The 72,089-nt window shown below is 32.1% G+C and overlaps 6 protein-coding genes and 1 long non-coding RNA gene across 7 annotated transcripts; 4 read left to right on the top strand and 3 right to left on the bottom strand.

Annotated features, from left to right (window-relative positions):
- Positions 1-1,083: 1,083 nt before the first annotated feature.
- Positions 1,084-2,244, bottom strand: LOC140450810 (matrix metalloproteinase-14-like). Its single transcript, XM_072544482.1, has one exon. The coding sequence runs from the start codon at positions 2,242-2,244 to the stop codon at positions 1,084-1,086; it is 1,161 nt and encodes a 386-aa protein (XP_072400583.1).
- A 25,352-nt stretch (positions 2,245-27,596) lies between these two features.
- On the top strand, positions 27,597-29,752 carry LOC140450808 (uncharacterized). Its single transcript, XM_072544481.1, has 2 exons — positions 27,597-28,796; positions 29,354-29,752. The coding sequence occupies exons 1-2, from the start codon at positions 27,597-27,599 to the stop codon at positions 29,750-29,752; spliced, it is 1,599 nt and encodes a 532-aa protein (XP_072400582.1).
- Positions 29,753-33,822: 4,070 nt separating this feature from the next.
- Positions 33,823-35,783, top strand: LOC140450807 (uncharacterized). Its single transcript, XM_072544480.1, has 2 exons — positions 33,823-35,363; positions 35,759-35,783. The coding sequence occupies exons 1-2, from the start codon at positions 33,823-33,825 to the stop codon at positions 35,781-35,783; spliced, it is 1,566 nt and encodes a 521-aa protein (XP_072400581.1).
- A 20,772-nt stretch (positions 35,784-56,555) lies between these two features.
- On the top strand, positions 56,556-57,773 carry LOC140450806 (uncharacterized). The gene has a single exon (XM_072544479.1). The coding sequence runs from the start codon at positions 56,556-56,558 to the stop codon at positions 57,771-57,773; it is 1,218 nt and encodes a 405-aa protein (XP_072400580.1).
- A 1,789-nt stretch (positions 57,774-59,562) lies between these two features.
- LOC140449569 (uncharacterized) lies at positions 59,563-61,435 on the bottom strand. The gene is made up of 3 exons (XM_072542776.1): positions 61,309-61,435; positions 60,656-61,068; positions 59,563-60,598 (listed from the first exon to the last, which is right to left on the bottom strand). The coding sequence occupies exons 1-2, from the start codon at positions 61,401-61,403 to the stop codon at positions 60,663-60,665; spliced, it is 501 nt and encodes a 166-aa protein (XP_072398877.1). The 5' UTR covers positions 61,404-61,435; the 3' UTR covers positions 59,563-60,598; positions 60,656-60,662.
- A 429-nt stretch (positions 61,436-61,864) lies between these two features.
- Positions 61,865-63,825, top strand: LOC140450805 (uncharacterized). Its single transcript, XM_072544478.1, has 2 exons — positions 61,865-63,405; positions 63,801-63,825. The coding sequence occupies exons 1-2, from the start codon at positions 61,865-61,867 to the stop codon at positions 63,823-63,825; spliced, it is 1,566 nt and encodes a 521-aa protein (XP_072400579.1).
- Positions 63,826-68,886: 5,061 nt separating this feature from the next.
- Positions 68,887-69,704, bottom strand: LOC140449568 (uncharacterized). Its single transcript, XR_011951832.1, has 2 exons — positions 69,221-69,704; positions 68,887-69,164 (listed from the first exon to the last, which is right to left on the bottom strand). It is a non-coding gene; the product is annotated as an uncharacterized lncRNA (long non-coding RNA).
- Between the last annotated feature and the right edge of the window lie 2,385 nt (positions 69,705-72,089).

The following is a 72,089-nucleotide window of genomic DNA, read 5'->3' as shown; positions in this document are numbered from 1 at the left end:
ATCAGTCCATAGAATATTACAGACCCTTTATAAAAACAAAAAAATGGACTCTAAAAGTCATGCTTCATTTTTTTGACCTGTCGATGACAAATGCTTGGCGATTGTACGTATTAGATTCAACATCAATGGGAATACCCAAATGTAAAATAATGGATTTACTGGAATTTCGAATGCAAGTGGCAGATGGTCTAATCAACACACCAGAACGTAAAAGAAGAATAGACACTGATGAAGATGATAGTATATGCACTAATACATCTAAATTCCGTCGAGCTAATCAACCTTCCACGGCCAAAAGGTATGATGGATATGACCATCTTCCGTCATTCGATGAAATAGACAGCCTAAGAGCATGCAGGATGGAAGGTTATAAAAGTAGGTCAAAGATTTTATGTACCAAATGTGGGGTTTATCTTTGTTTGTCAAGAAAACAAAACTGTTTTTCCGCTTATCATGTAGAAATAATTTTTTAGCACTTTTGTAATTTACGTTTTTTTTTTATTCTTTTACGGTTTCCGATTTTTAGGTTTAAGATACATTATTGTTTTAGTTCCTACCAATATTAATAATCAATAAAAACATGTTTCTACGAAAAATATTTCCTTGTGTGTATTATTTTACACTCTAAAACGTCTAAAACCGTCACGATCGTGCATTAAAGTAATTTAAGCCTGAACGTCACTATCGTGCAGTCACCCTCCCCGCTAAGGGGGGCGAGGGGATTTTTTTAATTATTTTTGTTGAGTACCATATACAGTAATAAAAGATCTACAGTAGTCAAAAATCTTGATTTTAAAAAATAAGAAATCGGACCTGAAAGGGATATAAAAAAATTATAAATAATGTAATTTTTATTAAAAGAACTATCACTAAGAAGGAACACAGCAATATTTATTCGTATATAACTACAATTTTGTTTAACAAAGTTTTTAATTGTTTTAATAGGTCGTCTTCAGGGCAGGGTATCCCAAAAAGTTCCCAACTGAACGTTCCTGCTGCTACAACTTTACGTGTGTATTCGCTGTACTTATAACAGGTATTGTTTTGAAAAAAGTAAATAAACCCATCCGTGTACCGGAATGCTCATGTTATTTTATCTGGTATTCCGGGGAACAGATAATTTATTGCGCCACGGTTTAAGACATCTCCAGCTTCATTAAATTCAGTGTCTGAATCATTGTACAATAAATATGTTTGACCGCTGTTTGTTTGAAATAAGGCATTTATTTTGGTTCTCGCAGGTAAAGAAGGAAATGTAAAACTTTTTTGAATTTTTAAATTGGGGAAAGATGCAGCGTAATACTTATTATTGCTTATAGTTATTAAGTGTCCCTCGTAATTCTTAAAAACATGTGAAACTTGCGTAGACCTCAACTCCTTAGGGAGATAATCGGTAATTAATTCAGGATGTTTTGGAAGACGCATTTCATTTAAATCAAACTTCCATAAATATTTGTCAGACCCAACGTACATTCGATAATTTGGAAACTGTGGAGATGTGGCTAGAAACATAAAATCGGGATACTGAATTAGACATATGTTTTTTATTGCAGATGTTTTCGGCAAATATGCCCCGTTTTTTAGTTCAGGTGTTTTCGGTACATAGCTCCTGGTTTGCGAAATTGTTTGCGCTTGAGTAACTGGTGTTGTTGTTGGTATCGAAGAGGGAGCTTCTGTTTGTCCATATAGCATGCTCATTGCCTTTTTATCATCATCACCAAAATTTGGCATATCTTGTTGATACCAAGCATACATAATAGACGAATCACTATTACTGCGTTCCAGTCCGAGGGAATGACCAATTTCATGCATTAGGACAGCCAAAAAATTTACTTCACCATCAGGAGCTCTACCATTTCCTACATACCACCGTTCATTAGCATCAAGATGAATTTCGGTACACTCACCGTTTGCGCTGGGATAGTATGCGTGGGCCAATACTTTTCCGGGGCCATCGAAATTAAATGAACATTTAGAGGTTCCTTGACAATTTGCTCGAAAATTATGATTATTTGGCACCACAGTTATAGTAATATCTGGCTTTGAAGAAGGTATTATTACTCGTTTAAACTTTAAATTAGATATTTTCTCCCATCTAGCGAAAGCTTCTGCAGCAAGATTTATATAACTAGGATTACTAATAGCTTGAGGAAAATACCAACTTAATTTCGTTTTATTCCACTTCGAATGAATTGCATAGTTATTGTCGCCAACAGAACATCGAGGCTTATTCATCAAATTCATAGTATCATTATTTAATGTTCCGGTCACCGGAAGATTGTATCTTTCTTGAAATTCAACTAAGGCCACATCTACACTAGAAATAGCATTACTTGACGCATTGAGATATCCGAAAGTTTAATTAAGTTATTTTATACAAATTATTAAGAAATATTTAAAGTAAAAACGTTGAAAATAACGATGAAAAATAAATGTCAGCAGAACATTTACATACCACGTGCTGGGAATCTAATCTCAAAGTTATTTACGTAAATTATTAAGAAATAATTAAATGTTGAAAATAAAGACGCAAAATAAATGATAGCAGAAAATTATCTCACCGCAAAGGAAATAGCGACCGACATTCTTATCTCAAACACTACTTTAATTGGTCGTTATTTTGTTATCATACCCACATGTTGTTATTGAACTGCCTTTCTTAGCACGTGCACGGGGAATGCTGGTATTTTTTCAAACCAACAACAAAATGATTAAACCGTACATCATTTTGCAAGCACAAACATTCTAAAACACGTCAATACAATCGTCTTATCACTCTAAAGTGGAGGGTACAGCAGCTTTAAATTGAAGCGAAATCATTTCAACCTTCAGTATCAATTTTATTCTGACAGTGTGTGTTAGTGTAACTAGATTGCAAGGTAAGTTTGAGATTTCTTTAAATTAAATAATTGTGACCTCATGCAAGCATTTTGAATGTTAAATAATTTCTGTTTTACTTTTTATTTTCCTCGTAATTATTCTGTATTAAATATTTTAAGATTTTTATTTTAAATACAACTAGATATTTTCTGCTCTGCTGTTTATAACATTCTGAGATTTAATAAAAATTCATCATCTGTAGTTACAGTAAATAACTGTCTACAAAAAAGACGCTAGCATTTTGAAGTTTTTTTTACTTTTTCTCTTTTGAACTAGATGTTGTTTGCTGTTTATAACATTCCGAGATAAAAATTCATCATCTGTAGTTGCAATAACTGTCTACAAAAAAGAAGTTAGCATTTTGAAGTAATATTTTTTTTTTTTTTTACTTTTTATGTTCTCGTAATTATTCTCTCGTAATTATTCTATGCCAAATTTTTTTAAGATTTTTTAAGACGATAGCATTTTGTCTTTTTTACTTTTTATGTTTTTCGTAATTATTCTGTGCCAAAATCAAGATTTATTCTTTTTTGAATTAAATGTTGTTTGCTTTGCTGTTTATAACATTCCGAGATTTAATAAAAAATTCAGCATCTGTAGTTGCAATAACTGTCTACAAAAAAGACGTTAGCATTTTGTCTTTTTATATGTTTTTTGTATTTTATATAAAAATCAATTCAGCATCTGTAGTTGCATTAAATAATTGTCAATTATGTTTGTTTTACTGTTCATTTTCCTCTTTTCATGTTATAAATCTTTTTCCGGTGTTTCTCTTTTGATTTTGCAACTTTTCTGCTTTGCTAGTGCATTATTCCTTTATTTCAGATTAGCATTTTGTCTTTTTACTTTTATGTTTTTTGTATTCTATGTAAAAATCAATTCAGCATCTGTAGTTGCATTAAATAATTGCCAATTATGTTTGTTTTACTGTTCATTTTTCTCTTATTCGTGTTATAAATCTTTTTCCGGTGTTATTCTTTTATTTCATGGATGGATTTAACTAAGATTAATTCAGCATCTATCGTTGCAGCCAGAAAACCGATAAGAAAATTAAAAGACTTGCCGATAGACATCCCGCAACCGATAAAGGAGGCAAAAATTGTCAAAACTAAATTTGGCACATCTGTACTACTCGACATAAGCGACGAGGTGGTGTTTTTGCCGGAACGGGTAACAGAAGTATACCTACCAGCAGTGCCCGAGTTTGGTTCTGGAAAATACTCATTAGTATATCAGGGCCAGGTGGAGTTGGGAGGAAAATACCAGCCTATGTCAAGCTTTAAAATAATCTAGAGCATCAAAAGAAAGAGAGAGAGGTAAGCAAGCATTATGGATATTGTTAAACAATGTGAAAATTTATTGTTATTCATCAAAAGAGTCAGAAAGATAGTTTTTGATAAATTTACAGCTAAAGACGAAGAAGTTTGGTTGAAACGCATAACGAAACAAATTAAAACTTGCAATAAAGTAATAAAAAAACGCAATTTGCCTATAGGTACAATTAGAAAACTGCAAACGCATGTCGAACATTTTAAACATTTTAAACAAAATATTTTAAATAGACATGTAGGTATGGGACTAGACAATAAACTAAAAACAAGAGTTAAATGGGAAAATGTTGTTTCCGCGTTCAATAGTCGAATTAAAACTGGAGTTATAATTAATTTATATCATAAGGACCTAGCATATTTCCTAAATGATTGTTATATTATTTTTAAAAATAAAATCAGAAAAATTTTAAAAGCAGATAAAGTTGTTAAAGTTAATGTTTGTTTTTGCGGAGAATTTATTAAAAAATCTGGGGAGGAGGAAATTTTAACTTTTAATTATTTTAATACAAAAAATGCTATATTAGACATATCTACTGATACAGAGCGATGGTTTTTTGAGAATGTTAAAGATAAAATAAATAATAAGTTATCCGAATTTCAGGAAAAGGACTCGGGTTTTGCATTAAATAAAATTGTATCTTTAGAAGTAAATATTAATCGATATGAAATTGGAAATGGTTCATCTTATATTAAACTCCCAGAGTCTATTCAACAAAAGCGTGCTTGTATTAATGTAAAAAATTCAGATCAGGCATGTTTTTATTGGGCAATAGTTAGTGCCCTTTATCCGGCTAAACTATATAAAGAACGTACGTCCTCATATCCATGGTACAGTACAGTATTACAAACAGAAGACTTAGAAGCACCAATGCCGTTACATCAAATTTCAAAATTTGAAAAATTAAATAATGTTTCCGTCAATGTATATGCTTTAGAATTGATAGAAAATAATGAAAAAAAGGCATTTTTTGCAGTATATCCAGCAAGAATAACTAAAAAAGTAGTTGCCAAACATGTAAATCTTCTTTTAATTCAAAATCAGTATTTTCCTAAATTAAAAGATTATGAAGCACCTCCAGTAGATAATGATAATTCTGAAATTAAGTACCACTACCGCCACATTACGAACTTGTCTAGATTAATTTCTAGACAAGTAAATAAAAGAAAGACCAAATTATTTTTGGTCTTTCTGGACCAAATTTTATTATTTTTCAACTGAAGGGAAATTGTCTGAACATGAAAAAATGTGTGCAGATATTAATAATTGTAAAATGTCATTTCCTAAATATGAAGCTGTTAGTTTTAAAAATTATACTTATAAACAAACAACGTCATTTGTTATATATGCAGATTTTGAGTGCATGCTAAAAAAAGTTACAGATCACCAAACATCTCATTCTACTAAAAAATATCAAAAACATATTCCGTATAGTGCCGGATACTATGTAAAATGTAGTTATGATGAAAAAGTTGTCTTTTTATAAGAGCTATAGAGGCATTGACTTCATGGATTGGTTTGCTAATGAAATGCCAAATTTAGCTCAAAGTATTTATTCAAAAATGAAGACAATTATACCAATGGAGGAAAAACCTTGTGGGGAAAAGTACTTGTGGGGCTACAGTGTGTCACATATGCGAAAAATGTTTTTCTCCTACAGATATCGTTGTCAGAGATCACGATCATTTTACAGGAGCGTTCAGAAATTTCGCCCACCAGGCATGCAATTTAAACAAAACATTAGATAAAAATGGCTTTAAAATTTGCAAACGAGAATTTGACAATTTAAGTGACGAAAAATTTAAATTAATAACTAAAAAAGGGGTTTTTTGTTATGATTTTATTGATTGCTGGGAAAAATTAAACATTACCGATTTACCTCCGATAGAGGCATTTTATAATAAACTAAACGATAAGGCTCTTGCAGATGAACAGTATGCCCATGCTAAAACAGTTTGGGATGAATTTAGCATTGCTAATTTAGGTCAATATTCAGATTTGTACTTAAAGACTAATATTTTGCTGTTGGCAGATGTTTTTGAAAATTTTCGAAAAAAATGCTCAATAACTTATAGTTTAGATCCAGCGTGGTACTACACAATACCAGGTTATTCTTGGGATTGTATGTTGAAGTACGTAAGGTGTAAACTAGAGTTATTGCGTGACGTTGACATGATAATGTTTATTGAGAAAGCAATTCGTGGAGGAATTTCAGTATGTAGCGGTAGAATGTCAGAAGCTAATAATAAGTACATGCCTAAATATGACCCTACAAAGCCCTCAAAGTACTTAATGTATTTTGACGTCAATAATTTATATGAGTGGGCAATGGGAGAGCCCTTCCCTACGAAGGGTTCGAATGGATGGATGACAAAGACTTTGATATTATGTCCATACCAGATGACTCTCCCGTAGGGTACATGTTACAAGTTGACTTGGAATATCCTAGCACATTACATGATCTGCACTCAGATTTTCCATTCGCTGCTGAACACCGTAAAGATGCGGGTTCAAATCATTCGAAACTAATGGCACTTTATAATAAAAAAGAATATATCGGTCATTATAGAAATTTAAAACAAATGTTGGCTAATGGATTAGTTTTAAAAAAGATTCACAAAATTTTTAAATTTAAACCTTCTGCCTGGCTGCGGCCCTACATCGAATTAAATACTCAACTAAGAGCTACAGCTACTAACGATTTTGAAAAAAACCTGTATAAGTTGGCCAATAATAGCATATTTGGAAAGACTATGGAGAATATCAGGAAACATCGAATAGTAAAACTAGTCAGATCATGGAATGGGCGGTATGGTATATTGCTAAAAATTTAATTTCTAGTGTACGGTTTCACAGCAGAAAAATATTTAATGAACATTTAGTAGCTATAGAACTGATTAAATCAGATCTAGTTTTTAATAAACCTTTATACATTGGCATAACTGTTTTAGATATATCAAAGTTACGTATGTACCAATTTCATTACGACTATATGCTCCCAAAATTGGGCGCTGATAAATGTAATTTATAGTGTATTTTTATGTATGAGAGAGTAATAAAACAATAGATTATGTATGCAAATCCCTAAACTGTTGATACGGGTGACTCAATGAAAAACAGATATTTGTCAACAAGTTTACAGAAGTATATAGGAAAACAATTTTAAATTGAGTATGACCACCAGGTATAAAGGTTGGAGCAGAATAGAATACAATAGTTGTGAAGGTTACTAATCCCTAAATAAGGTTGCCAGTGTCGGAGTGATGGAGGTTAACAGGTACTAATGAATTTGCAAGAAATGTAAGATGTTTATTTTATTGGTTATATATAACCAATAAAAGTTTAATAAGTACCTACCTATTTGCGAAATAAAGTTTAATTCTTTAGATAAAATAAAACGTTTTATTTTATCTATTTGCAAAATAAAGTTTAATTCTTTGCCTATTTGCAAAATAAAGTCTAATTCTTTAGATAAAATAAAACGTTTTATTTTATCTGAAATGAGTGCATTCCACGAAGTAAGGGTTTCAACAATCAAACATTTAATTCTTTAATTCCAGGAATCTACGACAGTAATTGACTAGATAATTACCTTCTAAACTTATTCCACAGAAAATGTGATAGTGGGTTTTTCCATTTTGTATATAGGAAGGTCCAAGTGGCGTATTCAAAATTCTTAACAGTTCACTAAAAGTAGTTGCAAGGTGCAGTTTATTGTGTATACTAGTGTTATGGAAAATTTGGAAGTGCCGTGTAAACGCCGAAAAATTGGTCCTCTAACAGTTAATGAAAAAACATTAATATTTAATTGTTTTAAATCATTTACAGACAAACGTTTATGTGAAAGTGTTGATGAGACCGTTGAGTTAGTTAGCAGTACACTTGGTGTTGGGAAATCTACGATTTACAGAGTTATTAAAGAAGAGAAATGTGGTAGTTTTCAAATGCCACGTAATGTTCCAGGGAAACCAAAATTTCAAATAGAATATCATTTTAAAGAAGGACTTCGACCGAAAGTGCATGAATTCTTCTTTAGACAAGAATTTCCAACATTGGATAAAGTTCTTGTCTCAGTTCGAGATGATAAGGATTACCCAGAAATGAGTCGAAGTACGTTATGGAAACTTTTAAAAGAAATAGGCTTCCGCTGGAAAAAGAATCCCAGAAAGTCTATTTTATTAGAAAGAAGCGATATTGTCATATGGAGAAGACATTTTCTAAGAACCATAAAGGAAATGAGAAACCAAAAAAGAAAAATATTTTTTTATCTTGATGAAACATGGATCAACGAGGGTCATATACCAAATAAATTTTGGCAGGATGAAACTGTTACAAGTCAAAGGCACGCTTTTGTAAATAACTTGTAATAATCTACAGGTTTAAACCCACCATCAGGAAAGGGACGTAGGCTGATATTAGTACACATTGGCAGTTCAGACGGTTTTGTTGAAGGTGGTTTATTAACTTTTGAATCAACTCGTACCGGTGACTACCATGAAGACATGAACGCTGATGTCTTTCAAGAATGGTTCGAACAAATGATAGATCTTCTTCCTAAGAACTGTGTAATAGTAATGGATAATGTAAGTTATCACTCCACACTTATAGAAGGACTGCCCACAACCAAGTGGTTAAAAAAAGACTTGCAGAATTGGCTGAGTTCAAAAAATATTACGTACCATCCCGGATCTATAAGAAAGGAACTTTATTCGTTGTGTGCCCTTCATAAAGAAAAATTTAAAAAATACGAAATTGATGAAATTGCCAAAAATCGTGGAATGACAGTACTTAGATCCCCACCATATCATTGTGAATTAAACCCGATTGAACTGGTATGGGCACAGATAAAGAGTGAAGTTTCAAGAAAAAATACCACTTTTAAAATTTTGTTGTTTTTGGAGGCCGTAAATAATGTAAAACCTGAAAACTGGGAAAAGGCAGTAAATCACACTATTAAAGAAGAGGAAAAAATGTGGAAGCTGGACAATATTACTGATAAAATGATCGAGCCAGTTATTATAAATCTTGGTTCTGAAAGTTCATCTTCTGAATCTGATTTGGATTTGTAACAAGTAGCTGTAAGTTTTATATTAATATTTTTATTCATCTATTTAACATACCTTAGACGGTTTTAAAAACTCTTTTTCTCTTTTGTAATTTTTAAAAATTAAAAAAAATGTGAATTTTTTAAAACCCTTTTTAATGTAGGTCAGTCAGTTCTAATATAGTGTGTGATAAAAGAGGTCACTTTTGTTTACATACACATAACACTTTATAACACTGAAATAATTCATTTATTTTTTACAATTATTCAAAGTAATTTTTCAATAAATCTTGAGCACGCCCATGGAGTGGTCGGAGCTACCAGTTAAAATTATGCTAATTACTCTCTCTACTACAATGATCCTCTTGTGCTGATGAGTTAGCATCTGGAAAATTAGGAGTCTTACCAGGATGTTATATGAAACCCGTCACACATACTCTGAATAACTTTCCAATAGTTAAACCTGTATATCCTAACTCTTGGTTGATCACTATCAAGGATGAAAAGGCTCTTGCAAAAACTCAATGTGTAGATAGTAAAACCTCAGTAATCACATCCAAGAGACTTCAGATCAATCAACATGTACTTTTGAGTCTAGCACCTACATGTTATGTTGAAATCGATAACGTAATGCTGCATCCTCCCTATCCAACTCTTCGAAGTTCTTCATCAGATATTAATGACACATCTACAGCTGTTGACACATCAGATATCTTGAAACAAGTTTCATTTGTTGACTTCGGAGATGGTTATTCATACTTGGAGACTGCCAAAGGTGTGACTAAGGTAGTTAGTGAACCTTTAACTATTGATGCCCCTCCAGAATACAATGATATTGGCAACATGGTAGCTGATGTAAAAATAACTTTAGACAATTATACTAGTCAATATGATACTCTGAGAGAAGAGATCCAACAACAGTCTGACAAGTTCAATGAAACAATGCATGAGAATGATGCATGGGATATGTTCAATGGATTCTCCACCTCCTTTTCACTAGGTTTCTCATTCACATGTTTCGCAGCATGGATTAGCCTAATTTTGGGAGTTTACTTATATTGTAAACAATCACGTGGAGTGCTGTCAACACTAGCATCTGCTATACGCCTAGCTGACCAAGGATATGCTTTACCGTTAGGACCTCTAGTGATTGAGAATGACTTACCTATGATGTCAAAAAATGTGACTATTCAGGAATATTTTTCTATTCAGGCAAGTAATCTCCCCGTATTACAATTAATCATCATGCTTACTGGCATGTTATGCGTAATATATATTATGTGTAATAGCGTAAAAAAGCATGTCAATGATACTCTACTTCGTCAATCCGTGATGCTTGGTGTCTTCCCTCGGTCAGATTTTGGAAAACATCATATTGGTGAGAATCAACTCATAGCATTTTTCCTTGTCCAATTTAATACATTGTGTAGTAAGAAAACAATAGTGAAGGAAATGGGAATACAGGTTGCAAGTCTTCCGTCTAATTGGGAGGATTGGGAATTTAGGCAACCTCTAGAAGTGGACCACTGGATCAATGAGAACAAAACATATAGATGGAACAAGAAGATAATTGCTGGGCTTACATGGTCTCCTGGAGTAGCATGCCTGGTCTGTACGAAATACCCGACAATGGAGACATGTGAAAGTTTGCCACGAAAATTGTCTATAGATATGAGTGAAGGCTTAGGTGCATTAAGACATGAAACACCTTACTGCTGGTCATCTCTCGAGATCATTAGATGCAGCAAAGTTATTGTACAATGGAAAGGACAATCTAAAACCTTATTCCACTATGCCTAAACTTCTAAGTGGGTAACTAGGTTTAAGATTAATATTATAACAAACAGGTATCAAAGACTAATAATTATAAGATTTAAGACACTAACGATATGACATTTAATTATAGTTTACTCTTTCTTATACTTTTGTAATCATAATCAATAAAGATATTTTAAAAAAAAATTACTCTCTCGTTCATAAAAATAAACTATAATGTATATGGATACTGATAGCTTTATTTATAAACTATACTGTCATGATGCATATGAGGAAGTAATAAAATCAGATATATCAAAATTTAATACATCTGATTACGATGCAGATAATATCTATAATATTCCTCGCGTAAATAAAAAGTTTTGGGAGTAATGAAGGATGAAAATAAAGGGGAAATTATGACAAAGTTCGTGGGATTACGTTCAAAAGTTCAATCGGGCCGAGTCACTAAAAAAGCAAAAGGAACTAAACATAATGTAGTAAAAAATGTAATAAAATTCGATAATTATGTAAACTATTTAAATCATTTTAAGGAACAAACTGCTACTCAACATTCCATTCGGTCATATAGCCATAACGTTTATAGTATAGAACAAACAAAAATTGCGCTAAGTCCCTATGACAATAAAAGATATTTAATTTCAAATAGTTTTATAACGCTACCATGGGGACATTACAGTATTTTAGAATAGATTTTTTTTGTTATAGATAAATGCTCCATCATTGACCGACTAGTCAATCAAAGAAAAATTGCGAAACAATAGTATCAGCATCAAATTTCATCGAGCAGTCCCCCTTGCCGTGGAAATTAACAAAAATAATTTTAAAAAAATTTCCTTCATATAAATGGGAAGCGATGATAAGCAGTGCTAAAAATCATCCTATTCCTTCATATAAAGGAATAGAATTCATTGCTTGTTCTAAACAAATACCGCCACATTTAAGAAATTCTGTATTAGGAAAATCAGATTGGGGAATATATTTGAAGATGAACACTCCAGTTATTGTGTATGGGCTAGTGGATATTGGCTTCAGTAGCATCGCCTAAACGTATGCAAATCATGGTTTTTTACATTCAAAAAAGTCCATGAGATCTTAAAATAATTTTTTACTGGTGAGTTACGATCATACTCACGAAGTTTATGATGCTAATGAGATCATTGAATGCGTATATCAACAAAAATATTATTGGTGCCATAGTTGTTTTGCACAAGTTTTATTCGATTTAAAAGACTACGAGTCTTACGTTAACGCATTACATGAAATACCTAGAAATAACAGGTTTGATGATTCTGATGTAGACAGTAATATTGATTCTTTTGAGATGAATGACAATGTCTAATTCTAGTATCCATAAGAAATTATCTCTCTCTCTTTTTGTATAGTTTAATAAAGATATATATCTATATATGTTATCTCTTTCTTTTTCTGTATAGTTAAATAAAAAAATATATGTAAAAATATGTATATAAGGTATATGTGAAATAAAACTCTAAATTTATAATTTTATCATTTATTTAAATCATTATTTACCTTAATTTTATAAAAATAAACGAATTCCCTAATAGCATTATTTGTCATATCATTTGGCATTATAAAACAAACCGCATACAATATTTGCAAGGGGCTTAAAATATCTACTACATTATTTTTACAAAAATCTAAAACATCATAATAATATTCATAAAAATTCAAATGTTCTAACAACTCTCTACGAGACGATATCACGATAGTATTAAGTTCAACAATTTGCTTCACTTCTTCTTCATCCATATAGTACTCCACACCATGCTTCTTGACAATAATAAATTTACAATCATCGTAAACTATCGAGGTAACAGTGCAGTATTCTCCGCATGGAAACGTTTGGTGCTCGTTGTCATCAGTTGATGAAAAAAAATCACTTAGTTGTTGTGTGATGATTGAAATAAAGGAATACCATTCGTATATGCTGAGTGCTATTCTGCTAGGTTTATATTGTTGCGATAAAATCACTGCAGGCGTAAATGATCTTGCAGGGCTTATACCACATTGTATTTCATAGCCCTATAACGTGTATGTCGTTGTAAGCAGGTAGAAAAATTCTAATTTGGCAGCAGCCTCATAATTTTCCAAAATTCTTTCTAATTCTTGATTATAGTCTTCGTTGATATGCATATCGTCTGAAGAATACCCACTCTCTTGAGAACTCATGTCACTACTGTTTTTTGAACACCGTTGACGAAGTGAATGTAAGCTTATCATCGTAGTTTATTTATACTTTTGCCATTCCCCACTCTTTGTGGTTAATTGTAAGCCTTTTTTATAAAAGTGTATGTCTACGCGGCGTATCAAAATATAGATCCTCAAACTATATTCGATTTATTTATCCAGCTGTTGTATTTGCTATCCATTCCTAACCATTTCACATACATCTTAATACCTTTTCGTCTAAGTAATTTTTCGACCAGGTAAATGCCAGGGTTTGATGTTTTCTGCAATTCTTCTTCGTAAAAACCGCCGCTAATCGGTGCACCTTGCATGTCTTCGAGCAAATACGTTATAGGATTTGTTATCTTAACTTGTGCAATTCTAAATAATTCAGTAGTCCAATTGGGTGTGTAGGCCTTTTCGAAGAAATGTTTTGTCGCCAACAAATGTCGCCAACTTTAAGCTTTCGTGGACCGGCAATCTTTAAATGAGTACAACTTTTGTTTAAAATGGATTTTTCGTTGGATTTGTTAACCTGAGACGGTTTGTATCCTGTTTTACTGTGTTTTGTTGTTGCATTCCTCGGTTATTATGGGTAGAGAATCTCTAACCATTTGTACGATCCATGTTAACTGAAATACTTGTACAATTTTGCTTTCAGCGTTCTAATGACCCTTTCGCAATTAGCAGCTTTTTGATCGTGTAAGTGCTGTAATGATTAATTTCATGTTTTTGAAGTTATACTTCTATACGCGCGCTTCACGTTGGAAATTTGTACGGGAGTGAATCAATGAAATCATAACATATGTAAGATAATGAGTACGAGAGAGACAAAAGACATATTTTCTCTCTCTTCCTCCCTCGAGAATAAAAATGTTCCTTTTGTATATATATATATATATATATATATATATATATATATATATATATATATTATATAATTAATATTATATCTATATGTGTATATATATAACATAATATTTATTAATATTATTATTTATGTGATATGTTTTGTATTATTTATTAAATGTTCATAATTATTTTAGTCTTTTGTATTTCAAAATAATAATCTCAATAAATTACTGCATGATCGACAACTGTCAATTTTAAAATACGTTTGTGTCATGTCTAATTGGCAAATGTTTTACGTGTTTGGTTCATACGCTGGTGTATGTAAGTTCGAATCCCAATACGAATTTACTTTTTTATTTTTCAAATATTTAAAAACCCCACGTTCATTTTATTAAATATATGTAATATACGCAAAAATGCTAAATTTTAAAATAAAATGAAAATTTACAACATAATCTGAGTTGTTGGAGATATGTTACAAAAATTTCCATTAAATCAAAATAAATTGCTTTATATTGATACTGATGGACTGATTTATGAAACTGAATATAATGATAAATACGAGGAAATGATTAAGACTGACATTCATAGATTTGATACAAGCGATTATCCTCCAAAGAATCCTTGGAATATTCCTTTAGTAAACAAAAAAGTGCCCGGTCTAATGAAAGATGAGAATAACTAAAACATCATTACTCACTTCGTAGGTCTTCTTTCAAAACAATATACATATAAAATGACTGGGGAGAAAGATGTTATAAAGTCAAAAGGGATTAAGATGAATGTTTTACAGACTAAAAATAACTTTGATGATTATTTGAATTGTTTGACTGTGTAACTGTCGAATCAAAATCACTTTTTTTGCAACACAGCGTTGTATACAATCCAAATTACATGAAGTTTACAGTATTGTGCAAACTATAGCCTTATACCTTAAACCCTTTTAATGACAAATGGTACTTACTGCCCAACACTTTTGATACTTTCCCAGGGGGTCACTATAGTATAACACATAGCTTAATTCATTTTTCAGATTTCAAGATGGAAAGTCTACAAAATTTATGCATAAGCACTATTATCGAAAACACTAAACACTAAATTAAAACTAATCCCGTTCCTTACAAACCTTTTAAAGTTTGTGACTTTGAGAATCATGATCTAGAATTGAATATTTCACCTGAACTTCGTCAGGCAACTATATGGTGTGAGGATTTTGAATCTTTTGCACTTAATGACTACTATTGCTTATGGTTTAGGTATTTTAAAATACCAAAATATAATTTGCTACTCTGTCGCACATGTTACAGAGTATTTAAATTATTTTTTTCTGAAAAACAAAAATGTCTAAAATCTGAATCTAATAATTTTCATGTTAGCTGCTTAGCTTCAGACTTGAACTTGATATTTAGAAAAAAATCATCCTGGTGTCAAAATGGTTTTTGTTAGGTACTCTTTGAACTAACAATAATTTATGTTTAAATTACCATCAATATATTGTAGCATATATACAGCTAAACTTATAGCAATTTTGAAGGGCATTACTTGGTTAATATTAAATAACTTACGAGAGGGGGTAATACTAATTGATTCTAAGTCAGGCTTGGAGTCAATAAAAAGCATAAAATTTGAAAGAATGAAATGTCCTATATTATGCAATTTAAAAAAATCGATAGCAGATTTAAACATAACATTTGTATGGGTCAAAGACACATGGGAAAGACACAAGACAGACCAGAAAACTAATTGACTGGCGCCCAAGAGAAGACAAACGCAGCAGAGGACGACCACCAACACGCTGGATGGACACACACACACACACACACACACACACACACACACACACACAACTTTGCAAAAAATCTTAAACCGAAGCCCAGTGGTAGTGGTGGCTCTAAAAAAACCGTACTAGTTGATGTATGCCATGCAATTTGCCATCCCTTTCATCAAAGTAGCTTAAAACTCAAGCGTAGCTTTCCCAGAAAATATTTGTCTATCTTTGTCCTCAACACCTATCAATGTTGTGTTCAATGAGGTGTATAGGGTTTATCAAGATGCTAAAGTAAAGTTCACTAATATGATAACAAAACTATACTGGATGGAAAGTTCTCTCTCCACACTATATCGGTTATCTGAAGCACGAATCTGTAAAGATGTTGATACACACAGCTAAGAGGAGTGCACCACCACTGACAAACGACACCCTCCCCAACCAGAATCTATCTTTGATAACTCCTCTTACATTAGGAAACCTAGAGCTGTGCTGGGTTTTGTTGGGGAAGCAAGACGATTTCTGTGGGTACAGCCACAGAAAAACAAGTGGAGGAAGTACACTCTTCAGTCATGAATGTATCGAAATTAGCAGACTTAAACCAACAGAAAATTAAAGACCTAGGAGTTAAGTTGGGGTAACAACCATGTTGGATGATAAAATCAATCAGACCCTGAAATGTACAATATCAGAAGTGAAGTAATGACGTAGATGTCGAAGAAGATGTATGGCATGGTAATTTCCTCATAAAATAGGTGGCTAAGTTATTCACCTGATGGACTAATTTTTTTGGTGACCAACCTCTGTACTTAAATCTCTCCAACCAACCTCTGGAAATAAAATATTTGCAGGTAAGCTTATACTCATTTCGGCTTGATTCTGCTAACTAAAATGGGTTTTATACTATTAACTTTTTTTAGGAAAAACCAAGACGATTTTGGAAGCAATAAAAAATTCCAGATACATCATACAAATAGATGGAATATACACAATAAAAAAAATCACAAATATTATGGGCAAATACAAATGAGAATGGCTGTTTTGAATTTATCGAAAACTGTATTTGTAGTTTTTGCATTTTTTGACAACAGTGTTTTAATAATGGAAATCGATTTCGAATTTTGCTTCAACATGTTGTCAAAAATAAAACACAATTATTTTAAAAATATGGTACACCATCTGTATAAAGAATAAAATACATGTTATTTTTATTTATTTATTAAATATCTCTACAGTATGTGATAGTAAAATATATACTTTCTTACATATTAAAGACTTTGATAGATAGTCTGATAAAATAGATAGACAAAATTTTATCACAAAGACAGTTCAGTTTTTTATCTAATAAATGTACCAGCGATGCTGTTTTCTGTACTACATGTACAACATATTTTTCTTTGCTCGAGTCTCATCTTTAATATGGCCTTCCTTTTTGGGGTTCTAGTACAGCCGTTCAATCTGATATTATCCTTAAATCACAAAAACGAGCAATACTGTATCTGTTTGGCCTCAGTAGAATAAAACATTGCAGAAGCTACTTCAACAATCACAGGATTTTAACTCTTCCCTCTTTATATATTTTAAAAACTTTTTGCTTAATTCGTTAACACCTAAATGTTTTTCCGACAAGACCTAATCATGACTACTCCACCAGAAATTCAACCTTTGATGTGTACTTACTGATCCCATCCACTGAGTTAGTAAAGAAATCTATATTATATTCGGCAAAAAAATTATACAACCATCTCCCTTTGGTACTTAAATCTACAACTTCTTTCCTTAAGTTTCGTAAATTGACAAAATCCTATCAATCTGAAAGACGATATCATTCAGTGGAATAGTTTCTTAACGAATGACTAAAAAATTACAGTACATTTAGGTACAAAGATACAAGCAACTAAAGTATATATATATATATATATATATATATATATATATATATATATTATATTGATATATGTTTGATTGTATATTGGGATATTGACGATTTATGTAATTTTAGTAAATTTTAAATGTTATTGTTATTTTTTTCACTTTTTGTAAGCTTTGTCCGTAAAATTGTACAATTTTCAGTGATAATAAAGCATATATCTACGTTTGCCAGACATATTTGTGCACCACTACAATTCCTACATTTTCCTTTTGTTCCGACTTCTGCGACTTTTGGAGCCGCGAGAGCAGTTTGGGGAAGTTGGTGGAACGAAAAGCTTTGCAATATCGGTGCAAGATAAAATATATAAACGTTTTGTTAACGCACTCAGTTGTTTTAACTTGTTTTTAATAGTGTAAATTGGAAATAGTAAAAATAAATCTTCACTTGAAGTCTTCTTTGTTTAATCACATTGATTTCGAGTGAAATCAACGACATATTTTGGTAGCAGAGCGTGGTTGATTTTAAGTGAAAAGTTAAAAAGTTTGCCATTTGCACGTGTGGAAGATCGTTACCCGGATAGTCTGTAATTTGGTTTGGAGAAAAGCAGTGGCCCTGCGGTTTACTGGACGACTTCAGAGTGTGTGTGAAACAGCGCAGCAACGTATTAAACAACTGGTCAACCATATATTTTGTCGAGTTTATTATTGTTTTGTTCCGTTCTTAGAAATTTTATCTTACTAACGTCTTTTGCTAAATACATACATTTTGCATACTGTTAAAATGAGTGACTTAACAATTAATATTAGAAAGCGAGGTGCTTTAAAAGCAAAATTGACTAATTTTTGCAAATTTATTGCCAATATAATGACAAAGGAATCGATTATTCATATACAGAACTAATCGAAATTAATGTACGACTTATGGCGTTAGAAAAGGTAAAAATAGAGTTCGATGATATACAGAGTACTATCGAAACGTTAGCTGATGAAATTGATCTAGAAAATGAATATACAACCCGTAATAATTTTGATGATGATTATTTTAATAAAGTTTCAATATCAAAAGCATTTTTAGTTTAACATAATGATATATTAAATAATTCTTACACTGAACAAGCAATAAATAGCAATACTGCAAGTACAAGGGATAACTTAAATAATGTACGGCTTCCGACGATTAATTTACCAAAATTTGATGACACATATTAAAACTGGCTTGAGTTCAGAGACACGTTTAAGTCAGTAATTCACGAAAACAACTCGGTCAGCGATGTGCAAAAGCTGCATTATTTAAGGGCTTCTTTGGAAGGTGATGCCGCGTTGATAATAAGATCTTTAGAAATTTCATCAGCAAATTATACTGTTGCATGGAGTACATTGTTAGAGTGATTTGATAACAATAAATTACTAATTCACAATCATGTAAAGGCACTATTTGTAAGCGAATCCGTAAGTAAAGAATCGGCTGATAGATGATTTTTCAAAAAATATTAGATCACTAGGCCAATTAAATCAGCCAGTTGATAAGTGGGATACATTACTAGTCTATTTAATTACTACAAAGTTAGACCATGTTACTCTTCGCGAATGGGAAAATGCTAAAACAGACCTGGAAGGACCTAATTTTCAGAATATAAAATCTTTTATTCAAACTAGGGCTGACACTTTAGAAATTATTGAACAAAATCAGACGGAGAAGCGTAAAATTTCCAGGGGTTTTCTTACACTTGAACACTCGAGTGATATTAGAGTATGCGCTATATGCGGAGACAATCATTACTTACAAAGTTGTAAACAATTTCTCAAATTATCGATACTTGATCGCGACAAAAAGGTAAGAATGTTAAAATTGTGCATTAATTGTTTAAAAAAGGGACACCATAGTAATGTTTGTCGACGTGGAACTTGTACGAAATGTAGAGGAAAACATCATACATTGTTACATCGTGAACGAGCGACCTCATCGGAAACAAATCAGTCAAATATTTCTTTTCACCAATCGCCGTATACACCTTGGAATTCACACCCCACCACACGCACACTTTTAGAATAGCTTAGTTAGGTAAAAAAAGGTAGGATCTGATTACTCTGGCATATTATAGTTCCGAGCATTCAGAGAATACAAAAAAAACTTTTGCTTTCTGTCAAAATAACTTTAGAACTTTCATTTTAACTTCATTAGAAGAATTACTTAACTTAACGCAAACAACTTATCAAGTATAAATGGCCCGTCAGGCCCCCTATACAATGCAACTGCGGACCAGGCCCATCAGGCAGATCAAGTGAATTATCTATTCGCGAAATCCGAGCACTGTCATGTGCGGCATACATGGGCTCGGTGGCCGGACCCTACTCGGATGCTCAGCCAGCGATGAAAACAAAATTTATTTTGCCAAATCGGCGGCTGAGTGGCCGGGTACACACTCTTTTCCGGACATGGAGCTGTCAGCTCAGACTGGCGGCTCTATGGTCGGAACATACGCTTCTTTCTTTTTCTCTTTTTAGGGACTCAAGTCCCGATGTCAAGTTAGAGTAACTTCTATAGAGTCAGTAAAGTAAATAGGGAGAAAAGCCTACATGTGTGCTACCCCTACAGTTAGGTGGCCTAACCACAGTCAATGAAAACAGAGGGTGTCTCATTACCCCGGGCACCTTAAGTAACTTTCAGATCATAAGCCTCCTCACGTAAGTCACATGATGAGGAAGGGTGGAGAAAAAGCCTGAGGGTCAGATAGGTACCACTTTGATTAGCGAAGTTTGACCGGTTTGATCTCCGGACATGTGGATCCCACTCTTACAATGGTATACACATGTTCCTAGAGGCAGGGTTGATCACTGCGTGTGTGTGTGTGTGTGTGTGTGTGTGTGTGTGTGTGTATGTGTGTGTGTATGTGTGTGTGTATGTGTGTGTGTGTATGTGTGTGTGTATGTGTGTGTGTGTATGTGTGTGTATGTGTGTGTGTGTGTGTATGTGTGTGTGTGTGTGTGTGTGTGTATGTGTGTGTGTGTGTGTGTGTATGTGTGTGTGTGTGTATGTGTGTGTGTGTGTGTGCCATTTCATAGAGTTTCCGTCAGTCACTACACCAATTAATCGAAAACAAAGTGTTGTGAGTGTGATCAATACAACTACAAAAGTAAGTAAATATTTTTTTATTTAATTATTTGCTACTTGTGTTCAGAAGTCTTTTGTCTTTTATGTTTTAATGCTATGACCTTTACCTTAACCCATGAAGGACTGGAGTTGCCATATGGCAACACTGGTATTGACGTACGAATCTTATTATTTTGAGGTTATGTTAGTTTGTTTTGTTTCCAAGAACGTGCCGGTCTGCAGAAAATAAGTGATTTGAAGATATACACCTAACAAAAACTTAATTCGTTGGTGTTTGTGAGATTTTATAGTCACCGTTTTTGATAGTTGTAAAAATGGATATAAGATTTGTGTAAGTAGCTCAATTTGTCAATTACTTCTGAATAACTATTACATCTAAGCGGCTAAAGTAACAATTATAATCTAATAGAAAGGTCATTTTCCCTCTGTGAATATTTGACAACCCTTGAAAACAGTTTTTACAAACAGTAGAAAACTACAATATTTTGTTTTTATTCATCGCGTTGCCATATGGCAACGCTAGTATCTACAGGCATCTTGTTTTTTCAGGCGGGGTTTCTCTCTACAAGAAGCTTTGAACATGGTTTACGAAGATGACGTCAAAGTTAGAAATATTTATGTTAAGCCCCCAAATATTGGAGACCTCACTGATGAAGATTCTGGCGAGGAGGATGGGGGAGGATTCATCGAGAATCTGTCTAGAAAACAGCTGGAAGCAAATGTTGAGGTGCAAATGTATGGCGAAGAAGCAGACAAGGAGGATGACGACATCGAAGAAGATGCAGTTCAAGCGATGGATATTTCCCAGGAAAGCAGCGGAAGTTTCATCCCACAAACTACCTCTCAAGTGAAGAAAATTGAATACGAGTCCCTAAATTGGATAACGGGTGATTTGGTCGACAATGCCGCTAGTTTCCCAGAATATAGCTACGAACCATTCAATACGTTGACACCTGTCGAGATGTTCGAATTATTTTTCGACGAGGATATAATTAGTTACATTCTCAACCAATGCACGAGTTATGCACTACAGAAGAACTTTCCCGACCCCAAAATTTCCGCAGGAGAAATGAGGTGTTTCTTTGCCATTTTGATTCTATCGGGGTATAATTGGCTCCCGGGAAAAAAATTTTACTGGGATACGAAAGGCGATATGGGTAATGCAATGGTCATGAACGCTATGCGAAGAGATCGGTTCCTTACAATTTGGCGTTTTTTCCACCTTGCAAATAATGAAGCCATCGATGAAAGGGACAAATATTACAAGATCAGACCCTTAGCTGACTATTTACAGAAAAAATATAAAGAATATTACGTCCCTGAAGGCGAATTAAATTACGACGAATCTATGGTGAAATACTTTGGACGCCACTCATGTAAACAGTTCATAAAAGGAAAGCCGATTCGTTTCGGATACAAAGTTTGGTGCCTCAACACTAAAAGTGGGTATCTTGTAAGCTTCAACATGTACCAAGGAACCGATCCCAAAGCAAATAATCATTATTATAAAGTTTTTGGAGCATGTGCGGCTCCATTCGTCACAATGCTCGATGAACTGCCCAATGATAAATCAAGATTACCCTACAAATTTTTCTGCGACAATTTATTTACGAGCCTCCACCTTTTGAAACATATAAAGGATCGTGGCTATAGCCTTACCGGAACAATACGGGAAAATCGCATTCCCAAAAACTGCCCTATAGAATCGAAAGCTAATATGCAGAAACGCAAAAGGGGTGTGATGTAGAGTCGATTCTCGAGAGAGAAACTGTGTATGATAGTTGTAAGATGGTTTAATAACAGCGTCGTAAGTATAGCGTCAACATGTTATGGGGTGAGTAGATAAGCAAGCGCGGTCCTGAATCACTTTGGTAACCTGTCCATCAGGGTCTCCGATGCGAAGGTATCGATGCCATGATTTGACCTTGGGGGTGTACAAGAAGTACAAGAAGTGATCGACAATGACCAGAGGGTTGTAAGAACTGGTCGCTTATCGCTTGATCTCTTCTTCTTCTCTCCCGAAGAAGTGATCAACAATGACCAGAGGGTCGTAAGAACTAGTCGCTTATCTCTAGATCTCTTCTTCTCAGCCGAAGAATTGTCACCTACGTTACCTGTATGTTTTTACACCTGTCTCACTTGTCTCTTCTTTGTCTTACCTGTCCTGAAGAAGTAAAAGAATCGGTCGACAATGACCAGAGGGGGTGTCTTTGAGTGGAACGGACCACCCTGTATGTCGAGTGCAAAACTCATCGCTTATCGCTTCAGCTCCTCTTCTTTTCGTTAAATTTGTACAGGGTGATCGAAAAAAAAAATTTGTATTGAGACTTGGAAATATTTTAGGTGTTGTTGCGTCAAAAATTTTTTTTTGTGTACGATGCTTAGATATATCTGTATAGCCTGCCTAGCCTAGCCTGCCTAGTCTTATCTTTACTTTTGAAACTTGTAGGAAAAGGAAAAATAACTATGTATCACATAAATGCTTTATTGTGTATATATATTTTAATGATATATGTGGGTAAATAAAGATGTAAATAAAACAATATTGGATTGATACTATAAATTTTATTTGTTTTGAAACAAGTTATTTATTTTAAATAAATGTATCCAGCAAAATTTTGTCAGTAATCAAGATGTGTCTTGAGGTGTACATGCTAAAGCTAGACGAGTTTTATTCAAGGCTCTCAACTTTTAACAATTGGAAGGGGAATAAATCTGAAATAGAGTTAGCTGCTTGTGGATTTTACTTTCTCCAAGTGGAAGATATAGTAAAGTGTTTCAAGTGTGGCGTAGAGATTTACAAATGGGAATCAAATGACAATATAATCGAAGATCACAAAAATTTGGTGGTGACAAAAATAACCCAAGTCATCTATTTATCCAAAAATAAGTATGCCTGTACCAGTAAAGTATAAATGTCCAAAGTGTGGTGGGGAGACTGAAATATCTAATAGGAATTGTATAAACTGTGACTACATAGAATATTTGAGATCCAGATCTGGTGCTAAAAATATACCAAGTAGTATGTTTGGTGAAATGTGAGGTCAGTTGTCTGAAGAAGAGAAAAAATATATAAAGACTTATATTTAGAATAACTATGTATTAATTTGTAAATCGTCTACGAGTACGCTACCAATATGTTAAACGCTGTCATTAATAAATTACCTTTCGAAATGCACATCCCTGGAGGTTATAGGTTTTGTGGACCCGGCACCAAATTACAGAAACGACTAGCACGAGGAGATAGGGGAATAAATGGATTAGACGAGGCGTGTCGTGAACATGATATTGCATATTCTCAAAATAAAGATCTATCCGAACGACATAAGGCTGATAAGATTCTAGGTGAAAAAGCTCTTGAACAGTTTCGATCGAAAAATACAGCATTTTCCGAAAAATTGGCAGCACTTGGTGTAGCTGGTGCAATGAAAGCAAAAGTGAAATTAGGTATGGGTCTAGGTTCTACTAAATATAAAGCTGTAACAAAAAGTTGTAATAAAGAATTGAACAAAGCTAAAAATAATTTAGAAAAACTAACTGAAAATATAGACCATTGTACTTTATTACTCCAAGGATTAACTATTTCCAAATCAAGTAAACGCAAACAAAATATCCAGCACAGAAATAAACAAAAAATACAACAAAAGCTTTTAAATCATAAAAGAGCAAAAGAAATTAGAGATGATATGGATGTAGACATTTCAAATGAGTTCGCTGTTGACTCTATAAACAGAGGAGACACAAGAAAAACGGAAAAACGGAAAATAAGTGATGAAAATATTATGGGTGCCAAAAAGCCAAAAAATGATGTAAACGAAATATTGAACAATACTCAAAAAAGAAAACGTGACGACGATAACGATACTATGGATGACCAAGCAATTAAAAAAATAAGATATAATGTATAAATATAAAAAATAATTTTATATGATTTGTAATATTATAAATAAAATTGGTCACGAAGTATTTTTACTACATTTAAAAAAAAATACATTGACGCAAATCTACAACACGCTATGCAACGTGATTAAATTTTTATTTCTTCATCGAAAACACATTATAGATGCAATAAACATATTTAACGATAACGCTGACGTCAATGCATTTTTAGGTCAAATAGGTCACCAAAATACATTATATGCAGATAAGCACATTTTATTTAGATAATGATAAATTAAATTTGGAATAATAAACGTTTTAATGATAAACATGTTTTGTACTATTTTCTGCATTGCAATAAAGATCAAATAGGTCAGTCAATTACGTTAATATATATTTTTTTATTCTTACTATTTAAATTCGGTTAATTTTAAATCGATCTATCAGTTAGTCAGTGATACTAATTCAGTCTGATCTGTATCGTTGTTAATAAGCTGTGTGTTAACAGTTCAACAGCGAAAAAAAGTAAAGATAACAGTGAAATGGGAGTTAAGAGTTGTGTTGTTGAATTCCATAGTAAGCAAAGAGACAATGCCAGGACAAGACTCTTCACGAGAGAATTTAGTAGGTATCGGCAAAGAGCTGAGGGTGTTCAAGCACAACAACTAGGGAGGCTTAACCATTTAGAACCCCATAGAGATGCCGATTACCCATTAAGGAGACCGCTACCATTTCCAATCGAAGGAATCAACAACATTAGAAGACAGTAATTTTAAAATTTTTTTATGTAATTAATAATAATTAATATATGCTCTATTTTCTATTGTCGTTTTTTTTAATGAGATAAAAGACTTGTTGTTGTATGTATTATGGGTAATTGGTTGGAAACAGTCAAGATGGTTGGTAATAAGAAAAAGACAAGAAACACCACTAAAAGAAGGGTCACAACCTCCTCCTCCTCATCTTCTAAAAGAAAAGCTTCCAAAAGAAAAATTTCAAAGCAAAAGTCATTTAGTTTATTGAGAGTAATTAGAGACATTAGGAAGAAACTAGTGGAAAGCAAACCAAGAACGTTAAGGGAAGCTATTCAGCAAGCATTAAAAATTGTGAAATCTTACAAGAACATTAAAAAACCACGTGGTCGAGTAATCCAAGTTCCAAAAACTGGGGGTATATTACCTCTAATACCGATATTTGCTGGGTTGAGCGCATTGGGCACTATTGCTGGGGGTACATCAGCTATCGTGAAGACTATTAACGACGCAAAAGCAGCTAAAGAAGATTTACTCGAAAAACAACGTCATAATCGTAAAATGGAAGCACTGGCAATTGGAAAAGGTTTATACTTGAAACCATACAAAAGAGGAATGGGTATTTTTTTATGAATAAGAAAATGGATCAAATAAAAATTCCAAAACATGCTTTGACAAATGTAGATTTACAAAAATATGCAAAATTATTGAAAATCCCCCACTTCAGAGCTGTATTTATGAGAAATGGGTTTCCGAAAAAAAAATTGGCAATATGAGAGTGGAATTATTAATTTAGACAATAAAGACGGTCCTGGAACTCATTGGACAGCTTACAAGAAGAATAAATCCAAAGTCGTATATTTTGATAGTTTTGGTAATCTGAGACCACCGTTGGAAGCTATATCATACTTTAATTCAAATGGTTATTGTCAAATTGTTTATAATCATAAAATTTATCAAACTTATAACACTGTAAATTGTGGACAATTGTGTTTAGATTTTTTAAATAAATACCCTTTTTAAAAGAATATTCTTTTATTTACTCTATGATTATCGTTTGAACATGTCGTACACTTTTGTGTTATCTGGAAGAGAATCGGTGTTATCAACAAAAATTTACCCACCAATTATTTTAAACGAAAATGAACAGTATGTACTAGGTTTAATAGATTTCATGTCATACAATACAATTCCAAATGTAGACCAAACAAACAACAGGTTTTATATAGATGGTTACGATATAACGATTCCACATGGTTCTTATGAAGTCGAAGATCTTTCAAATTATTTAAGTGAAAAAATAACTGAATTAGAATTAAAAGTAGATCAAACACCAGATAAAGATGATACAGAAATTAATAAAGGAAAGAGTCAAGAAAAAAATAATACAATTGGTAAAGGTGTGCCTAGAAAAAATCATAATATAGATCAACCTACAAGTTTGATATTGAGAATTAATAACAATACACTCAAATGTGAAATAAAAAGCAACAAAGTAATCCATTTTGAAAAACCAAATACCATTGCTCCCTTATTGGGATTTACAATAAAGGGCTCTCACCTTTAAAGACTCACGTAGCTGAGAATCCTGTGCATATCACAAAGGTTAATTCTATTTGTGTGGAATGTAATCTAATCACTAATTCATACGTCAATGAAAACCAAGGTCATATCATCCACATGTTTTATCCAAATGTCTTACCGGGTTACAAAATTGTGGAAATTCCAAAAAAGGTAATTTATTTACCTGTCACAAACAGATATATTGATGAAATTTTCATTAAAATAGTTGACCAGGACGGTAATCTTGTTAATTTCACACGAGAAGTTATTACGTTAAGACTACATTTAAAAAAAGTATAAATAATGGTTTTAATTTACAACTGTAGCAAATTTAATCCAGGTGTGGACAGTGTATATAATATTAAGAGTGTTGATAAAAACATTAGTGACAAGCAGACTCTCAAACCGTTGACAACAGAAAACAAAGTGTTTTTAACCTCACTAGGATTTAAAATAAAACACAACAACTACGACAGTGACAAGGAAAAAGAAAAGAAATACTTGGTGTAGAATAAAGTTTTTTTATTAATACTAGAATACTTGGGATTTTCTTGAGGTGTACTTGTAAGAAGAGGGAATATGAGTTTTAACATTTTAAATATTGGAGATCGTGTATTGGTTGACAATTCAGTTGTGAGTCGAGAAATGCACAGTCATTTACCCTATGCCAATGCAACTTTTAATCATTGTGATGAAATAAGAATACCAATTCAGACTCAAGATATATACACCCTACCTTCTGAGAGTTATCTGTATATTGAAGGACGTTTAACGAATGATGGGAAAGAAAGCAATACTTTGCGCTTTATTAATAATGGTTTGATGCATTTATTTGATGAAATACGATATGAAATTGGAGGCTGTGTAATAGATAGAGTGAGAAATTTAGGTATAACAACGACAATGAAAAACTATGCTTCGTTCACACAAACTGAATCTAATCGATACAACTGTATAGGTTGGAGTATTAATGACACACCAACAGTTGCTGATAAAGCAGGAAATTTTAATGTTTGTATTCCACTCAAACTTGTACTTGGATTTTTTGAAGATTTTACAAAAATTCTTATTAACATACGCCAAGAACTCGTATTGATAAGAAGTTCAACTGATTTAAATGCAGTAATGTCTACAGTAGAAACTGAACTGAAACCAAAAGTGGAAATATTTAAATTAATATGGAAAATGCCTCATATTCAAGTGTCCGATTCAGAAAAGTTACGTTTATATAAATTTATTGAAAATGGGTCCAGTTTGGAGCTTGCATATAGAAGCTGGGAATATCATGAAATTCCTCTACTGCCTCAGACAATGAAATTTAACTGGAATGTAAAAACTACCAGTCTATTGGAGAGACCACGATTTGTTTTGTTTGCATTACAAACTGCCAAAAAGAATGCAATAAAAGAAGAGAACAGCTATTTTGATCACTGTAATCTTACAAACTTAAAGCTATTTCTAAATTCTGAAATGTACCCGTATGACAATTTGAACTTGAACTTTAGTAAAAGACATTATGCCCTTGCATATGAAATGTATGCACAATTTCAACCGTCGTACTATTACAAATCCATAGGAGATCCATGCCTTACTATGTTACAATTCTGTGCTGTTGCTCCGATATTTGTTATTGATTGCAGCAGACAAAATGAATCAATTAAATCAGGAAGTGTCGATATGAGAATAGAAATAGAAACTAATAAGAATATACCAGCTAACACAACTGCTTATTGTATAATTATACATGACCGTATTGTTAATTATAATCCTCTAACCAATGTAGTTCAAATGTTTTAACTGTAGTTCATCTAATGAAGCAAATCTGTACTTTGGGTTTTTAAGTATAAATAAAAAGTTAAAAAAAAAAGTTTACTCTTATTTAACACCCTGTACACAATAAATATTTTCATAACCTTGTTGATGTTAAACATAAGCGTCTAATTGGGGGCTAGACTAGTACCAAATCTGCTTGAAAGCTGTTCGAGACCTGTTCAAAGCTGATCAGGACCTGTTCAAGACCTGTTCAAAGCTGATCAGGACCTGTTCAAGACCTGTTCGAGACCTGTTCAAAGCTGATCAGGACCTGTTCAAGACCTGTTCGAGACCTGTTCAAGACCTGTTCAAGACCTGTTCAAGACCTGTTCGGGACCTGATCCAGAGCTGTTCAGAAGTTAAGCGAATACCTACATTTTACGATGAATAAAGATTTGAAAAGACAACTTATAACTAAACGGAGAAACATCCAAAGTAAATTAAGACAATTAAAACAAGGACAAATAATCCAAGAAGATTTATTTAATCCAATTACAAAACACTTGAAAAATATCGAGAACAAGTTAAATAGTCCACAAAATTCCAGTCCAGAAAATGAAACAAAAAACGATGAACCTTTAAGGTACATTAAAAACGATGATGACTATAATGAAACTACTGACTTTGAAACAAGTGAAATCAAACAATCGATATTGGACAACATTGAAGTGGATGATATAAAAGAACAGATTAAAAATGATAAACACTCTGAAAATCGATTTGAAGATATTGCTAACCAGGCGCGTGTAGACTACTGGGATCAATATGATCCATTGCCTAGGAAATATATTACAAATATGCACGCTGATGTTCTAAACAAAGAATTTGATCATAAATATGGAATTCGATTTGATGAAACATCTGAAAAGCTACTGATTGGGAATTCTGAAATAGATTTAGATGGTGCTGATATTCTTTTATAAAAGAAAAGGTACAGTGGAACACCAGGTTTATATGAGCTTTTGTTTAAGAAATATCCAGCTAGTTTTACAGATGAAGATGAGAATAACTATAAAAAGATAGTTGTAGCGACGAATGCTCACAGAAGGCATTACAGATCAAGTAAACAGATAGATGGTAGTAGATTAAAAAATTTAAAAAAATAATTGCACCAATAACAGAAGGTAAAGGATTGGTTATGGAAGTAAACAACAATAAAATCGATTACGTCCACTGGGATGATCCAAATGAACTTGTAGAGCGATTACGTTTATTACTATCTTCACAGCTAGCTGGCCATACAGGACATACAAATGAAATAAATTCAATTATTGAAGAACTAAAAGAGGCAAACATTATAGAATAAATAACATGTCTGTTAAAAGAGATATCGTTAATGAGTTACACAAACCTGCAAGAATTAACTTTAAAAGACGAAGAATTATTATAAAATCTCTTAATGATTTGTTCCAAGCCGACTTGATTGATATGCAAAAATATTCAAATACAAACAGAAATTTCAAATATATTTTGGTTGTAATAAATTGTTTTTCAAAATTTTTATGGGCTTTACCACTAAAAAATAAATCAGGTGTTGAAGTAGCCAAATGTATGGAGTATGTGTTTAAACAGCAAAAACCAAATCATTTTCAAACAGATATGGGAACTGAATTTTTTAATCCACATATGAAAAAGTTGATGAAAAAATATAATATTAATCATTACAATGTATACAGTGAGAAAAAGGCTGCGATTGCTGAGCGAGTTATTCGCACGATTAAATCAATGATTTGGAAACAGTTTAGTTTCAACGGTACCTACAAATGGATTAATATTTTACAACAAGTTGTTAATGAATACAACAATAAAGTTCACAGAACAATAGGAATGAAACCAGTGGATGTTAAGAAGAAGCATGAAAAACTATTGTTAAACACTGTATACAATCACATTAAAACGGTTGATTTGGAAAGTCAAAAATTTCATATTGGTGATCATGTACGCATTTCAAAACATAGAGGAGTTTTTGACAAAAAATACAATCCAAATTGGTCTAATGAAATTTTCACTGTTTATAAAATAAAACTGGGAAACCCTATTACATATTATTTAAAAGACTATAAAGGTGAAGAAATTCTTGGGGGATTTTATAAGGACCAGTTACAAAAAGTTAAACATAAAGACAGTTATTTAGTTGAAAAGGTATTAAAGAGAAAGAAAAATAAAATTTTTGTCAAGTGGTTAGGTTTTGATAGTTCTCACAACTCATGGATAGATAAAAGTGACGCAATATAATAAAGAGGGGATAGAAAAATATGTAAAAGACGTTCCACTTGCAAGATTTTGTATGTTGTTAGAGAATATCGAGAGAGTGAAGACATGTTCATTGTGGATATCCAAGGTTTCTCTTTTCCTGGGGAAGATGTATTTCTTTGTAGGGAAATTGCTATTTTAGATCCTACTACAGAAAACATTATACACAGAATGGTTGTTTTACCAGTAACAGAAGCAATGATAAATAAGTCATATATAAAATGTATCGAACAACAATGTGTTCAAAACCATGGTTTAAGTTGGCAATCTTGGCATTTTTGTGATACTCATCTAAAATATGAAGAAATTTCAAAATTTTTACACGACAACGTATTAGACGAAACAATATTGGTAAGAAATCATGAAACAAAAAAATATTTGGAAAAATTCATGGAAAATCGCATTGATTGTGTACAAGATGAACCTAATATACTTTCCGATGAGACTATGAATCATATTTTTAAATCACATCCATGTTTTCAACATAACAATGAAAATTTACAATGTGCTCTAAACAATGTATTTAATATTCATTATTGGTATAAATATTGTAGAAAGTGTTGACAATAAAAAAATAAAAATTAAAAATAGTCTTTTATTAATAGATACACACAAGACATTTATTTTTAAATTGATACCAGACATGAAGCTTGTAAAACAAAAGACTACGCTTGATGTGGAGAATAATTTATTGGAACCAATTGAGAATAAGTTTAAAAAGCATGGAGTTTTGTTCCCTTCAACTATTCGATGTCTTATAGTTGGCCCTTCAAATTGTGGTAAGACCAATGTGATGATAAGTCTATTGGAACATGCTAATGGATTAAAATTTGAAAATGTGTATATTTACTCAAAATCATTAATGCAACCAAAGTACAAATATTTAGAAACTTTGCTAGAACCAATTAAAGGAATAGGATATTATACTTACAGTGGAAGTACGGATATAATGCACCCATCTGAAGCGAAGCCCAATTCAATTTTTATCTTTGATGATGTTGCTTGTGACAACCAAGATGTTATTCGAGAATACTTTAGCATGTCTCGACATTCTCAGGTGGATCCATTTTATTTGAGTCAGAGTTATGCAAAAATACCTAAACACCTTATAAGAGACAATGCAAATATTTTAATTGTATTTAAACAAGACGATTTAAACCTAAAACACATTTACAATGACCACGTCGGAACAGATATGACTTTTGAAGATTTAAAAAAAATATGTTCGATATGCTGGAAAGAGAATTATGGATTCTTATCAATTTTTAAAGACAGTGAAATAAAGAATGGTCGATATAGAAAAAAAATTGATCAATATTTTTTATTAGAATAAAAGTTGTAAGTAATAAATAAATAAAGAGATATTATTAAAAAGTATTTTATTATAATCTATAAAAATATATACACAGATATACATACAAAAATATTTTCCTCTCGCTCAATCTTCATTCCAATACCAACACATATCTGAAATGAAATATATACTAGTTACCTTTTTTTCTAGTGGGAAGCAGAAAGCACTTACTTGTTTATTATGTCCTTTGACTTAGAAAATGATCTATATTCAGATCATCCTCATCACATTCTTCTTCTATATGTACTATTGTACTTGGAGGAGGAGGAACCGTTCTTTGCTTCTTGCTTGATGTTGAGGCAAGAGCCTCATCCGGTGCCTCTTGTATGTATAGTGGTCTCTTCAACCCAAGTTGCGTTTGGACTTGTTGATGTCGCTCAAACTCTTCCAATTCATCGTCCAACAAGTTAAATCTGTATCGTTTTACGACATTCTCTAAAATTTGGAATTCTTGCTCTGTCTTTACTTTGGTCCTCATATACCGAACAGGAAGATTCCCAAATTTCTTTTTAAGACTTTTGCTATTGGGTGTATAGCTGAGACTCACAAATATTTTACTTCCCTTAAGAGACACCTCTTTGACACCATATCTAAAATTTAACGAAATTAAACAATCATAAATAAAAATGTTATTAAAATACGATCATTAGAATAAAAAATACATAGATAGAATATAGAAAAAAGAAATGAGATAAATTAATAAAATATCAAGAGGTAAAACAAAACATAATAAAATTATGTATAAAATTATTTTAGATAAACAATAAAATCAAATGCAAATATGGTGAAATAAACAAGGAAAGTGTATAAATAATAAACTTAATACTTACACAAACAATTCCTTTATAATAAGGAAAGCCGTTTCAATAGGAAAATGAACCGGATCTTCAGTTAAAATTACCAACTGACAGGGTACTGTTTCCATTCTTGATGTTGTTTGTTCACTGCTTGCTACTTACAATTGGATTAGTCTTAAACGACTGTCTGTATTTATAACAAGAAACTGAGAGAAAAAAAACAATTTAATATTAAACTGACTTTGTAATTTTAAAACATTGCAAATAACTTATTTACATCAGAGTTAACCTTTTTGACCCATAAAAATGCAGTCACGTTGAACATCTTATTTGCGTCAGATTTGATCTTTTGACCCATAAAAATGCAGCACATTGAATAACAACTTATCTGCATCAGATTTGATCTTTCTGACCTCTAAAAATACAATCACGTTTAATAACAACTAGTTTGCAGAATTATTGATAAATTTAAACTTTTTGATCCTAAAATATAATCACGTTGAATAACAAGTTACAGAAATACGTCAATAGTAATGATGTACATTTACAAAATCATTTAGAGGACTGTATTAATTCAAATTCAGTTAAGATGGTTTTACCAACAGAAAAGAATAATATTATGAAATTTAAAAATTTTAAACATAAAGAACTTGTTCCTTTTGTTATTTATGCTGATCTAGAAAGTATTCTTATAAAATGCATTGACAATGACAATGATCCTAATATAAAAACTCATTTGTCTCAAAAGCATGAAGCTTTTAGTATAGCTTATTATTTTAAATCTTCTTATAATGATTCCTTATCATACTATAAATCATTTACTGGTCACGACTGTCTTGTGTGGTTTGTAAGAGAACTTGAAAAGATAGCAAAGAGAATAACTAGAGAAAATTTATTGCAAAAATTCAACAAGTTAGGTCCATTAACTGATAAAGAAAGACATGATTTTAATTTGAGTTTTGTTTGTCATATTTGCACTAAACCTATAGTCGATCCATTGGATAAAGTTAGAGATCATTGTCATATTACAGGAAAATTTCGAGGAGCTGCTCATAGATCTTGTAATGCTAATTATCAAAATACACATACAATTCCGATTGCATTTCATAATCTCTCTGGCTATGACGCGCATTTTTTAATTAAAAGCCTTAATAATAACGTTAAAGGTAATATATCACTACTTCCTCTAAACAAAGAGAGGTATATATCATTTACCAAATACATTCAAAATACAAATATTAATTTTAGGTTTATAGATTCGTTTCGATTAATGTCTGATTCATTAGATAAACTTTCCTGTAATCTAAATGATGATCAAAAACAAATAACGAGAAGGTACTTTGAAGATGATTTTAAATTTAATTTAGTTAAACGAAAAGGTGTTTTCCCATATGAATACCTCGATAATTGGGAAAAGTTGCAAGATACTTGCTTGCCACCTATTGATAGTTTCTTTAGTAAAATTAATAATGAAGGAATAACTCATGAGGATTATCAACACGCATGCACTGTTTGGAACACGTTTGAGATAAAAAACTTGCAAGAGTACGCGGAATTATATTTAAAAACTGACGTATTACTTTTAAGTGATATTTTTGAAAACTTTAGACTGATGTGTTTAAAAACATACGGTTTAGATAGTCTGCATTATTTTACTTTACCAGGGTTAGCATTTGATGCCATGTTAAAAGTAACAAATGTAGAATTAGAGCTTTTAACAGATATCGAAATGGTTTTGTTCTTTGAAAAAGCAAAACGAGGAGGAGTGTCACAATGTAGTAACAGATATGCAACAGCGAACAATAAGTACATGGGTGATAAATATAATCCTGGTAAAGAGACCTCTTATACAATGTACTTTGATGTGAACAATCTATATGGTTCAGCTATGAGTTATTTCCTTCCTTATGGAGGATTTGAATGGATACCCTTAAATGATATTTACAATTACAATATATTAAATTGTCCCAATGATAGTGAATACGGATACGTGCTGGAAGTGGACCTTGAGTATCCAAAAGAACTTTTTAATTCACACAAAGATTTGCCATTGTGTCCAGAACACATAACTCCACCAACTTCTAATTCTACCATTAAAAAACTCTTAACGACATTGTATGATAAAAAGAAGTATGTTATTCATTATATGTATTTAAAACAAGTTATTAGCTTGGGACTGAAGCTTGCTAAGATTCATCGATGCCTAAAATTTAAACAATCACCTTGGTTAAAGAAATATATTGACTTAAACATTGAATTGAGAAAGGAGAGCAAAAATGAATTTGAAAAAAATTTATTCAAACTTTTTATAAACGCTCCGTATGGCAAAAGTATAGAGAATGTACGTAAATATAAGGATATAAAAATTGTAAACAAACTGGGTGGTAAATACGGTGCTAACTATTACATTTCCCAACCGAATTTTCATAGTTGTACCATATTTGATGAAAATATGGTAATAATTGAAATGCAAAAACAGAAAATTAATTTTAACAAACCTATTTACATTGGGATGTGTATTTTAGATATTTCGAAAACAATTTTGTATGACTTCCATTATAATTATATTAAAAAAAATTTCAAGATAAAGCCAAGTTATTATACACTGACACAGATAGTTTAATATATCAGTTTTATGTTGATGATATATATGCTCATATTAAAGAGGATATTCATAAGTTTGACACATCAGAGTACACTGAAAATAATGTCTATAACATTCCCTTAAGGAATAAAAAAGTATTGGGCTTGATGAAAGATGAAAACAAAGGTCAAATTATGACACATTTTATAGGATTGCGCTCAAAAATGTACACGATAAAAACTTTAAGTCAGGATCAGGAAATTAAAAAAGCAAAAGGAATTAAGAAATCAGCTTTAAAGGAACTAACTTATGAAGATTATTATAAAAGTTTATTTAAAAAAACAATTGTAGAGGTTTCCCAAAATTCTATTGTCTCCAAAAAACATGACGTCTATACAATAACTCAAAGAAAAGTTGCACTTAGTCCATATGATGATAAAAGAATGGTTAATTTTTTAAGCACTGACACTTTACCATGGGGTTTCAATGATAAATAATTCTTAAATACGTTTGATAATAAAAAAGTTCCTTATTCTTTATTTATTATTTTGGTAATAAATAAAAGTTTGTTTTTTAAATTATCTTTCTATTTTTGTACATCAGGTTTTCTTTAACCGATTAATCTACAAATTAAAATGGGTCCTCTATGGTGTGGTAAGTTATTTCACATATAACTTAAAAAATATATCGGTAATTAAAGCTGTTTTTTTTTCTTTAGAAAAGTAAATTGTCATGGGAAAAAGTTTTTACCGACCAAAAAAGATTTATAAAATTACAATCTAATACAAGAAGAAAAATAATACCATACACCCAACCTACTACTTCTATCATCAAAATGTATGGAACGTTATGGTGTGAAAACTGTAAAAAATTCTTTTGTTTTTGTCAAACTTCTTTAGAGATGCATGGAGCCATATTACCTGACTTGTATTGTTTCGAAACCATGCCTAAATCATAACACACAAAGGTAGTAGTATTTGTAAAACAAATATTTCTTAATTAATTATTTTTATGTTTTGATTTCAGCCTTTAGACCATGTAATTCCAAAGAACCGCGAATCCCTCCAGAAGATCAGGGATGGAATCGTATCCAATGAAGTGGTCAGGTACAAGGACCGGTACGATTCCCAAATATTACGGGGTCATTCTTCACATCATGATAACTTGGTGACAGCGAGTTACATGGATTCTGTGACGAGGGACTATTATCGACAGGTTAAGAAAAATATACATTATAACAGTAGAGTGTATATTTTTAATCAGATAAATAACTTGTTTCAAAACAAATAAAATTTATAGTATCAATCCAATATTGTTTTATTTACATCTTTATTTACCCACATATATCATTAAAATATATATACACAATAAAGCATTTATGTGATACATAGTTATTTTTCCTTTTCCTACAAGTTTCAAAAGTAAAGATAAGACTAGGCAGGCTAGGCTAGGCATGCTATACAGATATATCTAAGCATCGTACACAAAAAAAAATTTTTGATGCAAGAACACCTAAAATATTTCCAAGTCTCAATAAAAATTTATTTTTTCGATCACCCTGTACAAATTTAACGAAAAGAAGAGGAGATGAAGCGATAAGCGATGAGTTTTGCACTCGACATACAAGGTGGTCCGTTCCACTCAAAGACACCCCCTCTGGTCATTGTCGACCGATTCTTTTACTTCTTCAGGACAGGTAAGACAAAGAAGAGACAAGTGAGACAGGTGTAAAAACATACAGGTAACGTAGGTGACAGTTCTTCGGCTGAGAAGAAGAGATCTAGAGATAAGCGACTAGTCTAGAGATCACTTCTTCGGGAGAGAAGAAGAAGAGATCAAGCGATAAGCGACCAGTTCTTACAACCCTCTGGTCATTGTCGATCACTTCTTGTACTTCTTGTACACCCCCAAGGTCAAATCATGGCATCGATACCTTCGCATCGGAGACCCTGATGGACAGGTTACCAAAGTGATTCAGGACCCCGCTTGCTTATCTACTGGGGTGGAACCACAATCGCTCTTGAAAAGATATTCACAAGCTGAAAAGAAAATCATCCAGGTTCAAAGTCCATGCCTGATTGGTAAATATAATAATGCAATGGGGGGCACCGACCTAATGGACGAAAATATAAACCGCTTTAGAATAGGAATGAGGGCAAAAAAATGGTACTGGAGCTTGATTACCTGGATGCTAGATGCGACTATACAAAATGCGTGGGTGCTACATAAAAAATCCGGCAACAAGTTGACACAGTTAGAGTTTAGGCGTGAAATTGTGCAAGCCTATCTGACCAAATACGGAGTGCCTGCAAAACAAGGTGGCCGACCGTCTAGTTCACTCTCAAGTCGTTCCTTTCACAGAATTCACAGAGTTCTGATGATATTAAATACGATAGAGTTGGGCATTTACTGGAACCAGTACCAAATAAAAAGAAAATTAGGTGTGCAGGTGAAGAATGCAGGTCGATCATGAGAACAAGATGCGCCAAATGTGAAGTAGGTTTGTGCACAAAGTGTAATGTTAAATTTCATACACAGCTATAGAAAGTTTTTTGCCGATTATCTCTCAATTTCATAGAATATTTTTTACTTTTATTTCATTCGGTTAATGTAGCCATAGGAACCTAGCGTTGCCATTTGGCAACAGGCAATATTTTTAGGTTTTAATATATTTAATAATTATTTTTGTCTTTTTCTAAGTAAGTTTTGTCCATTCATAAGAGTTATTTGTATTATTTATGTAAAATAAAGATTTTCGAAAACTTCGTCCTTCATGGGTTAAAGACCTGAAATCTACACAATAGCATAGCATTTGCTGGTAAATGCTTTTTTTATTTCAAACCTTCTAAATGTTCTTTTTTGTATTTCAAGCCTCTTGTGTATATTCTTAAGTTATGAGTTTCGTTTGCGTCATGGTCCACGTTTATCTTCTATTACAAGCTGTAGAAACCTATTATATTACATCCTATTATATAATTATATAACTATGATTTTGTAGTTTCTGCTTGTTTGCCATTTTAATGTTTTATAATCTTTTATGTTTTACTGTTGCAATTTTACGTCAAACCTGCAAGAGACACAGTAGCATGGTATTTTTTGGTAGTTTTAGTTTTATCTTGTATTACGAGCTGTAAGAACTCGTATGTAATGTATCCTATTATATAGCTATGATTTTGTAGCCTCGACTTTTTATCATGCCAATGTCTTTTTTCGTCTTTTTACTATTGCAATTTTATTTTAATTTACTTCAAAATCTTGTAATTTTTAATAATAGAATCTTCATTGTAGCAAATAAACTTATATTCGCAATTATTTCAGATGGATTTAAACAAACTTAACAAAGTATCTGTTATCCAGAAGGAGGCAAAGCCGATTAGTAAGCTACAGCAATTGCAAGTTGACAAACCATTTAAAATAATACACTGTAAAATCGTCAACACAGCATTTGGACAATCGGTTCTTCTAGAACTAGAGGAAACTGTGGTGTTCCTACCGATGAGGGTTACCAAGGACTACATTCCCTATATAGATCAGTTTAAGACTGAAAATTACGCTGTCGTCTTCAGAGGCCTGGTGAGCACGGCAAGCTAAATCCAGCAGCGGCATTTGAAATAATTGAAATTTAAGTAAAAAAGTAGATTTTTCATATTCCAAATTTTGAAAAATGAATTCTGAGGAATCACTATTCTTAGTAGTGATATAATTAAAAAATTTGATAAAGCTGAAAAATTACTTTTCTTTTTTAAAAAGCGTTGTTCAGATAGAGAAATTATGTAGACACCTAATTTTTTTCTCTTTTTCCAGGTTTAGATGCAATAAAGAAGGATTCAACCGAGTTTTCGAATATACGATGGAGAAAAAAAAACATGAAATTGCATATAAATGAAATAGCCTTCAGAGGCAACAACAATTTGCCCGACAATGTGACCCATCTGTCATCACCAATGCAGTATTTCAATTACTACTTCAATGAAGAAGTTATGACTTTGATTGTTGAAGAAACAAATCGAGCTGCTTTTATTGCCAACTCAAATTTCACAACAAATTTTGAGGATATGTATCATTACATCGGTATTTTGCTGTATATGTCGATCTATAAGTATCCAAACCTGGAAAGTTATTGGGGAAAAACGCATTTCAACCAATCCAGTCCACTATGAAGCTACGGAAATTTGAACTGACCAAAAGATATTTATGTTTTGAGGATGACAGTCGACGTGCTAGAAAAGGTGAGCCTGGATATGACAAGCTTTTTCGTATCAGAAAACTGGCTGATATAATAAATGAAAGATTTGATTCCATTCTGAAAACAGCTCGTTTATGCGTAGACGAGCAAATGTGTAGTACTAAGATCCATCTGAGACAATACCTTTCGAATAAACCACATAAACGGGGAATAAAGCTTTTTGTATTATGCGACTCACATGGTTATGCTTACCGATTTGAGATATACAATGGTGCAGGTGACAATATCATTTTACCTGGTACTCCAGATCTTGGTGCTACAGGTAATGTAGTTGTACGATTGTCTCAAACAGTGCCTAATTTCGTCCATCATATAATATACTTTGACAATTTTTATACCTCATTACCTTTATTAATATATCTTCGTGCAAGAGGCATTTATGCACTATAAGGATCAATCGAATTCCAAATTGTAAACTGCCACGTGATAAAGAAACAAAGGATGCAGAAAGAGGAGATTCCATGGAATATGTTGGCACTGCATAGGGTGTCGATGTGAATACGGTACAATGTAAAGGTAATAAAAACGTAAGAGTAGCTTCAACATACGTTTTGATTGAACCATTTGCTAGAAACCATCCGGTAGAGACTCTACCAGCTAAAATATCACGATATGATCGTAAAGAAAAAAGTACATGGAAGTAGGATGTTCACAAATAATACGAGAGTATAATAGTCACATGGGTGGCGTAGACTTGATGGATGGACTGATGGGTCGTTATCACATCAGACTCAAGACTAGGAATCCAATTATTCGGACGTTCTATCATCTAATAGACATGGCCGCAACAAACGCATACATCTATACAGTCGAGTCCATGCTAATAAATAATAAAATAATAGTGATGAACCAAAGGAGAAATTCTACCAATTACCTCAATTTCGTGAACAGATAGCTGCTGGCCTTGTGGCGTATACACAAAGACGTTCTGTTGGTCGACCATCTTCTCAGTCGGTACATCCCGGTACTAGTAGTGTTGGTCGGAAAGCTAAACATCCTCTAGCCAATATCAGATACGATAACTACGACCATTTTCAAATATGGCTAGGTAAATCAGGAGGGGGAAAGAAATGTAAATATTGTAAAGACTCCGTAACCCAGTGTGTGTGCCACGGGCAAGCTAAATCCAGCAGCGGCATTTGAAATAATTGAAATTTAAGTAAAAAAGTAGATTTTTCATATTCCAAATTTTAAAAAATGAATTCTGAGGAAATCACTATTCTTAGTAGTGATATAATTAAAAAATTTGATAAAGCTGAAAAATTACTTTTCTTTTTTAAAAAGCGTTGTTCAGATAGAGAAAAAAATTGGATAAAGCAAGTACAAAACATATATGTTTATGCAATTTAGCTATTAAGGATGGTGATTTACGTATAGTGACGCTACGAAAACTTCAAACCGATGTAGGGATCCTTAAAAGATTTCTAATTATACTTCAAAATTGAATTCTGTTGCGGGTGGTGGGCTAAATATTAGACGTAGAAGTAAAGCAAATTCATTTTTCAAAGTAGAGTACAAACAGGAATAATTATTAATAAAGAGCATACAGATATTTCTAGGGTGCACGGTAAAAAGCGTTTAAGTCAAAAATGGTCAAAATATTATTTTTGCCGAATAAGACTATAATAGACTATATCTTTACCTTGGTATTAATAGAACAAGTCAATATGGTAATATAAATTAAATATAATTATTTGGTCTTTTTAGTACAACTAGTTAAATGAACTTTTAATTTGGTAAAAACAGTTTATGTCAACTTATACTGTTTATATACTTCGAATTTGTGAACTATTCTTGGCTCTAATTACATGTCGACATGTACTGTTTTGACCATTAAAAGTTGATAACAGGCAAGTAAGGCGATCTGACTTATATTAAGATAAGAGGTCGATTTCAGACAAGTGTTTTAGTTTTAAGCTTACTAAGCAAATATTTTTTAACCAGTGCACAGGGTATTTCGATTAACGGTTGCAGAAAAACATAAAAATGTTATCACGAACTAAGAGAATAATAAAGTTAATAAACATGAATGTTGAGCATTTTGCCAATAATACAGGTAAGTGTAAAAATATTATTTGTGAAATTATTTACGCCAGTACAATATGATGGTTAAGACAAAATGGATAACCTCAAAATAAAGTGATAAAAGTTTTTGTATGTTAAGAGACCGTTTCAGAAAGTATTGATATATTTAATTAGGGTGTTTTGATACTGCATATTTTTAGATTTGGTACTGACAAGATTAGACACAGCAATGTATGTAAATGATTATAACAGATGAAAATTCAGACTTTCTGTTCTAATATGATTTATGTTCTTTATATGCACAAAATTTTTAACTAATTTCTTTTTTTTTTAGAAACTGATATCAGAAATGGACTGGGTGTTTCTGATAAAAATAGTGTGGATGATACACCTGAAACTTCATCGAATACAGATAGTCTCCATTTAATACCTATTCAAATTAATTCAACGGATGGTAAGTTTAAATGATTAAAGTAAAGTTAATCATATTAATTAACAATAACTCGCCCGACCTGTTAAACTTAAAAATATATTTATTTCTTTTGCAGGGGACGTTGAACTGCTTGAAAATAGTATAAATGATGGATTAGCATCTGCATCAAATGTCATCAACAGTAATATTTCTTCAGATGATGATAGTGACGGGAATGAAAACTATATGCCAGATAGTAGTGACTCTAACAGTGCAGTTGAAGGAAAAAAAGCAACTGTTCCAGCTTCTAGGTATGAAACACATATGATGAGACAAATATGTTTATTACACTTGCTATTGCAAATAGGGATTCAAATACTTCAGGAAGAACCACTGATGACCAGCGAGGTCGTAATCCTTCTGCTAACAAGCATATTGAAGAAAAAATTAATGCAGTCAAGTCTCACATAAATTCTTTTCCCTTATATTAATCTCATTATACTCGACGAGAAAGTAGTAGATTGTATTTGCCATGCCATCTTAATCTTCAGATAATGTACAATTTGTACTGCGCAGAAAATGAATCACCTGTCTCTAGACCGATTTATGAAAGAGAGTTTAATAAAATGAATATTTCATTTAAAAAACCGAAAGTAGATACGTGCCAAAGCGAAGATGATAAAACTAAAATAGAAGAGGAGATAAGAATTCATCACACTGCTGCAGATACTGCATATGTTATGAAGAGCAGCGACACAGAAAAAGCAAAATGTGATAGTACTTTTAGATGCTATACTTTTGACTTACAGCAGTGTCTCCCAACTCCATACGTAAATTCTTCAGTTGCCTTTTACAAAAGACAACTATGGACGTTTAACCTAACGATTCATGAGAATGGAGAAGGAAATTTAGCATGTTACACGTGGCACGAAGGTCAAGGAGGACGGGGAGGTAACAATATAGCTACATGTATTTATAAAGAATTAATATCACTACCACCATATGTTTCCAAAGTAACTCTGTACTCGGATACATGCGGTGGTCAGAACAAAAATTCACATGTTGCTATGATGTTTTTAGTGGTTATGCAAAATAATCCTAATTTAGAAGTTATTGACCATAAATTCATGGTGAGTGGACACAGTCATATGGAGTGTGATATTGATCATGGATTGATCGAAAAACAAAAAAAAACGGTTAAGTGTTCCAATAAGCCATCCGCACGACTGGTATCAGCTAGTGAGGAGTACAGTCAAAAAGAAAAAATTCAATGTTGTAGAACTTTACCATGGTGACTTCTTAAATTTTTCAGATCTTTTGAAAAGTAAGTGTGTAATACATAAAAAAGATACAAGAGGCAATCCTTTCAACTGGTTTGAAGTAAAATGGTTTCGTTATACAAGAGAAAAGGGAATTATTCTTTATAAAACATCACCTGATGAAAAAGAGGAATTATGAAACTAAGTGTACTACGTAGAGGTCAAACTGATACTAGGTTGGTACCCAGCAATTTGTATAAAAGCACTCTTGCTATATCAGCGCAGAAGAAAAAGGATATTTTGGATCTTCTTGCTCTGATAAGTCCAGCATTTCACGATTTTTATAAGAATTTAAAGACAACTGATGCTGTCGATGTGATTCCAGATGATGAAGATTCATCTGACGCAGAGTAATACGTTTCTCTGTTAACCCTTTGACTGCGGGAACCGCATATTTGCGTAATTTCATTAGTGCACGAGATGTGCGGGAAACGCATATATGCAAGAGGGCTAACCGCTTCACCGCTAACCAAAAATGGAGGAACAGTTAAAAAGGGGTGAGTCTGTATTTCGTACCGCTAAAAACCAACTAATTGCTATTAAGTGGTGTGATAAACGAGACGTATTCATGCTTAGTACAGCACATGACAAACATGTAGTAGATACCGGAAAAACTGATAGGAAAACAAATAGACCAATAGTAAAACCGCAATGTGTTATTGATTATAATAAAAATATGGGAGCTGTAGATAAAACAGACATGCTGCTCAGCTCAATTGAAAGTGTTAGAAGATCCACCAAGTGGTACAAAAAGGTCTTTTTCCATATAATGGATATGACACTGCTAAATAGTCATATCTTATTCCAAGATGCCACAAAAAAGAAGATGCCAGTAGCCAAATTTCAGTTGAATTTGATTTCGCAAATGATTGAATTAAATTTAGATGACTTCGTATACAGGCCAAGAAGAGCAGAAAATCCAGCTCCATATCGTTTAACTGGTAGACATTTCCCAACAAAAATTGCCTTAAGAAACCAAAACCACTCGATAAGCAGAAAAAGATGTTTTGTTTGTAGCAAAAATAAATTGCGGAAAGAAACCGTTTACATGTGCGAACCATGCGATGTCGGGTTGTACGTGACACCTTGTTTTGAAAAATATCATACTCTACGAAATCTGTAATGTCAGATAAGTTTAAAATTATTTTGTATTTGTATTTTTTTGAGAAAAATCATTAGTTTAAATTTTTCTTGTGCCATTTTTTTGTTATTAAAATTGATTTTTGGGTTATTTAGTTTTTTTTTTTCGAGCCTGTAATCCTTTATTTTTCATATTTATGGTAAAATGAAATGTTTAGTCTCCGTTAGTTTATATATATATATATATATATATATATATATATATATATATATATATATATATATATATATATATATATATATATATATATATATATATATATATGTATATATATATAAAATAATAAAGTAAAAAAAAATCATAGAATTCCGAAAATTAAGTCAACTGTAACCTAAAAACCAAAAATATTTGCTTCACTGCGGGAGACGTCTATTAGCGCCGCAGCGACGGGATGCAGATCCTCTCAGTCGCTCCGCAGCGAAAAGGTTAAGAGACGTTACCATTGGTCTGTCGCAACTGCATTATTCTTATTTTAATTATTTTATATTGATTTTTTTTTTTTTAATAAATATTGCATAAATATGTTGGTATTTATTTTTTTCATAAACAACAGCTTTTTTGGACTGAGCAAAATAGTATAAGTCATTTTGTACACGTGATCCAAATAATATAAGTCTCATTTTTTTGTCTTTTCCATTTATTTAAAAAAAACACGATATATATTCTTTAAGATTATTATTTACAAAGTAAAATAGGTAAATATAACAATTCTATGTACTACGATTTAATAGATATGGCAATTAATTATCGTTTTTGGCTTCTCCTGAAAAGTTGTTTAAATTGACTTAAACTCTTTTTACCGAGCACCCTAGATTTTACAGTGCATACAGAAAATTTTTACAATAAAATGAACGATGAGCATAGATAAGATTTAAATTATACATGAAGACAGATATACTTCTTTTGGTTGTAGTTTTCGAATCTTTTCGAGACACATGCCTCAAAACATATGGGTTAGATCCAGGACACTATTATACCATCCCGGGTTTCACATGGGATGCAATGCTTAAGTATACAGGATGTCACTTGGAAACTATACAAGATGTTGATATGCTTTTATTCTATGAACGAGGTATACGTGGAGGTATATCACAGTATTGTAACCGTATGGGGGAGGCTAACAACAAATACATGATGAATTACGATCAATCTAAACCCTCTAAAATCTCATGTACCTTGATGTTAACAATTTATATGGTTGGGTGATGAGTGAACCACTCCCTTATGGAGGTTTCCATTATACGATATATATCACGATGCGAAAAAGGGATACATTCTTGAAGTTGATCTTTCTTACCCAGAAAACTTACATGATTACCTGAAAGATTTACCGTTTTGTGTAGAACATTGCAAACCTCTTGTCCACTCTGTACAATAAAACTAACTACGTTATTCACTACAGGAACCTAAAACAGGCTATATCACATGGATTAGTTCTTACTAGAATTCATAAGGTATTGAGATTTAAGCAAATGGCTTGGTTAAACATTGTATGTTGGAATGGCAATCTTAGAACTGTCTAAAACCTGCATATATGAATTTCATTATGACTATATGTTACAAAAATTTCCATTAAATCAAAATAAATTGCTTTATATTGATACTGATGGACTGATTTATGGAAGTCAATGTAATGATGTATACGAGGAAATGATTAAGACTGACATTCATAGATTTGATACAAGCGATTTTCCTTCAAAGAATCCTTGGAATATTCCTTTAGTAAACAAAAAAGTGCCCAGTCTAATGAAAGATAAGAATAACTAAAAAATCATGACACTTCGTAGGTCATCTTTCAAAGCAATATACATATAAAGTGACTGGAGAGAAAGATGTTAAAAAGTCAAAAGGGGTTAAGATGAATTTTTTACAGACTAAAATTAACTTTGATGATTATTTGAATTGTTTGAAAAATTTTCGTGAAACAATCGAATCAAAATCACTTTTTTATGCAACACAGTTTTGTATACAATCGAAATTACATGAAGTTTACAGTATTGTGCAAAGTAAAATAGCCTTAAACCCTTTTGATTACAAACGGTACTTACTGTCCAACACTTTTGATACTTTACCAGGGGGTCACTATAGTATAACACATAGCTTAATTCATTTTTCAGATTTCAAGTTGGAAAGTCTACAAAATTTATGCATAAGCACCATTATCGAAATCACACGAGATTTCAAAATTTATTAGTAAATCGCCTTTACCATGGGTGTTAACGGAAAAAAATAGTTTAAAAATTTAGTAAAATTAAATGGATGCAAATTAAAACTAACCCCGTTCCTTATAAACCTTTTAAAGTTTGTGACTTTGAGAATTATGATCTAGAATTGAATATTTCACCTGAACTTCGTCAGGCAACTATATAGTGTGAGGATTTTGAATATTTTGCACTTAATGACTACTATTGCTTATGGTTTAAGTATTATAAAATACCAAAATATAATTTGCTACTCTGTCACATATGTTACAGAGTATTTAAATTAATTTTTTCTGAAAAACAAAAATGTCTAAAAGCTGAATCTGATAATTTTCATGTTAGTTGCTTAGCTTCAGACTTGAACTTGATATTTAGAAAAAAATCATCCTGGTGTCAAAATGGTTTTTGTGAGGTACTCTTTTAACTAAAGGATAGATATGATTGTGATAAAACAATCATTTATGTTTAAATTACCATCAATATATGTAGCATATATACTGCTCAACTTATAGCAATTTTGAAGGGCATTACTTGGTTAATATTAAATAACTTACGAGAGGGGGTAATGTAACGAGTCCGTCACTTCAATAATCCTTAAACATTTCTAAATAAAAATTTTAAATTCAAATCCTCTTAATGATTTTCTAAATTTTTAAATTTTAAGTTGCGTAGTAAACAGCGACACCCAGCGTCCATGTTTGCAACTATTGTTTAGCTAGCTCAAAACCCGTGTCCATTGCGCACTTCTGCTTCGACGTTCGTGAAAGGCACTTGAGTTCAAAGGTAGGGGACAGAGTTGTCTTAAAAGGTTTTTTTTTTGAATTTTAAAGTTTTTTATGAAGAAGTAGCAGAAAGTTTTAGTTTGGGGTTTTTTGGGGAGAAAGTATCCAGGTTGGTTTATAGCCACTCTGAACCGGTAGGTGTATCCAATTATCAATAAAACGAAAATATAAAAACCATCAGCCATTTTGAGATCCTATAGTATTGTCAATTTTCAGTTGATTCGATATATTTATCTGTTTTCCATCATTTCATTAAGAAATATTCAACATCTAAATCGAAGTGTTATTGATATAAAATCATATGTATTTTAATTTTACTTCCCGGCATTAAAAAACATAATTATCTATCGTTAAAACAATTTATTATCTATTAAGAGTATCGATAAAAATGTTCTGTCTTGTACCATTCTTTATATCATAAAATATATTATTATCCATGTCATGCTTTTTGTTAAAATTGTCGATATAATTAATCCATTTTACTTAAAATATTGTCAAACCATGCGAAGGTCACATCATTTACAAAAACCATTAAGTTTTTTGCTTTCATACTTCATTAGTAACCTTTATAAAACCTTTCAAGGTTTATAAACCTTGTGTTTTTCCCTACTCTGTATCAAGGGTAAGAAAGATCTATAAAACAAATGTTTTTTTAGCCTACCTTTGGGAGTCAAGCAGAAGTCAGGGGAAAAATTTGGTATTTTGTTTTTTTTTTGGATTTTGGTTTTAAAAAGGAAAGAAATATAAATTTGGATTTACACAATTGTCCGTCACCCATAGCTGTTCCTTTAGAGGTCCAGACCTCTCTGAAACTATTCCCGGACAACTTCAGGGAACCAGTCGGAACGATCTCCCCCATTTAGAGTGTGGAACACTATTTATTTGTATTAAGTCTTATTCACTAATTTTAATCATTTTTTGTGTAATATTTTTTTTGTATATTTAACTTCTACTATTTCATTTAATAATACGAACCGTCATTTTTTTTTTAAATAATTTACTGAATAACATTTAAGGACTAATTGTCAACTACAGGTAGAGGTTTTTAATGTGCACACATTTAATCAGAGAGTTATTAATTGTTATTGTATTATTATATATTTAAACCTTTGGACATCTATCCCTTCAGGATAGTGTCCTCTTTACTTTAGCCGAATATTTAATTGAAAGCCGAAGTACAGGGTTACCTCTCTAGTAGGCCAGTAAAGTGACCTTTTTAGGACAAATCATTAAAATTTTCTTATATTTTATTATTTATAAATTCAGATCATCTAGGATCAGTTGTGTATAACCGGGGTATTTATTTTTTTTGTATATAAGTAACTAGGTTGACTGTACATAATTGGTGGTGGGTAGCTATAAAAAAAATTATACTGTATATGAGACCTCTACTTGCAAAACAACCAATCTCCAGTTTTTGGGCAATCTGACCTGCATACGCCACTGGATTCCTTGTAAAAAGACGCATCCCGCTATGCCTAAATTTCGTAACATAACTACCAAACTTCCATTGAAATTAAATCGAAAAAATTGGTTGTTGTTTCAAAACGACCATTCTCCAAGGTCGTGTAGGATTCAAAACAACCAATATCCCTCTGCACGAATCAGAGCGCTGGATTGTATCACGTGGTCGGTGATTTTTAAGATGGCGATCATACTAGTGTCAAAGCTGAGAAAACGAACATTATTTTCTAAAGTTTTTGAATTTTAATAATAAATGGAGACAACACCAGAAGTATTAACGCCTACAAAGTGCAGAAAAAGAATCGCACAACCAGAGAAATGGGCGAGACATGTGAGAAAACGGCTAAGGTTAGTATATTTTTAAATCTATATAGAAGAAAAAATGTCGTCTGTCGTGAGTGCAACATGCTTCGCAGGGAACATGTATAATTTTCATTGTTAATTACCAGATATTTAGAACAGAATGTGAGTTTAATTTATTTGTAGGTATGGGGAAACGAAGGCGCCTAAAATGCCAACATGCAAGCATGACGGGAGAGCCTACCAGTGCACAAAACTCAATATTGCGGATGTGATGGCATTTTATAAAGCTTTTCATAAAAATGAAGAGAAAGTTAAACAAGACACCTTTATACTGCAATTCCTAGATTTAAACCCTCTTCGCAGACGTCGCCCAAAAACTGGAGTAAATCGTAATAAGGCAAATACATGCAAGTGTTTCATAAAAGGTCCAGATGGCAAGTTACCCGTTTGCCAAAAGACTTTCACTAATGCCTTGGGGATCACAAGGGGCCGACTCCGAACTACAATGAACAATTTTAGAGAGGAAAGTAATCTTGCATGTGAGAAAAGGGGAGGAGACAAACGAACGCATTTATATAAAGAGAAACTGAGGAGCGTGGTCGAATTTATTAAAAGTATAAAATGCGTGGAGTCTCATTACTGTAGGGGTCGAAGTGAGCGCAAGTATGCATCAGGTGATCTGAGCATTAATAAACTGTGGAAAATTTACAACGCTCAAGCCAAACCAGAGAGACAGTTAAAAAAGGATATTTTCGAATGATTTTTAATAGAAAATTCAAAATTTCATTTAAGGCGCCACAGACGGACATGTGTTCGATATGTATTTCACTCACTGAAAAAATCTCAAAGGAAACGACACCATCGGTGAAGCAATCCTTCATGGCCGCTAAAAGAATTGACAAGTTTAGAGCGAAAGCCTTTTTTGCATTATTGAAGGAATCTAAGCCTTATTTATTGACTTTATCATTTGACTTGCAAAAAAACCTTCCGCTGTCTAAAGTACCGGATCAAGCAGCGTACTACAGCAGACAGCTGTATGTACATAACTTAACAATCGTAGTGGGACATTCTAAAGTCCCATTAACGAAAGAAAATTTTTTTAAGTAGTTATAAGTAGATGAGGGTAAGGATCAGGACTTCCGGTCCTGATCCTCACCCCCATCTACATATACAGGATAAGAACTTCCTGATCCTCACCCCCATCTACATATACAAAATTAAGACTTCCGGTCGTGACCCTCACCCTCATCTACATATACAGGATAAGAACTTCCTGATCCTCACCCCAATCTACATATACAGGATAAGAACTTCCTGATCCTCACCCTCCCCCACTTATACAGTATTAAGACTTCCAGTTCCGATCCTTAACCTTTTCACTGCGGGAACCGGATATACACGTACAATAATTTCGTGCCCGTATAACGGGAACCGGCTAAATACGCGTACCCTTTTTCGGCATTCGCTGCGGAAACCGTATGAATCAGATACTGCTTACGTATTGTATGTTGCCTATAAGTAGGTAAGGAAGCGGGGTCCTGAATCACTTTGGTAACCTGTCCATCAGGGTCTCCGATGCGAAGGTATCGATGCCATGATTTGACCTTGGGGGTGTACAAGAAGTACAAGAAGTGATCGACAATGACCAGAGGGTTGTAAGAACTGGTCGCTTATCGCTTGATCTCTTCTTCTTCTCTCCCGAAGAAGTGATCAACAATGACCAGAGGGTCGTAAGAACTAGTCGCTTATCTCTAGATCTCTTCTTCTCAGCCGAAGAATTGTCACCTACGTTACCTGTATGTTTTTACACTTGTCTCTTCTTTGTCTTACCTGTCCTGAAGAAGTAAAAGAATCGGTCGACAATGACCAGAGGGGGTGTCTTTGAGTGGAACGGACCACCTTGTATGTCGAGTGCAAAACTCATCGCTTATCGCTTCATCTCCTCTTCTTTTCGTTAAATTTGTACAGGGTGATCGAAAAAATAAATTTTGTATTGAGACTTGGAAATATTTTAGGTGTTGTTGCGTCAAAATTTTTTTTTGTGTACGATGCTTAGATATATCTGTATAGCCTGCCTAGCCTAGCCTGCCTAGTCTTATCTTTACTTTTGAAACTTGTAGGAAAAGGAAAAATAACTATGTATCACATAAATGCTTTATTGTGTATATATATATATATATATATATTTTAATGATATATGTGGGTAGATGTAAATAAAACAATATTGGATTGATACTATAAATTTTATTTGTTTTGAAACAAGTTATTTATTTTAAATAAATGTATCCAGCAAAATTTTGTCAGTAATCAAGATGTGTCTTGAGGTGTACATGCTAGACGAGTTTTATTCAAGGCTCTCAACTTTTAACAATTGGAAGGGGAATAAATCTGAAATAGAGTTAGCTGCTTGTGGATTTTACTTTCTCCAAGTGGAAGATATAGTAAAGTGTTTCAAGTGTGGCGTAGAGATTTACAAATGGGAATCAAATGACAATATAATCGAAGATCACAAAAAATTTAGTCCCGATTGTGCCTTTGTAGAAAGAGTTTATCCCATTTTTCAGAGAATCAACGACAACAACAAATAAATTGTGAGTGAGAACAATAAATATGCCTGTTCCTGTGAAACATAAATGTCCAAAGTGTGGGGGTGACACTGAAGAACGAAATGACCTGTGTATAAATTGTGAATTGGAAGAGGTGTACAAGGAAGAGAGTGGTGCTAAAAATATACCTAGTAGAATGTATGTAAAGAGACAGAGACCGCAACAATAAAAAATAATGTAATCGCATGATAAAAAATTAGAATAATAAAATAGCTGTAAATATAACATAAAGCTCATTTTTATTTTGCCCTTTGAATATGCCTGTACCTGTGACATATAAATGTACAAAGTGTGGTGGTGAAACTGAGATTCCAAATACACTTTGTGTAAATTGTTACTTAAAAAGTATATTTAGACAATTTGGTGGTGACAAAAATAACCCAAGTCATCTATTTATCCAAAAATAAGTATGCCTGTACCAGTAAAGTATAAATGTCCAAAGTGTGGTGGGGAGACTGAAATATCTAATAGGAATTGTATAAACTGTGACTACATAGAATATTTGAGATCCAGATCTGGTGCTAAAAATATACCAAGTAGTATGTTTGGTGAAATGTGAGGTCAGTTGTCTGAAGAAGAGAAAAAATATATAAAGACTTATATTTAGAATAACTATGTATTAATTTGTAAATCGTCTACGAGTACGCTACCAATATGTTAAACGCTGTCATTAATAAATTACCTTTCGAAATGCACATCCCTGGAGGTTATAGGTTTTGTGGACCCGGCACCAAATTACAGAAACGACTAGCACGAGGAGATAGGGGAATAAATGGATTAGACGAGGCGTGTCGTGAACATGATATTGCATATTCTCAAAATAAAGATCTATCCGAACGACATAAGGCTGATAAGATTCTAGGTGAAAAAGCTCTTGAACAGTTTCGATCGAAAAATACAGCATTTTCCGAAAAATTGGCAGCACTTGGTATAGCTGGTGCAATGAAAGCAAAAGTGAAATTAGGTATGGGTCTAGGTTCTACTAAATATAAAGCTGTAACAAAAAGTTGTAATAAAGAATTGAACAAAGCTAAAAATAATTTAGAAAAACTAACTGAAAATATAGACCATTGTACTTTATTACTCCAAGGATTAACTATTTCCAAATCAAGTAAACGCAAACAAAATATCCAGCACAGAAATAAACAAAAAATACAACAAAAGCTTTTAAATCATAAAAGAGCAAAAGAAATTAGAGATGATATGGATGTAGACATTTCAAATGAGTTCGCTGTTGACTCTATAAACAGAGGAGACACAAGAAAAACGGAAAAACGGAAAATAAGTGATGAAAATATTATGGGTGCTAAAAAGCCAAAAAATGATGTAAACGAAATATTGAACAATACTCAAAAAAGAAAACGTGACGACGATAACGATACTATGGATGACCAAGCAATTAAAAAAATAAGATATAATGTATAAATATAAAAAATAATTTTATGTGATTTGTAATATAAATAAAATTGGTTACGAAGTATTTTTACTACATTTAAAAAAAAATACATTGGCGCAAATCTACAACACGCTATGCAACGTGATTAAATTTTTATTTCTTCATCGAAAACACATTATACATACAATAAACATATTTAACGATTACGCTGACGTCAATGCATTTTTAGGTCAAATAGGTCACCAAAATACATTATATGCAGATAAGCACATTTTATTTAGATAATGATAAATTAATTTTGGAATAATAAACGTTTTAATGATAAACATGTTTTGTACTATTTTCTGCATTGCAATAAAGATCAAATAGGTCAGTCAATTACGTTAATATATATTTTTTTATTCTTACTATTTAAATTCGGTTAATTATCAGTTAGTCAGTGATACTAATTCAGTCTGAGTTGGTAATAAGCGGTGTGTTAACAGTTCAACAGCGAAAAAGTAAAACAGTGAAATGGGAGTTAAGAGTTGTGTGGTTGAATTCCATGGTAAGCAAAGAGACAATGCCAGGACAAGACTCTTCACGAGAGAATTTAGTAGGTATCGGCAAAGAGATGAGGGTGTTCAAGAACAACAACTAGGGAGGCTTAACCATTTCGAACCCCATAGGGATGCTGATTACCCACTAAGAAGGAGACCGCTACCATTTCCAATCGAAGGAATCAACCACGTTCGAAGACAGTAATTTTAAATTTTTTTTATGTAATTAATAATAATTAATATATGCTCTATTTTCTATTGTCGTTTTTTTTTTTAATAAAGACTTGTTGTTGTGTGTATTATGGGTAGTTGGTTGGAAACAGTCAAGATGGTTGGTAATAAGAAAAAGACAAGAAACAGCACTAAAAGAAAGGTCACATCCTCCTCCTCATCTTCTAAAAGAAAAATTTCAAAGCAAAAGTCATTTAGTTTATTGAGAGTAATTCGAGACATTAGAAAGAAACTATTGGAAAGCAAACCAAGAACGTTAAGGGAAGCTATTCAACAAGCATTACGAATTGTGAAATCCTACAAAAACATTAAAAAACCACGTGGTCGAGTAATCCAAGTTCCAAAAACTGGGGGTATATTACCTCTAATACCGATATTTGCTGGGTTGAGCGCATTGGGCACTATTGCTGGGGGTACATCAGCTATCGTGAAAACTATTAACGACGCAAAAGCAGCTAAAGAAGATTTACTCGAAAAACAACGTCATAATCGTAAAATGGAAGCACTGGCAATTGGAAAAGGTTTATACTTGAAACCATATAAAAGTGGAATGGGTATTTTTTTATGAATAAGAAAATGGATCAAATAAAAATTCCAAAACATGCTTTGACAAATGTAGAGTTACAAAAATATGCAAAATTAATGAAAATCCCACATTTTAGAGGTGTAATGATGAGAAATGGGTTTCCGAAAAAAAATTGGCAACATGAGAGTGGAATTATTAATTTAGACAATAAAGACGGTCCTGGAACTCATTGGACAGCTTACAAGAAGAATAAATCCAAAGTCGTATATTTTGATAGTTTTGGTAATCTGAGACCACCGTTGGAAGCTATATCATACTTTAATTCAAATGGTTATTCTCAAATTGTTTATAATCATAAAATTTATCAAACTTATAACACTGTAAATTGTGGACAATTGTGTTTAGATTTTTTAAATAAATACCCTTTTTAAAAGAATATTCTTTTATTTACTCTATGATTATCGTTTGAACATGTCGTACACTTTTGTGTTATCTGGAAGAGAATCGGTGTTATCAACAAAAATTTACCCACCAATTATTTTAAACGAAAATGAACAGTATGTACTAGGTTTAATAGATTTCATGTCATACAATACAATTCCAAATGTAGACCAAACAAACAACAAGTTTTATATAGATGGTTACGATATAACGATTCCACATGGTTCTTATGAAGTCGAAGATCTTTCAAATTATTTAACTGAAAAAATAACTGAATTAGAATTAAAAGTAGATCAAACACCAGATAAAGATGATACAGAAATTAATAAAGAAAAGAGTCAAGAAAAAAATAATACAATTGGTAAAGGTGTGCCTAGAAAAAATCATAATATAGATCAACCTACAAGTTTGATATTGAGAATTAATAACAATACACTCAAATGTGAAATAAAAAGCAACAAAGTCATCCATTTTGAAAAACCAAATACCATTGCTCCCTTATTGGGATTTACACCAAAACGGCTCTCACCTTTAAAGACTCATGTAGCTGAGAATCCTGTGCATATCACAAAGGTTAATTCTATTTGTGTGGAATGTAATCTAATCACTAATTCATACGTCAATGAAAACCAAGGTCATATAATCCACATGTTTTATCCAAATGTCTTACCGGGTTACAAAATTGTGGAAATTCCAAAAAAGGTAATTTATTTACCTGTCACAAATAGATATATTGATGAAATTTTCATTAAAATAGTTGACCAGGACGGTAATCTTGTTAATTGCACACGAGAAGTTATTACGTTAAGACTACATTTAAAAAAAGTATAAATAATGGTTTTAATTTACAACTGTAGCAAATTTAATCCAGGTGTGGACAGTGTATATAATATTAAGAGTGTTGATAAAAACATTAGTGACAAGCAGACTCTCAAACCGTTGACAACAGAAAACAAAGTCTTTTTAACCTCACTAGAATTTAAAATAAAACACAACTACGACAGTGACAGGGAAAAAGAAAAGAAATACTTGGTGTAGAATAAAGTTTTTTATTAATACTAGAATACTAGGGATTTTCTTGAGGTGTACTTGTAAGAAGAGTGAATATGAGTTTTAACATTTTAAATATTGGAGATCGTGTATTGGTTGACAATTCAGTTGTGAGTCGAGAAATGCACAGTCATTTACCCTATGCCAATGCAACTTTTAATCATTGTGATGAAATAAGAATACCAATTCAGACTCAAGATATATACACCCTACCTTCTGAGAGTTATCTGTATATTGAAGGACGTTTAACGAATGATGGGAAAGAAAGCAATACTTTGCGCTTTATTAATAATGGTTTGATGCATTTATTTGATGAAATACGATATGAAATTGGAGGCTGTGTAATAGATAGAGTGAGAAATTTAGGTATAACAACGACAATGAAAAACTATGCTTCGTTCACACAAACTGAATCTAATCGATACAACTGTATAGGTTGGAGTATTAATGACACACCAACAGTTGCTGATAAAGCAGGAAATTTTAATGTTTGTATTCCACTCAAACTTGTACTTGGATTTTTTGAAGATTTTACAAAAATTCTTATTAACATACGCCAAGAACTCGTATTGATAAGAAGTTCAACTGATTTAAATGCAGTAATGTCTACAGTAGAAACTGAACTGAAACCAAAAGTGGAAATATTTAAATTAATATGGAAAATGCCTCATATTCAAGTGTCCGATTCAGAAAAGTTACGTTTATATAAATTTATTGAAAATGGGTCCAGTTTGGAGCTTGCATATAGAAGCTGGGAATATCATGAAATTCCTCTACTGCCTCAGACAATGAAATTTAACTGGAATGTAAAAACTACCAGTCTATTGGAGAGACCACGATTTGTTTTGTTTGCATTACAAACTGCCAAAAAGAATGCAATAAAAGAAGAGAACAGCTATTTTGATCACTGTAATCTTACAAACTTAAAGCTATTTCTAAATTCTGAAATGTACCCGTATGACAATTTGAACTTGAACTTTAGTAAAAGACATTATGCCCTTGCATATGAAATGTATGCACAATTTCAACCGTCGTACTATTACAAATCCATAGGAGATCCATGCCTTACTATGTTACAATTCTGTGCTGTTGCTCCGATATTTGTTATTGATTGCAGCAGACAAAATGAATCAATTAAATCAGGAAGTGTCGATATGAGAATAGAAATAGAAACTAATAAGAATATACCAGCTAACACAACTGCTTATTGTATAATTATACATGACCGTATTGTTAATTATAATCCTCTAACCAATGTAGTTCAAATGTTTTAACTGTAGTTTATCTAATGAAGCAAATCTTTGGGTTTTTAAGTATAAATAAAAAGTTAAAAAAAAAGTCTACTCTTATTTAACAACCTGTACACAATAAATATTTTCATAACCTTGTTGACATAAGTGTCTAATTGGGGGCTAGACTAGTACCAAATCTGAAAGCTGTTCAAGATCTGTTCGAGACCTGTTCAAGACCTGTTCAAGACCTGTTCAAGACCTGTTCAAAGCTGTTCAAGACCTGTTCGAGACCTGTTCGAGAGCTGTTCAAAGCTGATCAGGACCTGTTCAAGACCTGTTCAAAGCTGTTCAAGACCTGTTCAAGACCTGTTCAAAGCTGTTCAAGACCTGTTCGAGACCTGTTCGAGAGCTGTTCGAGACCTGTTCAAGACCTGTTCAAGACCTGTTCGAGACCTGTTCAAGACCTGTTCAAAGCTGATCAGGACCTGTTCAAGACCTGTTCAAAGCTGATCAGGACCTGTTCGGGACCTGATCCAGAGCTGTTCAGAAGTTAAGCGAATACCTACATTTTACGATGAATAAAGATTTGAAAAGACAACTTATAACTAAACGGAGAAACATCCAAAGTAAATTAAGACAATTAAAACAAGGACACTTTACCACTAAAAAATAAATCAGGTGTTGAAGTAGCCAAATGTATGGAGTATGTGTTTAAACAGCAAAAACCAAATAATCTTCAAACAGATATGGGAACTGAATTTTTTAATCCACATATGAAAAAATTGATGAAAAAATATAATATTAATCATTACAATGTATACAGTGAAAAAAAGGCTGCGATTGCTGAGCGAGTTATTCGCACGATTAAATCAATGATTTGGAAACAGTTTAGTTTCAACGGTACCTACAAATGGATTGATAATTTACAACAAGTTGTTATTGAATACAACAATAAAGTTCACAGAACAATAGGAATGAAACCAGTGGATGTTAAGAAGAAGCATGAAAAACTATTGTTAAACACTGTATACAATCACATTAAAACGGTTGATTTGGAAAGTCAAAAATTTCATATTGGTGATCATGTACGCATTTCAAAACATCGAGGAGTTTTTGACAAAAAATACAATCCAAATTGGTCTAATGAAATTTTCACTGTTTATAAAATAAAACTGGGAAACCCTATTACATATTATTTAAAAGACTATAAAGGTGAAGAAATTCTTGGGGGATTTTATAAGGACCAGTTACAAAAAGTTAAACATAAAGACAGTTATTTAGTTGAAAAGGTATTAAAGAGAAAGAAAAATAAAATTTTTGTCAAGTGGTTAGGTTTTGATAGTTCTCACAACTCATGGATAGATAAAAGTGACGCAATATAATAAAGAGGGGATAGAAAAATATGTAAAAGACGTTCCACTTGCAAGATTTTGTTTGTTGTTAGAGAATATCGAGAGAGTGAAAACATGTTCATTGTGGATATCCAAGGTTTCTCTTTTCCTGGGGAAGATGTATTTCTTTGTAGGGAAATTGCTATTTTAGATCCTACTACTGAAAACATTATCCACAGAATGGTTGTTTTACCAGTAACAGAAGCAATGATAAATAAGTCATATATAAAATGTATCGAACAACAATGTGTTCAAAACCATGGTTTAAGTTGGCAATCTTGGCATTTTTGTGATACTCATCTAAAATATGAAGAAATTTCAAAATTTTTACACGACAACGTATTAGACGAAACAATATTGGTAAGAAATCATGAAACAAGAAAATATTTGGAAAAATTCATGGAAAATCGCATTGATTGTGTAGAAGATGAACCTAATATACTTTCCGATGAGACTATGAATCATATTTTTAAATCACATCCATGTTTTCAACATAACAATGAAAATTTACAATGTGCTCTAAACAATGTATTTAATATTCATTATTGGTATAAATATTGTAGAAAGTGTTGACAATAAAAAAATAAAAATTAAAAATAGTCTTTTATTAATAGATACACACAAGACATTTATTTTTAAATTGATACCAGACATGAAGCTTGTAAAACAAAAGACTACGCTTGATGTGGAGAATAATTTATTGGAACCAATTGAGAATAAGTTTAAAAAGCATGGAGTTTTGTTCCCTTCAACTATTCGATGTCTTATAGTTGGCCCTTCAAATTGTGGTAAGACCAATGTGATGATAAGTCTATTGGAACATGCTAATGGATTAAAATTTGAAAATGTGTATATTTACTCAAAATCATTAATGCAACCAAAGTACAAATATTTAGAAACTTTGCTAGAACCAATTAAAGGAATAGGATATTATACTTACAGTGGAAGTACGGATATAATGCACCCATCTGAAGCGAAGCCCAATTCAATTTTTATCTTTGATGATGTTGCTTGTGACAACCAAGATGTTATTCGAGAATACTTTAGCATGTCTCGACATTCTCAGGTGGATCCATTTTATTTGAGTCAGAGTTATGCAAAAATACCTAAACACCTTATAAGAGACAATGCAAATATTTTAATTGTATTCAAACAAGACGATTTAAACCTAAAACACATTTACAATGACCACGTCGGAACAGATATGACTTTTGAAGATTTAAAAAAAATATGTTCGATATGCTGGAAAGAGAATTATGGATTCTTATCAATTTTTAAAGACAGTGAAATAAAGAATGGTCGATATAGAAAAAAAATTGATCAATATTTTTTATTAGAATAAAAGTTGTAAGTAATAAATAAATAAAGAGATATTATTAAAAAGTATTTTATTATAATCTATAAAAATATATACACAGATATACATACAAAAATATTTTCCTCTCGCTCAATCTTCATTCCAATACCAACACATATCTGAAATAAAATATATACTAGTTACCTTTTTTCTAGTGGGAAGCAGAAAGCACTTACTTGTTTATTATGTCCTTTGACTTAGAAAATGATCTATATTCAGATCATTCTCATCACATTCTTCTTCTATATGTACTATTGTACTTGGAGGAACCGTTCTTTGCTTCTTGCTTGATGTTGAGGCAAGAGCCTCATCCGGTGCCTCTTGTATGTATAGTGGTCTCTTCAACCCAAGTTGCTTTTGGACTTGTTGATGTCGCTCAAACTCTTCCAATTCATCGTCCAACAAGTTAAATCTGTATCTTTTTACGACATTCTCTAAAATTTGGAATTCTTGCTCTGTCTTTACTTTGGTCCTCATATACCGAACCGGAAGATTCCCAAATTTCTTTTTAAGACTTTTGCTATTGGGTGTATAGCTGAGACTCACAAATATTTTACTTCCCTTAAGAGACACCTCTTTGACACCATATCTAAAATTTAACGAAATTAAACAATCATAAATAAAAATGTTATTAAAATACGATCATTAGAATAAAAAATACATAGATAGAATATAGAAAAAAGAAATGAGATAAATTAATAAAATATCAAGAGGTAAAACAAAACATAATAAAATTATGTATAAAATTATTTTAGATAAACAATAAAATCAAATGCAAATATGGTGAAATAAACAAGGAAAGTGTATAAATAATAAACTTAATACTTACACAAACAATTCCTTTATAATAAGGAAAGCCGTTTCAATAGGAAAATGAACCGGATCTTCAGTTAAAATTACCAACTGACAGGGTACTGTTTCCATTCTTGATGTTGTTTGTTCACTGCTTGCTACTTACAATTGGATTAGTCTTAAACGACTGTCTGTATTTACAACAAGAAACTGAGAGAAAAAAAACAATTTAATATTAAACTGACTTTGTAATTTTAAAACATTGCAAATAACTTATTTACATCAGAGTTAACCTTTTTGACCCATAAAAATGCAGTCACGTTGAACATCTTATTTGCGTCAGATTTGATCTTTTGACCCATAAAAATGCAGCACATTGAATAACAACTTATCTGCATCAGATTTGATCTTTCTGACCTCTAAAAATACAATCACGTTTAATAACAACTAGTTTGCAGAATTATTGATAAATTTAAACTTTTTGATCCTAAAATATAATCACGTTGAATAACAAGTTACAGAAATACGTCAATAGTAATGATGTACATTTACAAAATCATTTAGAGGACTGTATTAATTCAAATTCAGTTAAGATGGTTTTACCAACAGAAAAGAATAATATTATGAAATTTAAAAATTTTAAACATAAAGAACTTGTTCCTTTTGTTATTTATGCTGATCTAGAAAGTATTCTTATAAAATGCATTGACAATGACAATGATCCTAATATAAAAACTCATTTGTCTCAAAAGCATGAAGCTTTTAGTATAGCTTATTATTTTAAATCTTCTTATAATGATTCCTTATCATACTATAAATCATTTACTGGTCACGACTGTCTTGTGTGGTTTGTAAGAGAACTTGAAAAGATAGCAAAGAGAATAACTAGAGAAAATTTATTGCAAAAATTCAACAAGTTAGGTCCATTAACTGATAAAGAAAGACATGATTTTAATTTGAGTTTTGTTTGTCATATTTGCACTAAACCTATAGTCGATCCATTGGATAAAGTTAGAGATCATTGTCATATTACAGGAAAATTTCGAGGAGCTGCTCATAGATCTTGTAATGCTAATTATCAAAATACACATACAATTCCGATTGCATTTCATAATCTCTCTGGCTATGACGCGCATTTTTTAATTAAAAGCCTTAATAATAACGTTAAAGGTAATATATCACTACTTCCTCTAAACAAAGAGAGGTATATATCATTTACCAAATACATTCAAAATACAAATATTAATTTTAGGTTTATAGATTCGTTTCGATTAATGTCTGATTCATTAGATAAACTTTCCTGTAATCTAAATGATGATCAAAAACAAATAACGAGAAGGTACTTTGAAGATGATTTTAAATTTAATTTAGTTAAACGAAAAGGTGTTTTCCCATATGAATACCTCGATAATTGGGAAAAGTTGCAAGATACTTGCTTGCCACCTATTGATAGTTTCTTTAGTAAAATTAATAATGAAGGAATAACTCATGAGGATTATCAACACGCATGCACTGTTTGGAACACGTTTGAGATAAAAAACTTGCAAGAGTACGCGGAATTATATTTAAAAACTGACGTATTACTTTTAAGTGATATTTTTGAAAACTTTAGACTGATGTGTTTAAAAACATACGGTTTAGATAGTCTGCATTATTTTACTTTACCAGGGTTAGCATTTGATGCCATGTTAAAAGTAACAAATGTAGAATTAGAGCTTTTAACAGATATCGAAATGGTTTTGTTCTTTGAAAAAGCAAAACGAGGAGGAGTGTCACAATGTAGTAACAGATATGCAACAGCGAACAATAAGTACATGGGTGATAAATATAATCCTGGTAAAGAGACCTCTTATACAATGTACTTTGATGTGAACAATCTATATGGTTCAGCTATGAGTTATTTCCTTCCTTATGGAGGATTTGAATGGATACCCTTAAATGATATTTACAATTACAATATATTAAATTGTCCCAATGATAGTGAATACGGATACGTGCTGGAAGTGGACCTTGAGTATCCAAAAGAACTTTTTAATTCACACAAAGATTTGCCATTGTGTCCAGAACACATAACTCCACCAACTTCTAATTCTACCATTAAAAAACTCTTAACGACATTGTATGATAAAAAGAAGTATGTTATTCATTATATGTATTTAAAACAAGTTATTAGCTTGGGACTGAAGCTTGCTAAGATTCATCGATGCCTAAAATTTAAACAATCACCTTGGTTAAAGAAATATATTGACTTAAACATTGAATTGAGAAAGGAGAGCAAAAATGAATTTGAAAAAAATTTATTCAAACTTTTTATAAACGCTCCGTATGGCAAAAGTATAGAGAATGTACGTAAATATAAGGATATAAAAATTGTAAACAAACTGGGTGGTAAATACGGTGCTAACTATTACATTTCCCAACCGAATTTTCATAGTTGTACCATATTTGATGAAAATATGGTAATAATTGAAATGCAAAAACAGAAAATTAATTTTAACAAACCTATTTACATTGGGATGTGTATTTTAGATATTTCGAAAACAATTTTGTATGACTTCCATTATAATTATATTAAAAAAAATTTCAAGATAAAGCCAAGTTATTATACACTGACACAGATAGTTTAATATATCAGTTTTATGTTGATGATATATATGCTCATATTAAAGAGGATATTCATAAGTTTGACACATCAGAGTACACTGAAAATAATGTCTATAACATTCCCTTAAGGAATAAAAAAGTATTGGGCTTGATGAAAGATGAAAACAAAGGTCAAATTATGACACATTTTATAGGATTGCGCTCAAAAATGTACACGATAAAAACTTTAAGTCAGGATCAGGAAATTAAAAAAGCAAAAGGAATTAAGAAATCAGCTTTAAAGGAACTAACTTATGAAGATTATTATAAAAGTTTATTTAAAAAAACAATTGTAGAGGTTTCCCAAAATTCTATTGTCTCCAAAAAACATGACGTCTATACAATAACTCAAAGAAAAGTTGCACTTAGTCCATATGATGATAAAAGAATGGTTAATTTTTTAAGCACTGACACTTTACCATGGGGTTTCAATGATAAATAATTCTTAAATACGTTTGATAATAAAAAAGTTCCTTATTCTTTATTTATTATTTTGGTAATAAATAAAAGTTTGTTTTTTAAATTATCTTTCTATTTTTGTACATCAGGTTTTCTTTAACCGATTAATCTACAAATTAAAATGGGTCCTCTATGGTGTGGTAAGTTATTTCACATATAACTTAAAAAATATATCGGTAATTAAAGCTGTTTTTTTTTCTTTAGAAAAGTAAATTGTCATGGGAAAAAGTTTTTACCGACCAAAAAAGATTTATAAAATTACAATCTAATACAAGAAGAAAAATAATACCATACACCCAACCTACTACTTCTATCATCAAAATGTATGGAACGTTATGGTGTGAAAACTGTAAAAAATTCTTTTGTTTTTGTCAAACTTCTTTAGAGATGCATGGAGCCATATTACCTGACTTGTATTGTTTCGAAACCATGCCTAAATCATAACACACAAAGGTAGTAGTATTTGTAAAACAAATATTTCTTAATTAATTATTTTTATGTTTTGATTTCAGCCTTTAGACCATGTAATTCCAAAGAACCGCGAATCCCTCCAGAAGATCAGGGATGGAATCGTATCCAATGAAGTGGTCAGGTACAAGGACCGGTACGATTCCCAAATATTACGGGGTCATTCTTCACATCATGATAACTTGGTGACAGCGAGTTACATGGATTCTGTGACGAGGGACTATTATCGACAGGTTAAGAAAAATATACATTATAACAGTAGAGTGTATATTTTTAATCAGATAAATAACTTGTTTCAAAACAAATAAAATTTATAGTATCAATCCAATATTGTTTTATTTACATCTTTATTTACCCACATATATCATTAAAATATATATACACAATAAAGCATTTATGTGATACATAGTTATTTTTCCTTTTCCTACAAGTTTCAAAAGTAAAGATAAGACTAGGCAGGCTAGGCTAGGCATGCTATACAGATATATCTAAGCATCGTACACAAAAAAAAATTTTTGATGCAAGAACACCTAAAATATTTCCAAGTCTCAATACAAATTTATTTTTTCGATCACCCTGTACAAATTTAACGAAAAGAAGAGGAGATGAAGCGATAAGCGATGAGTTTTGCACTCGACATACAAGGTGGTCCGTTCCACTCAAAGACACCCCCTCTGGTCATTGTCGACCGATTCTTTTACTTCTTCAGGACAGGTAAGACAAAGAAGAGACAAGTGAGACAGGTGTAAAAACATACAGGTAACGTAGGTGACAGTTCTTCGGCTGAGAAGAAGAGATCTAGAGATAAGCGACTAGTCTAGAGATCACTTCTTCGGGAGAGAAGAAGAAGAGATCAAGCGATAAGCGACCAGTTCTTACAACCCTCTGGTCATTGTCGATCACTTCTTGTACTTCTTGTACACCCCCAAGGTCAAATCATGGCATCGATACCTTCGCATCGGAGACCCTGATGGACAGGTTACCAAAGTGATTCAGGACCCCGCTTGCTTATCTACTGGGGTGGAACCACAATCGCTCTTGAAAAGATATTCACAAGCTGAAAAGAAAATCATCCAGGTTCAAAGTCCATGCCTGATTGGTAAATATAATAATGCAATGGGGGGCACCGACCTAATGGACGAAAATATAAACCGCTTTAGAATAGGAATGAGGGCAAAAAAATGGTACTGGAGCTTGATTACCTGGATGCTAGATGCGACTATACAAAATGCGTGGGTGCTACATAAAAAATCCGGCAACAAGTTGACACAGTTAGAGTTTAGGCGTGAAATTGTGCAAGCCTATCTGACCAAATACGGAGTGCCTGCAAAACAAGGTGGCCGACCGTCTAGTTCACTCTCAAGTCGTTCCTTTCACAGAGTATCTGATGATATTAAATACGATAGAGTTGGGCATTTACTGGAACCAGTACCAAATAAAAAGAAAATTAGGTGTGCAGGTGAAGAATGCAGGTCGATCATGAGAACAAGATGCGCCAAATGTGAAGTAGGTTTGTGCACAAAGTGTAATGTTAAATTTCATACACAGCTATAGAAAGTTTTTTGCCGATTATCTCTCAATTTCATAGAATATTTTTTACTTTTATTTCATTCGGTTAATGTAGCCATAGGAACCTAGCGTTGCCATTTGGCAACAGGCAATATTTTTAGGTTTTAATATATTTAATAATTATTTTTGTCTTTTTCTAAGTAAGTTTTGTCCATTCATAAGAGTTATTTGTATTATTTATGTAAAATAAAGATTTTCGAAAACTTCGTCCTTCATGGGTTAAAGACCTGAAATCTACACAATAGCATAGCATTTGCTGGTAAATGCTTTTTTTATTTCAAACCTTCTAAATGTTCTTTTTTGTATTTCAAGCCTCTTGTGTATATTCTTAAGTTATGAGTTTCGTTTGCGTCATGGTCCACGTTTATCTTCTATTACAAGCTGTAGAAACCTATTATATTACATCCTATTATATAATTATATAACTATGATTTTGTAGTTTCTGCTTGTTTGCCATTTTAATGTTTTATAATCTTTTATGTTTTACTGTTGCAATTTTACGTCAAACCTGCAAGAGACACAGTAGCATGGTATTTTTTGGTAGTTTTAGTTTTATCTTGTATTACGAGCTGTAAGAACTCGTATGTAATGTATCCTATTATATAGCTATGATTTTGTAGCCTCGACTTTTTATCATGCCAATGTCTTTTTTCGTCTTTTTACTATTGCAATTTTATTTTAATTTACTTCAAAATCTTGTAATTTTTAATAATAGAATCTTCATTGTAGCAAATAAACTTATATTCGCAATTATTTCAGATGGATTTAAACAAACTTAACAAAGTATCTGTTATCCAGAAGGAGGCAAAGCCGATTAGTAAGCTACAGCAATTGCAAGTTGACAAACCATTTAAAATAATACACTGTAAAATCGTCAACACAGCATTTGGACAATCGGTTCTTCTAGAACTAGAGGAAACTGTGGTGTTCCTACCGATGAGGGTTACCAAGGACTACATTCCCTATATAGATCAGTTTAAGACTGAAAATTACGCTGTCGTCTTCAGAGGCCTGGTGAGCACGGCAAGCTAAATCCAGCAGCGGCATTTGAAATAATTGAAATTTAAGTAAAAAAGTAGATTTTTCATATTCCAAATTTTGAAAAATGAATTCTGAGGAATCACTATTCTTAGTAGTGATATAATTAAAAAATTTGATAAAGCTGAAAAATTACTTTTCTTTTTTAAAAAGCGTTGTTCAGATAGAGAAATTATGTAGACACCTAATTTTTTTCTCTTTTTCCAGGTTTAGATGCAATAAAGAAGGATTCAACCGAGTTTTCGAATATACGATGGAGAAAAAAAAACATGAAATTGCATATAAATGAAATAGCCTTCAGAGGCAACAACAATTTGCCCGACAATGTGACCCATCTGTCATCACCAATGCAGTATTTCAATTACTACTTCAATGAAGAAGTTATGACTTTGATTGTTGAAGAAACAAATCGAGCTGCTTTTATTGCCAACTCAAATTTCACAACAAATTTTGAGGATATGTATCATTACATCGGTATTTTGCTGTATATGTCGATCTATAAGTATCCAAACCTGGAAAGTTATTGGGGAAAAACGCATTTCAACCAATCCAGTCCACTATGAAGCTACGGAAATTTGAACTGACCAAAAGATATTTATGTTTTGAGGATGACAGTCGACGTGCTAGAAAAGGTGAGCCTGGATATGACAAGCTTTTTCGTATCAGAAAACTGGCTGATATAATAAATGAAAGATTTGATTCCATTCTGAAAACAGCTCGTTTATGCGTAGACGAGCAAATGTGTAGTACTAAGATCCATCTGAGACAATACCTTTCGAATAAACCACATAAACGGGGAATAAAGCTAGTAGTATAGCAAGCGGGGTTCAAACGCACTTTGGTAACCTGTCCATCAGGGTCTCCGATGCGAAGGTATCGATGCCATGATTTGACCTTGGGGGTGTACAAGAAGTACAAGAAGTGATCGACAATGACCAGAGGGTTGTAAGAACTGGTCGCTTATCGCTTGATCTCTTCTTCTTCTCTCCCGAAGAAGTGATCAACAATGACCAGAGGGTCGTAAGAACTAGTCGCTTATCTCTAGATCTCTTCTTCTCAGCCGAAGAATTGTCACCTACGTTACTTGTATGTTTTTACACCTGTCTCACTTGTCTCTTCTTTGTCTTACCTGTCCTGAATAAGTAAAAGAATCGGTCGACAATGACCAGAGGGGGTGTCTTTGAGTGGAACGGACCACCTTGTATGTCGAGTGCAAAACTCATCGCTTATCGCTTCATCTCCTCTTCTTTTAGTTAAATTTGTACAGGGTGATTGAAATAAATGAGTATTGAGACTTGGAAATTTTTTTTGGTAGTGGCGAGTCAAAAAATAACTTGTTGTGTACAGACTTGCTTAGTCGTATCTAGCCTAGCCTAGCCTAGCCTAGCCAATGTCGTTTTTACTCTTGAAATTTAAGGAAATTAAAGAAAAAACAATGTACCAAATATAAAAGTTTATTTATAAACGATGATATAATTCATAATACTGATAAATTGCTATATTATTCCATAGGTTTGTTTTTACGTCTTGCCAATACGACCACGTCACCTGGTCAATATACTTTGCCCAAATTAATGCATCTCTGTGCAGTGGATGGTCATCAGGTATTTGGGCATTGTAATTGCTTTTATAATTAAACACCTCCTCCGATAAGATTTCTTCTTTAATTATAAGAATTCCCATACCCGAAGCTGGTATCGGTAGGTGGATTAAAGGCTGAAATAAAGAAAAAAAATTAATCAATAATAATTGAATATTTGTTACCAGTATACCTTTATGAATCAGACATAGTTTCATAACAATACAATGTAGTAGGTTCAGCGTCCATGTGGACGTCTAAGGATCTTGTACAAAAACAAAAAAATTTCTTGCATTCGAAACATGGTATTGTTCCATACATTTTGTTGTACCATGATATGGTAGGTCTAGTTTGCGGTTTTATTTTTTTTTCGGTCTTAAATTGTAAGCTTACAAATCGTTTTTCGTCTTTGAAAACTGCCTCCCATTTATTTAATTGAGACTAAAATAAAGAGCGTTATTTCAAAATATTTATTCAATGTAAATAACTTACCAGCATTCGCTTTTAGTTTTGGGTGACTGTAGATTAATTAAAAAACGATTTACAAAACTTTATAAAATAATTATTTATCATTGTAACCCCATGGAAGAGTATCAGTGGATAAATAATTTAATATTCTCTTATCATCGTACGGGCTAAGGGCCACCTTTGTTTGCGACATTGTATAAACATCATGCTTTTTCGACACTATTGAATTTTGGGAAATTTCTACGATTACTTTATTAAATAAACTTGCATAATAGTCATCATAGGATAGTTCCGTTAATGCAGATTTTTTTATTCCTTTAGCCTTTTTAATTTCTTCATTCTTAAAATTTTCATAGTGTACATTTTTGAACGTAATCCTATAAAGTGTGTCATCAATTCCCCTTGGTTCTCATCTTTCATCAGACCTAACACTTTTTTATTCTGTAATGGAATATTGTATACATTATTCTCTTTGTAGTCTGATGTGTCAAATTTGTCAATGTCTTCTCTAATATGTTTATATATATCGTCAACAAAAAACTGATATATTAAACTATCTGTATCTGTATATAATAATTTTGCCTGATCTTTAAATTTTTTTATGACATAATTATAATGAAAGTCATATAAAATTGTTTTGGAAATATCTAAAATACACATCCCTATATATATCGGTTTATTAAAATTGACTTTTTGTTTTGTCATTTCAATTATTACAGTATTTTCATCGAAAACAGTACAACTATGAAAATTAGGTTGGGATATATAGAAATTTGCTCCATATCTTCCATTATATTTGTTTACAATTTTTATTTCTCTGTGTTTCCTGACATTTTCAATACTTTTACCGTAAGGGGCATTAATAAAAAGTTTAAATAAGTTTTTTTCAAATTCATTTTTGCTTTTCTTTCGCAAGTCAATGTTCAAATCGATATATTTTTTTAACCAAGGGGATTGTTTAAATTTCAAACAGCGATGAATTTTCGTTATTTTCAAACCCAAGTTAACAATCTGTTTCAAATATATATAATGAATAACATATTTTTTTTATCGTACAATGTGGTTAATAATTTGGGAATTGTTGAATTAGAAGATGGTGGGATTATGTGTTCAGGACAAAGAGGTAAATCTTTATGTAAATTAAAAAGATCTTTTGGATATTCAATGTCTACCTCAAGTATATATCCATATTCTCCATCATTGGGACAATCCAATATATGTTCTTTATAAATATCAATCAAATTAATCCATTCAAAGCCTGCATATGGCAACGCATAACTCATCGCTGTACCATAAAGATTATTAAAATCCCAATACATTAGATAGGAGATTTCTTTATCAGGATTGTATTTATCTTCCATATATTTATTATTAGCTTCTCCATATCTATTACTACACTGTGAAACTCCTCCTCGTTTGGCTTTTTCAAAAAACAAAACCATCTCACTGTCTCTTAATAACTCTAATTCGACATTGGTTACTTTTAACATAGCATCAAAGGCTAATCCTGGTAAAGTATAATAATGAAGACTATCTAATCCATAAGTTTTTAAACACATATATCGAAAATTCTCAAAAATGTCAGCCAAAAGGAGTACATCTGTCTTTAAATATAATTCTGCATATTCCTGCAAGTTTTTTATCTGAAATCTAGTCCAAACGTTGCAGGCATGTTGATAGTCCTCTTTAGTAATATACTCGTTATTGATTTTACTATAAAAATTTTAAATAGGCGGAAGACAAGTGACCTGTAATTTCTCCCAACTATCTAAATACTCATAAGGGAAAACACCCTTTCTTTTAACCAAATTAAACTTCGAATCATCATTAAAATATCTACGTGTAATATTTTTTTGGTTATCATCTAGATATGAGGAAAGTTGATTTAATGAACATGACATAAATCTAAAGGAATCAATAAATCTAAAACTAATATTAGTGCCATGGATATATTTGGTAAATGATATATACCTCTCTTTGTTTAGCGGTAATAGTGACAGATGCCCTTGTATGTCAGAATTAAGACTTTTAATTAAAAAATGAGCGTCGTAGCCAGAGAGATTATGAAATGCGATAGGAATTGTGTACGAAGTCTTGTAATTAATGTTACACCTTCTGTGGCTTGCCCCACGAAATTGTCCGGTAATATGACAGTGATCTCGTACCTTTTCTGATTTATCAATAGGTTTTGAGCAAATATGACAAATAAAGGTTGAATTAAAATCTTTCTGTTCTTTATCAGTTAATGATATAACCTTTTGAAATTTTTGAAATAAATTTTCTCTATATATTTTCATAGCTATCTCTTTGAGTTCTCTCACAAACCATGTTTGACAATCACGACCCGTATATGTTTGTAAGTAGGATAAAGAATCATCATATGAACATTTAAAATAATAAGCTATACTGAAAGCTTCATGCTTTTCAGTTAAACAAGATTTCAAATTATTATTATTATCGTTAAACTTTGTAAGAATACTTTCAAGATCAGCATATATAACAAACGGAACACGTTCCTTATGATTAAAATTTTTAAATTTCATTAAATAATTTTTTTCGGTAGGTAAAACCATTTTAACAGAATTTATCTTAAA

Source organism: Diabrotica undecimpunctata, chromosome 9 (assembly GCF_040954645.1).
Source record: "Diabrotica undecimpunctata isolate CICGRU chromosome 9, icDiaUnde3, whole genome shotgun sequence".
In the NCBI taxonomy this organism is placed as follows: Eukaryota; Metazoa; Arthropoda; class Insecta; order Coleoptera; family Chrysomelidae; genus Diabrotica; species Diabrotica undecimpunctata.
Note: the sequence above shows the minus strand (reverse complement) of the source record. Positions and strands in the feature narration are given on the sequence as shown.

Coding starts and splice junctions, on each gene's coding strand:
- LOC140449569 (XM_072542776.1), bottom strand. CDS start 61,403: ATGGAAACAGTACCCTGTCAGTTGGTAATTTTAACTGAAGATCCGGTT. Junction 61,069..61,308: donor ATTATAAAGGAATTGTTTGT/GTAAGTATTAAG, acceptor GTTAAATTTTAG/ATATGGTGTCAAAGAGGTGT.
- LOC140450808 (XM_072544481.1), top strand. CDS start 27,597: ATGAGTTTTAACATTTTAAATATTGGAGATCGTGTATTGGTTGACAAT. Junction 28,797..29,353: donor ATTATAATCCTCTAACCAAT/GTAGTTCAAATG, acceptor ATCGAGAACAAG/TTAAATAGTCCACAAAATTC.
- LOC140450810 (XM_072544482.1), bottom strand. CDS start 2,244: ATGAATTTGATGAATAAGCCTCGATGTTCTGTTGGCGACAATAACTAT.
- LOC140450806 (XM_072544479.1), top strand. CDS start 56,556: ATGAGTTTTAACATTTTAAATATTGGAGATCGTGTATTGGTTGACAAT.
- LOC140450807 (XM_072544480.1), top strand. CDS start 33,823: ATGGTTTTACCAACAGAAAAGAATAATATTATGAAATTTAAAAATTTT. Junction 35,364..35,758: donor ACATTGTATGATAAAAAGAA/GTATGTTATTCA, acceptor TGTGTATTTTAG/ATATTTCGAAAACAATTTTG.
- LOC140450805 (XM_072544478.1), top strand. CDS start 61,865: ATGGTTTTACCAACAGAAAAGAATAATATTATGAAATTTAAAAATTTT. Junction 63,406..63,800: donor ACATTGTATGATAAAAAGAA/GTATGTTATTCA, acceptor TGTGTATTTTAG/ATATTTCGAAAACAATTTTG.